At 37.8% G+C, this 72089-nt stretch overlaps 1 protein-coding gene across 1 annotated transcript; it reads right to left on the bottom strand.

Moving 5' to 3' along the window:
* Window positions 1-27982: 27982 nt before the first annotated feature.
* LOC139729640 (uncharacterized) lies at window positions 27983-64107 on the bottom strand. The gene is made up of 26 exons (XM_071640566.1): window positions 64020-64107; window positions 55792-56130; window positions 53535-53712; window positions 51740-51930; window positions 49306-49455; window positions 48396-48740; window positions 47964-48124; window positions 47247-47360; window positions 44868-45006; window positions 43966-44138; window positions 43420-43609; window positions 42047-42469; window positions 40817-40901; window positions 40092-40261; window positions 39270-39398; window positions 36874-37026; window positions 35951-36067; window positions 35301-35370; window positions 32974-33045; window positions 32414-32485; window positions 31976-32047; window positions 31387-31467; window positions 30160-31063; window positions 29188-29320; window positions 28720-28952; window positions 27983-28144 (listed from the first exon to the last, which is right to left on the bottom strand). Exons 1-26 carry the CDS (start codon window positions 64105-64107, stop codon window positions 27983-27985), a joined length of 4944 nt encoding a protein of 1647 aa, XP_071496667.1.
* Between the last annotated feature and the right edge of the window lie 7982 nt (window positions 64108-72089).

Raw genomic sequence — 72089 nt, 5'->3', positions numbered from 1 at the left:
CCACAGTACAAAAGATTGGAGAGTGGTGGTACATGTTCCTGACTTGGAGCACCGTTCCTGAGAAGACCAACTAGCAACTCATTGGATTTCGGGTATAATGGTAATGTGACTTGTCGCATAGTCCGTGCCCAATCCAAGTTCCAGTCGTCGCCGTTGGATTTCGGGTATAATGGTAATGTGACTTGTCGCATAGTCCGTGCCCAATCCAAGTTCCAGTCGTCGCCTGAGGAAGTTGGTAACGATGCTATAATATAGCACTTTACCCCCCCCCCCCCCCCCCCGTGCCATCAACGATACCTGTGCCACCATATGGTTGTGAAAGGTGTTCCACGTTAGCGTGACTGAGTTAGTAACAAAACTTGGTAGCAGAACTTGGTAGCAAGAGTTGGTAACAAAAGTTGGTAACAAAACTTGGTAGCAGAACTTGGTAGCAAGAGTTGGTAGTAAAAGTTGGTAACAAAATAAGTGTACCAATTTAACATTCTCTACAAGTGACGCTTGGGAGTGACATATTCTAAGTGATGCTGAACTTGGTATGTGTGCCGCTTGTGTTGGTGAGCTGCTTCTGACACAACATAATACATACAAGCGTACAGACTAGTAGTTTTAATGATTTAAAGGGATCGTTGTAAACTGCAACAAAACGAACCCCGCCTACTCGGCCATCCTGACACGGCTCGCGGAGACATTTGTACAGACAGTCAAATACACTCACGACGAGAAGGCGAGTTCGTCACAATATATATATATATATATAATAGAGAAAGAGAGAGAGAGCGAGAAACCTATATATAAAGAGCTTGCAACCAAAAGGCGCTATTCAACATCCATTGAAAAATGATGGATTAAGCGCCTTTTGGAAGCAAGCTCTTCTTATATGATTATATATATATATATATATATATATATATATACGCCCGTGTATATAATATATTTTAACACATTCAAGATAGGCCGCAGAGAATTTAATAATGGTTTGTGTTGTTCTGTTTGCACAGTTTTTTTTTTTAAGTATAGCTTTTCTTCTTCTTCTTTTTTTTTTTGCCAACGAGGTCAGTGTACATGTGTAAATGAAAACTCAACAGCGCTCTACAAACACATAGCGGTATCTTTGCCGCACTGACAAATATATCAGGGAATATCGTTGATAAATTGTCCAAAAATATTTAGGTATTCGTTAAAAGTGTCGGTTTCCATGGCGATTGCTCCCCACCATGAGGAATGACACAGTGCACCTGAATAGAGTCTTAACTTAAAAGCCCTTTCATTTGAAAGTTGCATGTTTTCAATCGTATATGGATTTGGAACATCAAATTTTGTTAGTTGTATGTGATCCTAAAACTGATAATCTTACTCTCTCATAATCAGTCTGTCAACAAATAATCTAATTTAGCGACTTTTTGTTGGTTTTGTGATTCAGTGTCACATTAAATATACACTAGTATCATATTAGACGAGAATATGATATATTATATACGTATCTATTAATAAATACATTTTATAACATATTGCTCTACCATTTATAATGATCACAGATGGCTCCTTGTGTCTTAACACAAAAATATGTCATTTTTCTATTCACAGAGACAAATTCTTTTTAGCAATATCTCATTATTCAACATTTCTCCAAAGTATGTCTTCTTTTGCTTTGCATTAGTTACGATTTCATTCATTACCTATTAACATTTGTTAAAGTTCAAACAGGAGGGTCAAACAGGAGGGATTATGTCAGATCTTAGAGATGTGAATGGTAATCTGAAATTGGGTTTATATTATCATCTCAGAGTCATAACGGTTACCTTGTCCGAAGATAGGTCGAACCTCTATGGAAAAACCATTTCCCTGGCCAGAGGAATCGCTGTGAAACTGAATGGTGGTGTTGGACCAGTGAACGAAGTCGTTAGGGATGTCGGTCCCGGTGAAGATTGCAGCGATGTCGTCCTGCTGAATGCCCTGGTACACGATAAGCTGATCCCCTTCGTCCACCAGATCGAAGGTAATAAAGGTGATGAGAATTCCGAAGTTAGGAGGCGCCGACACGTCCCACTGGATGAAGGCATCGTTCTCGTAGGGCAGAGGGAAGTAGGGAGACACTAATTCCTTGGACTCACCAGCAGACAAGATTTCGGGTTCTGATTATATAGTGTGGATGAGAGGGGGAGACAATTTCCGTACAATGCACTTTAAACTGCGACGATCAGATAAAGGCCTTAATCTCACGAACACTAAAGGGATGTAATATGAAATAATGTGGATTTCTCAGTTATTCCCAGTCTTAGATACGAACGGTGAATAGCTCACTTCCCGCATTATTTGTCTGTGACACATTACTAGTAATATTCGCCCCCTGTATCGGCAATTTATAAGACACATTGTAATCAAATTTGATTGCCAAGGTTTTCCTAGAATCTTATCAATGCCCGTATTAACCTACTGATTTTGATTCAAATGATATCATTATGAATCAGTTGTCATGCGGTTGTTGTGTAAAGTGTTAGCTTGTTTTATTTTTTCGATCTTTTCCCCTTCCTGTAAAGTTGAATTATTTATATTTGTCATCAAGTTTGATGTAAACCAAATACAATTAGTCTTCGGACTTTAATTTGATGTTTTTATAATAAAACCGAAATTGAATTGAATTGAATTGAACCATGTCAACGCAAAAAAGAGAGATACAAACTGAAGCTGGACATATCAAAACAAGGTGACCCTGCTGAACACGCTAGTCGAATGCGGCTTCTGGCTAGACGGTCGAGTTGTGGGACAATCACCTTCACTACCCTAGAGATCAAGATACATGCAGACTAATGATAATTAATATAAACTTGTTGGGCTTACCTGTAAACGCAGAGACTGTTACGTAAAATCCTGTCTCGTAGTTAGCTATGTCCGTTTCAAACACGATGAACATGAAATTGTCTTTCACAGTTATGTCATCGGGCACAAGCTTACCGTCCTTCATATAATTGTCTTCATTAGCTTGGTTATACGAAGCAATTACATTGTAGGTCTGGAACGGATGGGAACCTTTGCCCACAGAAAAGGAGTCTAAGCCTTGTGCTAGATTGAACGAAAGGAAATGAACTTTGCAGAAGTAGAGGGGAGGTGCTTTGAACCGCCACGAGAAGCGTGAGCTCGGTGGGTAGCCATGGGGGAAGCCCGGGGACTCAACTAGCTCGTAGCCGTCCAGTGGCAGATCGATGATGTCTCCATGCATGCTCGATGAGATGTTGTATTCTGTGTCGGTAGTGAAGAACATAATATACGGTGATGTGGAAACCATGTCCTGAACAATTGTGAGAAGAAAAAAAAAAGCTTAAAAAAATCTAGAACATTAATGTTCGAACATACACCATAACAAACATTTCCCTTTGAGGCCAATGCTGTTCTTTGAATACATAGATAACATTGTTGAACATGACTGTCACAACTCGTAATCGTATGATAACATGCATTTTTTCCCGATATAAACCATCATAAAACTGTGCTTATAACAATAACGTTGACATATATAACTAAATGTGCTTGAATGACGATAAGATTAAACATCATCGCTAAAACACGGAATAAGTTTTTGATTTACGAAATGCAATGTTATCAACGAAATACGATGATATCTACACAGACCTTGTCGTATTTGGGAGCTAAGTTCAGTCAGTATACTTAAAACTGAATGTTAATATCAGCCAATTATGTAAATCGCGTATGCGCTGTTTCTAGGAATACATACAAGCTGTACATGATTCATAAGGATTTTCATTTCATTCGGAGCTTTGATGGGAGGGATGTTTTTTTTTTTTTCTTAAAGGTATAGAAAATATTATATTCGTTGTCTTAATTCTGACATATAACCCTTCGTTTCAAACGTTTATTACTGTTAGAGGAATTACCACGCATTCTGTTCAGGACTTGATATTGGGAGAAAAGTCCTGTATAAGTACAACTGAACAGGGCTATTCAGGGGCCGCAGAACGTTTTCCAGTGGGGGGGGGGGGGGGGGGGAATGCGAGACCGGAGGGGGTGTCAAGGTCAAGCCCCCTCCCCCCCCCCCCCACCCCTCCGCTTCGACGTACCGGCGTAGCCAGGATATGATCTTGGAGGGGGGCAGTTCCAATGCGATGGAGTGAAGCGACCGAGCCCGAACGAGAGGGGCGAGTGAGAGGTGGGGGGGGGGGGGGGGGGGGGGGCGTGAGAGGGGGGTGTCCCCCTCCCACGGTGAGAACTTTTTCCATTTTGATGTTATAAATGGTGCAATTTGATGCATGTTTTTGCGTGTTTTAGCGACTTGAACGGCCCCACTTAGCAGGATATTTTATGTGGATTATTATTGAACAATGATTTGCCTATAGTGGTAGCATTTAAATGAATTTCTTGTATCAATTCCAACAATAAATTTCATGAACGCTGTCTGTTAAGCAGTCAAACAGAAAAGGCATGCGCACGAGGGTGAACATAAGGGATATTTCTCCTCCCACACGAAGGTGGTTTTTCATTTTCAGACCTGAAATTCAGCGATCTGGTGCAAACTTTTGGTGCAATACTTGGAATTTTATTCTAGGTCTTCCCCCCCCCCCCCCAAAAAAAAGAATGATTGAAACTAGGTCTGTCGTCTTTGGGACACGATACATAAAATATTGTATAATTTTGAAATTGATAGGCAGAGGACTTTCTGAGCTAACCTCTACACAACTTTTGAGGAGAAAGAAGAAAGAAGAAGAAGAAGAAGAAGAAGAAAAACAAAGAATTAGTACAGATACAGAAGGTGATCCGAGAGGATACTCGGATAACCTAATGATTAGGGCTTTTCTTCCAGGGAAGTGTTAATAGCAAAATCACGGCATTTAGCTCTTATTCCGCATCTGTGTGTATGCACAAAGTCTAATGAAGTAGATGGGGGAGGGTGTGGCTTTTGCGTTTTTAAAATTGAAATAAAGCGATCTGAAGCACATTTTTGTGGAAAATTCTGAAATTGTCATTCCCAAAAGTCAAAAGAGGAGACCAATCAATGGGAGAATGTTAAGATACTCCTCCCATAGTCGAGGGAGTTTTTTTTTTTTCATTATTAGAACTGAAATTCAACAATCTGGCGCACATTTCTGTTGGAATAGGCTCCCTATCTGGAAATTTGTCAATCAGAGAAGTGCAAGACATTACGAGACATACCAGGATGGTGTAGGAGGGGATAAGAGATTCTGTATTTTCTGATTGCAGTTAAACGTTTTGGTGCACACATTTTGTGGCATATTGGAAAACTCAAAGTATAGCCATAGTCTACTTGCATGCACAGTTGGGGGGGGGGGGGACATGGAGAAAGCATAGGAGAATGCTCTCCCCACCCTTCCTGTACGAGGGAACTCTTGCCTTTTTAAAGTTGAAATTTAAATATTTTGTATACGCATAATGATGGAATAGCCTGTGGGAATAGCCTGTGGGAAATTATTAAAAAGAAAAATGATCGGAGGGACTGAGAGAGGAGAGGGTTGATTAAAAGGCCCCCCCCCCCTTTTTTTTTTTTTTGCTACGCCGGTGCTTAGACGGGAACTTTATGTAAGGGCGGAATCTTTGGAAATTCAAATTCATGAGTGTTTTGATTTTTTTCCCGATTTTTCTTTTTTTCTTTTTTTTTTCACGAACAAAAAGTGTGTGTGTGTGTGTGGGGGGGAGCCCCCCCTCCCCCCCCCCCCCCGGTTCCGCGGCCCCTGCTATTCAGCTGTGTCCATTCTTGATGTATCTTCTCCTGTGTTGCTTTGGACGGAAAATAACTTCATAACACAAGAATTGTGTTACCATAAGGCACAACTTAGCTCCTGCCTTCAGCGGAGTAATGCCACTATTGTTTTACACCATCGTCATTTGTGTTTTTACTAGCACTAAAATGGATAAACTGACATTATTGCGGTTCGTATCTCAGCAGCGCTCCTTCAGACATAAAAACAAATGAAATATTGACATCATGTCTGAAACGTTACTACAAAACTTCCAAGAATTCAAACAAACACACACACACAACGACTTTCGGATTGGTGTATCTTATAGATGCTCAACAATTCAAGTAAATAGGAAATACATTTCTAAAATCTTCAAAAAATGAAACGATGAAACTTTGAAATGGCTGCTTTGGACACAGAGAAACAGTAAAAGAGAGAACAAAAAAGACAGACAGACAGACAGACAGAATGGGAGATAGAAAAGAGAGAGGGAGAGTGAGGAAGAGACCGCGAGCTGGAGAGAGAAAACTGGATTGGTAGCAAATGATCCCACCTGACTTATGAATGGCAGTCAGATTAACCACTAGATTGTCTGCGTCGGTGTTGTTATCATAGCCGTAGAATCCAATGAAGATGTTTCGCGTGTCAAAGATCACTTCTTCTATGGGTTCAGTGTCCGGTTGGCCGGTGGCGGTGAAGAGGTACATGTCATTTCTAAGGTACGTCCATGATGACCCCACGATAAAATAGTCCATTTGTGGTCTGTAATATTTTCAAAAATAATTTAAGAAAACATTATTCAAATTTGGCTGCTAGGAGATAAACATATTACTCTCAATAATGTCGCATGTTACGAATTGATGTACTGCGTTTTACAGCATATTGTATTAATCTCTTTTTTTTCAAAGGCATTGATCTTATTTAAAGAGTAAAACTTTTAAAGAGGCCCTAATCGGATATATAGCACATTAAGTGCATATCTTCAATGATGGAGTGAGTGGCAAACTATTGTACCTCTAGCAATCAGTAGAGGTGATTCAGTATGAGCGCAGGTGGATTTACGTACGGACAGTTCGAACGAAAGGGAGGAGACAGGCATGCAGAAACTTGAGGAGGGGTGAATTGGCTCAAGCAGATCCCAGACCAATCCAAAAACTATGTTGCCATATCTTAAAAAACAACATCATCATCAACAACAGCAGCAGCAGCAACAACAACAACAATAACAAAACTTACTTTAGGTCGAGTACGACAAAACGGACGCAGATGAAATAATCAGCCGGCGCCCCCACGGTCCATGTTGCCAAGTAAATATTGCTACTCAGTATCTTAGCCCTAGAACGGTCGTATTCAAACGTCACTGGTATCCCAGGGGTAAGCACGTATTCGGCTGCAAGGATATGGTGATGATTCTTGAAATCATTCAACGCACTGAACATTCATGACAAATTTATGACTTCTTCTTCAAGTGGAGTTAGTATAAGAGTTACGAGGGTTGAACCATCATTTCATTCAATTCCATTCAATCTAATTCAATTTACTTTACATCTCTTAAAACGCGCAAACATAGACATACAATTGTATACAGAACATACCATGAAAATTAGACAAAAACCATTTCGAAAGTGCAGGGACTGTTATCGTAATATGTAAAGTAGTAAAACGGCAAAAATGCAGCAGATGTGAGAAAATAACATACGCCCTCGGCCTATCAGAGGTCAAACCCCTAGTTTACTGCGTCACACAAGTTTACATTTCAAAAAATGTGTGACACCAGTTAAAAGACAAATACACGTAAATGAACATGAACAGAGATGAGGAGAAAGACAGGCAGGCAAAATAAAAAAAAATCCATAATGGAAGCACTGACGTGGCAAGAATTAAATCAACCGAATGAGAAATAAAACGTGCTACTGACTAAGATTTACTAGTAATAAACTCAGAAAATGAGCCTCTGTATAATAGCTTCAACAGAGTGCTTTACTGGGTGAAATGACAATTTCATCAAACGAGAGATTTTCAAGAGGGTTCAAAAGTGAAAATAGTTCTTTTTGCATTTGGAGCTTTGGGAAGAAATTAACGCCTTTGTTTTGTTGTGCTTTATTTTGCTCGCCAGCTGACAGGCCTTTCAGTTACAGCCTGTCAAGGGAACGCAGTTACAACTGAATTTTGAATTATGCATACTGTTAATAGCTGTATGTGCAAGAAAAGTATACAATTACTCATTATTTAAACATTGGCTGCTCCACTCTTAGATTATCAATGGACTTTTAAACAAAATGATACGAAATAAAGGTTAAGGAGTATCTTATCTTGACAGGCAGTCAGTCGAGTCATTGTCGAGATTTTCAGATTTTTACATTTGAACAACTATAAATCAGTTATACTGAGGACAGAGTTTCAAAATTTGTGATAATTGGGATGAAGAATAAGAATATTTTCTACATTTTGAACAAATTGCAATGAACAAGGATGATGACATGGCAGAGTCACCATAAGAATGCATGAGTTGGGGCTCAAGGAAGCAGAACAAAAGAAGAAGGCATGCATAGATAACACACAGATGAACTCGCAAGCAAGCGGTATTGTAATGGAATTACATCGCTACATTTCTGAAATATGTGAACCTCCTATGTCATCATCCTTGTTCAGTGTAATTTGTTTAAGGTTTTTCAAAGTATTGTTTCTCTGCACAAGAACCACAATGAATTCCACAAATCTATACATGGAGATGTTGACTAATGTACTACATGATGTGAAATTATGAAAATCGTCTGGAATGTCCCTTTAACATTATTCACTCACCGTAGATCTCAGTGAAGCGAATGTAGAATTCAGTGTCGTCTCCCCGGTAATCACTGGCGAAAAGAAACCACATCCACCTGTCTGTTGACTCCAACGGTAGGTCCTCGAGCTCATAGGTGGTATTTGTATACCTTTCTAGAACAGTATCGCGCCTTCCGACCTCCCGCCCGTTACCGATGTACATCACGGCATTTCTACCGGATAAACGAATATGAGGGAGACACTGCTTGCTATGGGACATTTTTTTAACCTTAAAGAACCCCCCCCCCCCCAAAAAAAAACAAAAAAAACAAAAAAAAAAACAAAAAAAAAAACCAAACAAACAAGCAAACAAAACCTCTCACTTTTGAAAAGGATTTATCCTGGCCATCACATTACAGTGGTATAGTAGTGAGCTTAAAAAGAGCAAGTAACAAAACATAAATGTAAGAAATATTGTGGTTGCATGAAGGTTAAGTGCGTCAAAATTAAGACTTTCTCTTGTGGTCATCACAAATTCATTTAGTCATGTGACTTACGACTATATTCATCTCAAACTTTGAGTTCTTTTGGTAATAATTTGTCATTAATATTGCATTTTGCCAAAATCAATCTTATGTTTCCGATAAATTTTCCCCGATTCATTGACTCACATGCCTTAAGTACACTTCACCTTATTCATACAAAAGAAAAGTTTCGACACGGTTTATATATAAATATATATATATATATATATATATATATATATATATATATATATTGTGTATGTGTATGTGTGTGTGTGTGTGGATGCGTGCGTGTGTGTTAAGTGTATGAAAAACAACTGAGTAGCAGATACTAGTGAATCTATTCTCATCTTGCATACATGCAACGGCTAGTTAAAGATGGTAATAAAAACTGCAATATTATATGTATAGAAATTTTGACCCAAATTCGAGGAACTTCCAATTGCTTACATGGAAAGAAAATGCGAATTTATTCTTACTTTTTATTACTGGTGAATCTTTTTAAAAACATCCCGATCTGTCGTCCTTCTTGCGCCTCCAAAACAAAGGATATGAGCGTATTTGCCGTTTGGGAAGGTATATACTCTCCTGTCTTAACTTTCTTTGGGACGAATGCTCTTCCTCTTTCCCATTCAGCGGGTCTCAAATCAATAACTTCAGCTGTGATGTAACAATGAGAAACGCAGAAGAGAGAAGTCAATTCAGTTCGATTCAATTCTATTTTCTGATAATGGGTTACATTGTAAATATTAATAACAGCACATATTGCACTACGTCAATTGTAAACATACAATAAATGAATATATATATATATATATATATATATATATATATATATATATACATGCATATATCAAAGTTACGGTTCAGGTGGTGAAAAAAATATACATTGGAAAGATATGACGGGACGTACATAAAAGCAAGCTTAACTGTAAGGCCGAATTATCTCTTGATAGGAAATACGGAGAGAAGGTACTGTATATTCAAAAATATTTAGACCAAATCAAAATATGTCACCAATACAGAAAATGAAATAGTACAATATATATGATGAAGGTGAGCCACAACTGTGACCTTGTTTTCATTCATTTTCATAATGAAAACAAAATTTAGTTTGACACGCACGAAAATTTTACAGGGATAGAACTATTGCAAGAATTCAATATAGACATAATGAGTGGAAGCAGATAGATTCGATATTGCCTTAATATGGCATTATTAATTGAAGGTATTGAAATAAAAAAAAAGCTGTTAAGTGAGACTAGTGGGGGGGGGGGGGTCTTAATTCTCACGTGTTTCCACAGCTTGGAGCAGAAAGCCTTTGTGTGTCACTGCAGAATCGGTAGTAAAGAGCAGCCATGACACGCGATGCCTGGTTCTCATGGGTGGAGGTAAACTTGACCCGCTGAGGGTTATCAGACGAGTATCTTCCGAACCAGCGTCCGATCCAAAACCCACTTTCAGAAAATCATATCCTGGCTCGAGATCGAATTCGAAGAAGTTGAGTAAAGCGCAGCTTCCTTCCGAGACAACAAGGATCCATGTGATTCGGAGGTTGTTCTCATAAGCGTTTGGAAAACCCAAAGATGAAATATTGGCCGTCTCGTTACCAGATAGGGTGTGGCTAAAATTGGTGCTGCCTGCATGAGTTGAAAACAGAACATTCCCAGTATGAACGTCGAATTACTCAATACAAACATGACATTATGACGCAAAATGTCATACATTGTATGTACACACACGCATACATGTAGGCCTACACACATCTTGACTCTTCATATTATAAATGTATGGAAAATGTTGTTTTCATCTGCTTAAGAAATCTTTTTTTTTTTTTTTTTTAAAAGACCTTCAATTTTCCATCCCAGAGAAAAGCCCTCTATAAACATTAACATATAATTATCCCTGTCGGAATGAAGCATCAATGTTTAATCACGTGCTGTACATTCAAACGACCACTTCTGAAATTGCAATATGAGATTACGTAATGCCCATCATATTTTGCTCATGAGCCACAAGTTTTCAAAAGGTAATGGGTTAAAAAGCGAAGTTATAAATTTGTCCTAGATTAGATTCTCAGCAAACTCATCCTTGCAGGACGATTGGGTAAGGATTGATTTGGTATAACTGAGTACATCAAAGTTCGAATAGTTCGAATCTCTTCTAACCATAGTCGCAAACGCATCTTCATGTAGGTATTAAACCTTGTCATCATAAATATTATCGTGAAAAGATACGTCATTTTATACCAGATATTAAAGGAAACCAAAACCCAGAGAGAAATGTGGATTGAGTGAAAGCAGCAACACTAATAAAACACAGCAGTGTAATTTTGACGAAAATCGGACAATCGATGCAAAAGTTATGAAGTTTGAAATTTTGGTGTTGGAACCGCTGGATGAGGAGTTTAGTAATGATTATGACGTCATGTGTGGACAACAATATGAAGAAAATATCAAGGGAATTCCTAAAAAAATAATTCTAATGAAAATTACGCATTCCATAAAATTGGTACTAATATATGTAAAAGGTAGCAATTATTCCCCTGCTTTCTGAAAGTGATTAGTCACGTGATCTTTTGTTATGGTAGAAAATGAATTTTGGGCATGTTGGGGGTTTGGGTTTTCTTCAATAGGAACCAGTTTCAGAAGGTTTACTTAAGCTCACTGCAATCAACAAAGTTTAACTGGGTATGAAATTAAGTTCAGGGCAAAGAAAGAGAATTTCTCAACCCAGTTTTAAATGGTCATTGGCTTGATTCCGATTTTAATCAACGACGGTCAAGTGGTAATCTTACAACAGGATCTACGCTTGCACACACACACACATACACACACACATGATGTTATGTGATATATATATATATATATATATATATATATATATGATACAATATGTAAAGAGAGAGAGACAGAGAGAGGGAGAGTGACGGAGAAAGAAGAGTACGTGGGTAGATAGATTACAAGTAAGAGCCGGCCTTTTTTTTTTGTTAGATTAATGAGAGAATTATTAAGTTATTGAAAGTTCAACACTGCGGTATTTCTGCCCAATGAACACCAACCTCCTTCCCATGAAAACTGCTAATAACTCCCTACACGTTTAGTGTGACTCGCAAATTGCTTTTAAATGACTTTGCTTACATTGAATGGCGCTTTGTGTGTTTGGTACACACAGTGCAAAATTACAAAATCACCAAGCATGTAGCTTTAATAAGCGCGCCGTCAGCTGTGTTCGAGGTAGGCGTTGGCGAATGCATGCCAGACGTGACAAAATTGTCATCTTCCCGCAGCCCGCAAACACGTATTCTCCAAATGAAATTCTTAATTTTTAGAAGCAGCTCCCCACCGCTCCCCGCTGCTTCATTATATATATTCTAAAAGCTTTCAGGAAGGGAATCTTTCAAAAATAGTGCTCTCAAGGTTTTCCTCGATGGTTGTTCTTGTTGTTGAACTAAGTTTCAGAAAGATATTCAAAAACTTTAATACTTATGATTTCAAGTTACTTTCTTTGGTGGAAAAGTAACCACTTAGTAACAAATCAAAATTGCAAAATGCTTAAAGGGATGGTACAGTATTGGTGGAGATGACAATTGGGCTTTTAACTTTTTGTGAGATACCAAGAAAACACTTATGAAATAGTACAGAGCATACCATTTTAAGAGGAATTCAAAGTTTATTTGATGAAAATCGGGTTTGGCATGACTGAAACATCCAAAAACAAAGAAAAACAAAGCGATCATAAAAAAGTGTGGGTCCCACACTTATTAGAATCGCTCTGTTTTGGGTATCTCAGCCATTTCAAAACCAATTTCCATCAAATAAACGTTTAATTCCTCATAGAATTACATGCTCTTTCATATTTCGTGATACGTTTCTCATTATCTCATCAAAAAATGTTAGAAACCTGAAATTAGGTCTCAACCAAAACTATACGATCCCTTTAACGGTTCAAGGATACTGAGGTGAATCAAACAAAGAGAATTCCAGCTTTCCTTGCAATTAATAAAAGCATGAATTAAATGAGAAAACGATGAGATTTTTAATGACGATGTCAACTGTGGGCGATGGAAGGAGAAGGCGTTGTGTCTGCTAATTTATTAAACTAAAACAAGATTCTTCTGATATTATGTATACAAATCCACTGGCTTGGTAATCTGTCTCTGCAAGTGTAGTTTCATTGCTTGATCTGATTTGCATCTGTAGTTTAAAGGGACTGTACACTTGTGGTCGAGGTGAGGATTTAGCTTTTAATATTTTTCGAGATATTCAGAAACCACTCCATCAGATGTCAAAGAGCATATTCTAAGGGGAATCAAAACTTTATTTGATGACAATCGGTTTTGAAATGACCGAGATATCCAAGAACAAGGAGAAACAAAGAGATCCCAATAAAAGTTGTGGCCTGTCGCCTTTTATTAATTATCATTTTTTTTATCTTGACCATTTAAAAATCAATTTTCATCAAATAAATAATGAATCCTTCTAAAAACTACATGCTCTTTCATATTTTATAGGAGGTTTCTCATTATCTCACTCAGGAATTTTATAAACCTGAATCCTCCCCTCAACCAGTATACTGTACAGTCCCTTTTAGGCATTTTATAGTTTCATGAAATTGATATCTTAAAGTTCAAATAAGGAAGCGTCTGCCATTTTGGTCTTGATTTTATTCAAGGTATTTGTTAAAATTAAATTGAGCATGGAGTGCATTATCTCAAAGCATTGGATAATACGACACCTTTCAAAAATGTAAATAAGTGAATAGCATACGATTTGAAAAACAAAACAAAACAATAACAGCACGGGATCGTAAATTTGTCAGTCAAGCACCAGTCTATTCTTTCATGTTGGAAGTATCCTACCACTACATACGTATCGGGTATTCTGATGATAGTTTGATTTAATATCGGTTCATATTTATTTAGCTTGCTAATCTAGGTATTGTAGATAACATTGATACACGGCAGGGTTTGAAATCACGCCATTTTAATCAAATCAATTTTTGGCAGATACTATGTTACAGAATATTATACTAAATCTCAACAAAAAAAAAAGGGGGGGGGGGGACAAACAAACAAACACAATACTTAACGCGTTAGAACCGTCAACGAATGTCTACCAGAAGAGCAGCAAAAGTATTTAAACTACTGACGCGTTTTATTTGTTGGCATGCATATCATAAAAAAAAAAAAACATTTAAAAACAGTTGTCTATCAGTACAATGCCAGTTTCTGACGGTAAAAATACGTGGGGAGAATGCTTGGAGAGTGTAGGCGCTTTTGTTCATGAACAAGAGAAACAGTTAGACGATGGACACAGTGTGTGTGTGTGTGTGTGTGTGTGTGTGTGAGTTGGGAGAGAGAAAGATGATCAGAATTACGTACATGATATTTTGCATTATATACCACATAAGCATGTTTGCAAATGAGATTACTTGAATTTGGATCAAGTGACCAAGACATGTTTTTCTTCCAACATCCATTCCGTGGTACCATACATTATCATAATTATGTGATATACTTTTTGTAAGCATATTCTAACATACACACGATTGCAGTTGCTAAAGGTATCGCTCCCATCTATCGACCACGGCCAAGTCCGGTAGATGCGCCAACGCACACATCCGTGCACATCGCACAATTATCGACAGATCAGTATCGCTTGTTATTATCTTAGATCTAAGGTTAGGCTCGTTCATTCGGCTGCCACGGACTGCGGTTGTATCGCCTGTGTTGTAATATTCAGCACGGTTATTAAATAAGAATCTGCTTGGTTGATCAAATATATTCTTAACCAATCTCAAATTTGTGAATCGATGTGAGGTATAAAGCAAATAATCATCTATTTCTCGGGCAATGGATACAATCTACATCGCCTCGGTGATCCGCGAGGTGTCTATGAGCCCCAGTCCTTGATCACCTCGGCAATGTTAGATTGTACTGTACGATGATTATTTGCTTAATAATGTCCAATAAGCTTTCGAACTGAAAAAAAAAAAACAACAACAACACGAGCACTGTTCTTTTCCCCCACTCTACTAGTTTGCTAAACCTTTTCGACTAGACACGTCTCCTAGGTTCAGATGATTATCTGTATATGCATACCACTTGTAATGGTCAGGAAGACGCATATTATGGACCCCCTTGGACACTTGGCCATGTAAATTCTTCGTTTGCATGCATGTTATGGAAAACCTTGATTAACTATGACTTAGATTTCAGTTGATGTCATTTCTTTCTCCTTGTCTGTTTCTCTATTTTTATATTTTTCAAAAAAAACCCACTTTAATAATTTTAGCAAATGCAACCGAATAAACATCTGAAAAAAGGTATATAGACGTTGAAGGATAACTGTTCATGTACAGAAGAAAAAGAATACATAATGGTGAGGCCTGCATAAAGACAAAGTGACGTAAGTGCAGTTCTGGAGACAGATTTGATGTAAAAAGATGAAAAGTGTTGAGACGGGAAGTTCAAGAGTAATGTTGAAGTACAATGGAACACACGCTGCATTAATCCTATTTTAAGATGGTCAACGCGTAAAATAGAATGAATGGAAACAAATTCACACAAACTCACAAAACTAAAGTAGGCCTATGTCTTTTTAGCTGCTTAATAGCGACTGTTTGTACATGAATATGTAGACTAAAGTTTTAGCTGTTTATTTTAGCGTTATTATACATACAGTTATTACTGGTCGAAGGCATTTCTGTTGACCTTTTACAATGTATTAACCTGTTACAATGTGTTAAAGAAGTAATATACTTTTTTGGTTTTGTTATCATTGTCAACGCTACCTTAAGATAGTTACAGTTCAAATTTCAAATATAAAGTCAAAAGCAATTGTCTTCATAATTTTGACTGAAGGGTCCACACATTTTCCTCTTCGAAATTTCATTGTCGTTGGTTTGAACGTGTCCTTTGTAGGGTAAAGAAAAATTTAGACATATACCTATATATACACTGAGAATCTTGAAAAGCAAAATTTGCAATACGCTACAGTAAAAGTAAATAAATGAATAAATGAATGAATGAAAAAAAAATCTGCACTGATTTTTTTACCATCCCGGAGATAAGAATGCATTCCCTTCACTAAACTTACTTCATTCATCGGATAAGAAAGGGAGAAAGCAGAGTTATGTAACTAAGCCCCCCCCCCCAAAAAAAAAAAAATGAAATGAAACACTGAGTTTTTCCATGCAATTGACGTGAAGAATCAGCTCAGAGACCATGAGGTAGAGATTATGTGGGACTGATGTGAAATATTCTTATCGTTCTATTATGTCTAATTTAAGTGACCGGGGATTTCACCTCTCTTTCCATCCACTCTGCGGTCCGCCGTGTGAGTATCCTTATGAGAAAGGGCGCGTATAACAAATAAAGGAAGGGACTTTTTTTCGTGATGAAATATTTATTTCAAACAATCAATTATGAAATGTGTATCTTTGATACAAAAGGGCACATTATTCCGAAAAGAGAAGTATATTGTGTCTAAAAAGAGATAAATATTGATGCATCATTTCTAGGTGGAACATTGGTAATGGAAGTGAACCATTTGTTTACTCAAGTTCAATTAGTTTTCATATTTCTCAGTCTTAATGCAATAATCTTAATGCATCTAATGACTCAGACTACGTTCATAATGCTTTCCCTTTACCGGAGCAACTGTGGAATTATGTTCTTGTAGCCCCTTGTAAGATGAAAAAACAACAACAAACCTCTAAGATAAGAATTTTTATCTATATGGGTCAGCAAACGTTTACTACAATGAACTCATCTTTTCACCATAACCTATGTGACATTAACAGGTGCGCGTTTTTCCAATCAACCCTAGAATTTAATTGACGGGCATTTTCTCTCGTTTTCTTTGACAGCTTTGTGTGTTTCCATCCTTCTTCTGCCATTCACGCCTCTCTAGTTTGCTCTATGGCCATTGATGTTGAGTGGAGCACAGAGTGGATAATAGACCGGAATACTCACTGCTTGGCAAATATTCCACTAGATATTACTTTGGTTTGGATTCTCGGTCGCAATGAAAGCACCACGTGCCTAATGATGTAGTAAGATACATTGATAAATGACAAGGGACCCAGATCTTCATTTTTCTCAATAACGGCTGCCCCAGTATGTGAAAGGTGTGTGTGTTCAAAAGGCACAATTACCCCTCGGTTGAAAGGCACAGATCGCACACTGACAATGGGTTGCACACGCACACAATAGTGTCACGTGACATGTCGCCTCCATCGACACCATGTCACCTGACTTAATGCAATTTCATCGCGAACTGAGTTTACGAAGTACTGGCTCTGTATAGGAAAATTGATATATTGATGCATTGGCTTGCCAATCTTATATTGTTGGACGTCTTGACGTGTGCTTTTAGGTTTATCAATGAAAAACCCTGGCAGCAGAGGATACTACAGACAGTCAATTGAAACTGAAACTGATAGTAGCAATAATAGTAGAGTTATGTAAAGTTTAGTAAAGTTGAACTCCGTTTCTACGAAAAAAAAATCTTATCAAGTATTAAACCAATCACGGACTGACAAAAACTGAAGTTGCTTGATGTGAGTATAACTTTATTACTTCAGGTTATATCTTTATTACGCAAGTATTATCATAAATCAGTGGTATACATGAGACTATTATCTAAACTCATTGGTTAGAAGATGAGCTGTGTTATGTTTGATATCTAAAAAAGAACACCCAATCGGATATCATACAGCACAAGATATGAGTTATGTCTACTAAATCCTTATTTCAAGAGACAGCGACGAAATTGGTCTATGTTTAATATTTATGGAACCAGGAAAATCACCAGAAAAAAACAAAATTTATGCATATGTATTATATCTACATATATTTCTCCTTTTTTATCGAAGAAAAAAAATCAGTCAAGGACAACAAACATTATCTAAATATATATTTAAACGGCGTAGGCATTAATTACCATAATATTCTCCATCAATCAAAGACAACGCTGTCATAATTAAAATCTACACAAAAAATTTTACCTTCAAGCAGTGATTACAAGAGTCACAAAATTACAGAATGGTATCGCGAATATGTAATTTCATCGTTAATGGTTTGCATCTACTCTGTTTACGCATATTCAAAGGACCAGCCACTCTGTAGATATCAGGCAAAATAAATGTATTGCCATTCTGGATGCAATATGACTTTCTGGCATACACTAAATAATAATGTTTTATTTCCAGGAATGACGCAATTCATATATATTATGAAACATTCTGCCCTGCTTGATTTTCAAATCTGTGTAACAATATGCAGGAACAATGACATGAATGAGGAAGGTGATATTCATCAACGATCAAACGGACTTAATCTTCGCCACCGTCGACAAATCAGAGGTTGAATAATATTTATGTGATAATATCGTTTGAATGTCCCTGTGCTATTCGTGAGCTGTTGAAAGGCATTCAAACTCTTGAAAAAAAAACACGACCAAAGCTATTTCAGTTGTTGTTCGGTCAAAATTTGTCCATACGCGATCTCTCATCCAGAGATCCCAATTCAGCGGAAAGTGTATGGCGCTTTGAGGAATAAAGCTCTATATAAATATGAACTTTGGCATGCCTTGATCTACATTTAATGTAAACTGTGAACCCGCTTTTCACACGTCTCATTTATCCTGTCACATCAGTGTTGACAATCCATCAAAAAACACACTAAACGTTGATTGTTTAAGATTGAATGATTGCCATACGAGGCATTAGGTAAGATGGTAATGTTGTCTAGTGAGATCTGCAAGACTGCTTTCATTTCTTCTACTGCCACGTCTTTTGTATTTCGAAGCACAGAATTTCAGGAAAATGTCATTGCAGATTTTACATTGTTAGCTGCACTCCTTTTTTTTTTTTGCTGGACTTTATCTACGCGGTTGCTCTCTCTCTCTCTCTCTCTCTCCCCCAAAAAGAAAGAAAGAAAGAAAGAAAGAAAGGACAAAGAAGACCACCTAAATATCAGGTAATTAAGATATCAAATTGCCTATTTCACAATAATAATCAAAGGTAACTATATAATCAAAGAAACTTTTCAACAGCTCACGTCATGCCAAAGGAAACATACAAAGAACAATAAATCACTATCGGTTTGAGCTGCTTTGTTTTGACTGTTAAAGGTGTCTCGGAGTTGCAATGCAATTCATCTTCAAGAAATATAGGGCCTATAGACGGAATTAGGTGTTAAATGAAATCAGAGGCAACGGATAAAATATCATGTTAGTCAAGTATGAGAGCAATGGCACTTGATGCAATCATGTAAGTTTTTTATTATTTTGATTCGGATCCAAACACTCGAAAGTTACTGCACGCTCTATATTTCACAGACGAATGACTTCTCGGGTTCAATTATTGGTCCTTTGCTGTTTATAATTCAGCAGCTCAAGTCAGAAACTGCTCTGTTGCTATACAGTTTAAGCTGATGACACAGTACTTGTTGTATATTTTCCGTCTGTAGTGCAGCTGATGTGGAAACAATATTGACTTTCGATTTCAGACTTTTTTTCTTTTTGTCGATTGATGGATGTGCGGAAATAAGGTGAGTCGCATCATTAACAAAACTTATTTTTAGTAAGTACAATCAGGTGTACCATGTGACACATTCCAACAAAAAACCCCATGGTGACATAATAGACATGAGGGGAATTAGATAATCTTTATATTAATTGACAATCAGTTTCCAGACATCTGTACCAATCGGCGAATAAAGTTCAGCCAAAGTATGGTTCTTGGCTCAGTTGGAAAATCATTGTACACTCAAAGCATTCGGAAGTGTATTTTTTCATCCCACTACATGATATATGCATGGCAGAGAATGATTAAGTGTTTGTCCAGATTAACTTTTATTTTCATTTCATTTTATTTCATTTCCGACAAAAGTACACAATACAATATGACACTTGCATGTAAAGAGAGTAAACTGTGACTTTCGCATATTCAAGCGAAATTAATGCAGATCATTTTTTCTAACAATAAAACAAAACATAGTTTAAGGAAATGCATAGTCAAACTGTACTACTGAATCGTATCAAGGTAAAGGTAAATGGAGGGAACTGCTAAAAAGCCTAGCTTGTAGAATGCAGTTCCCTCGTGAGTAGTAACTAGTAGTAACAGTCAAACGAAACGATAAGACAAGTTGTGTGAAAAAACAGAGGGAACATAAAGCAATTCATACACAATCGCACACACAGACATAAACAAAGCATTAACAACAACAAAGATTAAGTGGTTACGTGAATGAAGTTGATTAACAATGCGTTTATTTTGCCACCTCCCTATTATGTCAAATAAGATTCAAGTGAGAGAGAATTCTCACAGACTACAAAGTTTTTTAACAGTGCCAGTAGAGTCATACTGAACTTAAACTGACATCACCACAACCATTCAAGCTTTCAAATCACTTCAACACTCATTGTTACTAGTAGACGCGATGCGCGTTGCAAATTATACACGTTCTTGTACACAAATCAGTTAATAGTTTGTCTACGCCGTGTCTGTCTATTTGCTTTACTTTTCCCTCTCAAAAATAAACACTTTGTTCAAGTCATATTTCTTTGTTCACCTTTCCGCACGGAATCTTGTTAAATAGGTTCTCTCTTTTTCTCTCTCTTACAGGGATCGGCGCAATACAATTCCCTGGTAACAACATTTTCAGTGAAGACGCTGAATAATGAATCGCTAGAGTATTTTTCACTAATCCATTATCTTACGCTCTTACATTGCTGGTCTTATATTGAAGAATTCCCCAGTTTCCCGCACTCTTTGTAGTTGTAAGTTTTCACCCCATTCTCCCCCTTTCCCTCAGAGGTATCCACATGTTACAAGCTTAGTCTTTTGAGTGGGTACCTCCACTTTTTTTCTCCTCAGTGTGTATATAGAGTGTATGTATCTTTATTTTACTGATCATGTAAACAAGAATATGTTGTTAATCCTGTCTGGTTATATATATTTACAACGATTCGCATGTCAAGTTCATGATATTGTTTCATATACATTCTGCTGAAGAAAGAAAGTGAAAATAAAGTTTGAATTGAATTGAATTGAATTGCATTTTGTTGAATATTGGAGAGATGTGTTTCACTTATTTTTACATTATCAATTGAACTGTTTTGAGATGACGAAATTACGTGAAATAGCAGAAGTCACACCGTTAATGGGTCATCAAAAATATATCCATAGTCAGTGATAGTTGTTCTGTTTTTGTTTCGTGACCTACCAACAAACGTTTTACACGGTACAGATTGTTAATCCGGAAGTGCGTTATTCTGAAGGTTCGTAAATCTTAAATTGAGATTAGGTTTGCTATTCCGAAGGTTCCTTTATCCGAAAGTGAAGATGTATCAGGTTCGTTATTCCGAAGATTCGTTAAATGATCCATATAAAAGCGCGAGCCTTTTCTCGGAAAAACGAAACTTTGGAACAACTAACACCACCCGTTTTGCAGCTAGACTTCTCTATAAAACAGCGACGATACAATGCTAACACTGCCCAGCAGAGATATCTACGGCCTATTCAACCATCATTACATCTATCATTGATTTGTAAGACTTCTATGTCATTCGATCTTTTGTACAGAAATGAAACACCAAACCATACCGACTCAAATTCTTTCTTTTTTTTTTGCCTCAAAGCGTTTCAACACCTCCAATCGACGAATTCTGTCTCTTATAAGATAATAAATGGACATATCACACTAAAGTGACTTTAATCAATCGAAATATATCTGCAAAGAGGTCAAAATAAGTGACTTTAAAGGAATGGATTTGTTTTGGTAGAGATGGGGATTCGGGTTTTAATTTTTTGTGAGATAATTAGGTACCCGGTACCACCTATTGAAATATTAAGATCATATAATTCTCAGAGGGATTAAAAGCTTATTTGATTAAAATCGGTTTTGAAATGGCCGAGATAATCAAAAACAAAGAGGTCCATATAAAAGATGGGTCCCACCTTTTATAAGAAGTGCTTTGTTTTACTTTGTTTTCTTTATCTCAGCCACTTTAGAACCGACTTTTTTATCACATGCCCTTTAATGCTTCATATAAGCGTTTTCTAGTTATCTCGGAAAAAAAGTTAAAATCTGAATCCCCATCTCAACCAAAGCTAAACCATCTCCTTAATTTCGGCTGTGGTTTTGATTGGTGGAATGACTTCAGCCATTGTACTCCTTCCTTTTTATCCATCATTTGACTACCTTCTATGCCAAAGGAGTTATGTTACCACGGGGAGGACAGATAGCATAGGCAAGTTGATTCATCAAATTTATAAACTCTGCGAACAGTCAGACAAATCGTTACAATCTTACAAATCAGGAAGGAATTTTTATGGTATTGAAATACATATCTGGCTTGCCAACCTACCTTCAACGGAAGTCGTTGCCGTCCATGCGATCATTAGAATTACCGCGAACATTGTGAATTTGTGTCGAAATACAAGAACAGAACCAGCCGATGAACGTATGTCATTGGTCCATTATGAAAAAGGCATGTGATGTAAAGGAGGAGCTGAAAATGTATTCGGTGCACCACCGATCACACGTAGGTCTGGAAATGTTGAATCTAGCAGACCGTTTCACTCGATGTTGTTCTACTACGTCTACCGACGAAGAGTACCTACATTGGTGTTTGTATATACAGTCAGGCGTTCATAATTATTTAGATATCGCGTGAGCTGTTGCGTTCTCAGTTGCTATTGGTTGATAGTGTCGCAGTTCGACGAAAATGTATGTAAAGTGGAGGTGACGAACTACGTAGCGACGCGCACACGTGCTTTCTGATTAAAGGCCAGGGGAAGCCGATTTTGTGACACGCAGGGAAAGATGATCACGACATTTTGGAATATCTTTGCGCATTATTTTCGTTGATAAAATACTCAATGATTACACATAAAGAAGACTATTTTGCCTAAAAGCAAAGAAGATCGTTTGTTTGCTTTCTTGTTTTGTTTTTTTTAATTTCATCTGTGGCATGGAACATGCTTATTTGCTCATAAAGATTTCAGCGAACGGATTTTTGTTTTTGTTTTTGCTTTAAAAGAACTTTACTGTTAGTTACATATTGGCAGAATTTGCATATAACTTGCTCAATTTCGTCAAGTTTTTCAATTTCAGGATTTTAATACATATAGTTTTATTCATTTCTACGAAAGAGACAGTCGTCTTAGAAAAAGAAACAAAAGATCTTCGGGCAAATTACGATTGCTGCAACAATCCTATGAATGGTTATTTCGTTTCGATACCTCTCTTGAAACCCTGACACCCCTTATAATATGTGTACTTGCGACGTCGTATAAGCTTACTAGATTCATTATCTGATAACATAACAACTACAAGAACTCCCCTCTGCAAATCTCTACTCACACCGTACTGTAAATACTTCGATAATCGCACGTAACGAGATTCGGTTATTTTCGCAATATGAACATTTCGCCTTGGAATGCAATACTCGTTGTAATTGTGATGGGACATATTTAGAATTTTGATTATGTCCCACCAAACAGGACACTGTATGCAGACGAAACGGAATTAACTTTGACTGAAGTGCTACCAAGACATTATTATACAAACCTTACTTTGCAAAGAGAGTTCATGATAATTTAACTTTAGGTCTATTTTTGATCAGCTCACAGCTCAATTATTGCGTCAACTTCTCATCGATACTTTTTCATTTCGGAACTCAGCAAAGAGTCAAGAGGGGGAAATTGGGTGCCCAGAGATCGACATTATTTACTTGGGTGAACCTGATTTATTCTGTGGGAAATTCAAATAGCTTCCCACAAACCCACAGTTCTGCGCAAACGAATAAAACGGCAAACAATGATCTAAGATTGAGACACATCGATCATGATGTGGGTAGATACAGGCCTGTAGCTGAGTAATTATTCCTTTCTCGTGATCAAACATCACGACTGTAGCTAATTTTTGCACTTGAAGTCATCAAGAAATGTAAATTTACACGTTTGATAGTACACGTTTGTTACCCACGTCTCAAACAGTGAACATAGAAAGTTGCAGTAGTCAAACCTGCTCTGAAAAGAGAGGCCCATTCTTGGAGTGATAAAGCATATAGATACATGTAGATTGATGATAGGTGGAAATAAAGATTCTTCAACAACCTCACAGGCAAACAAAATATGTACAAAGAGGTAGTCTTGTCAGTCATACTCTACTTTGAATGCTCTTAAACACAGACCGTTTGTCAGAAGAACAGAAAGCAAAAGAAAATGAAGAAGATACATAGAGCTGGCAAATATCGCGAGAAAATAAAACATATCCAAATTACACTACGAGATAGGGTGGTAAACATCGGAAATTTACTGTATGATATATTACATAGGGACACGAATTGCGTTCTGTAATTTGACAAACTTCGTTTCGTGGTTGTCTCATTTTCCTTGCGTAAGAAAAGAAATGACTCGGAATCATTCGTCAAAGTAGCACTACTTTTTTTTTATCTGACATAAAAGAGCTATATCACAGGAAGGTTCTTAAGAATCATGGTACTTTTTATTTCTCTTGCTTCTCATTTGATTGCAGTCAAGTTTGTTAATGGCCTAAAATCAATCCAAAAAAGAATTACATAACTTTTGACCATCACAGAAATAATTTATTGATTCATTCATTATTATTGTTTGTTTGTTTTGGATTTTTTTTTACAAAATCTTCGTACGTATCATTTTTGTTATGCAGTTTCCATGGTTACTGAGAGGTGGGCTTTTGAAACTATGAAATATTTTTCTCTGAAGGTTTTGACGAATTTTAAATCGCATTGCAGAAATAATCGCTATAATGACAAAGCTTAAAGGGATCGTACAGTTGTGGTTGAGACCTAATTTCCGGTTTCTAACATTTTTAGGTGAGATAGAGAGAAATCCCATATGAAATATGAAAGAGCATGCAATTTTATGAGGAATTCAACGTTTCTCTGATAAAAATTGGTTTTGAAATGGCTGAGATATCCAAAAAAGAATGATTCTAGTAAAGTGTGGGACCCACACTTTGTAATGATCGCTTTGCTTTACTTTGTTTTTGGATGTTTCAGTTATTCCAAACCCGATTTTCATCAAATAAACTTTGAATTCCTCTTAAAATGGTAGGCTCTGTACTATATCATAAGTGTTTTCTTGGTATCTTGCGAAAATTGAAAAGCCTAATTCTCATCTCAACCAAAACTGTACTATCCCTTTAAGATAAATTCAAACCGGATCACTTTGAAGCACAATGAAGGGCATAGTTCTTCGTCAACCAGAGAAATGTGTCATTCATGTCCAGTGATCAGCCAGAATCGATAGGCAAACGTCTTCTAACTTTTCTTCAGTAGTGACGTCCAAGGATCGCCTCACTATACTATTGACATTGAATTCCCACCGGCAATGGGGCATGTTGACATGCACTTTGTACTGTTGTGTCCATGTGTATTTTCATTTCGGAGTAGATGTTGTCGCCCCTCGTGTTGATTGTCTCTAACTTGGTCTTAAATTTCCTGATCCATTGCACCTGCAAGTAGTGTTTACATTTATAACTTGCCGAATTATACATCTCAATTATTATTTAGGACATCACACCCTACCATCATACACTACGAGCTGCGAGGAGTTATTTATTGATTTTTGTTCGAAATTGCATTCCATCATCCTTTGCCAGTTGTTCTAATTTGTCATAGAGAAAGACGTGCCTCTGCAGTGTGCGTAACATCACAGACTGCAGTTAAAAGATAGACTCGTAAATCCTTCCACTTCTGTCCCTCCTGTCAACTATGACACCCTGGTTATGGTTTACTAGCTCTCAGACTTGAAGATAAGTTCTTGACAAGAAATAGCTTGATAAAAAAGACAAACAATCTAAAAGAGCAACATTGCAAATTCACCAAAATTGGAATAAGAATAAGGATTCCCATAATCTTTTTTTTTAAATAAGAAAGTTATACAATTTTGGAAATCAAAGAATTTTCTAACTTGGCAGCAGATATCACTTCCCTGTCCGTAACCGATCGGATATAAGTTGCCAATCAAAATTTTGGATAAGTTTGGTGTTTCGGCCGCCGATTGGTTGTCAACGATCGTCAATGATTTTGGTTGCTAATGGTCGCAAACAGTCTTTGCATAATCTGTGTGAACCCAAGAGCTGCAACGTTCAAATTCAATGACCCTTCACCTCCCTCCCCCAATAAAAAGATCAACCAAACAGTTTTCCTTGGGAACCAGAAAGCCTGTACGACTTTGCCATACCTTGTCTAGAATGAATAACAAAACTCCCTTGTTCAGGAGTTTTTATTGTGTGTGAATCGTACCCACAAAAAGTTCAGCCATTTGACATCTATTTGCATATGCCTGAGGTGTCTGGGTCTTGCTCTCTGATATCGAGATATCAGTATGACACATATTTAATGAAGTATTATCGTAATCTGTATTCATTGGTACAGGAGGAATTTTAGGTTCTGGACCATAGATTTAATGGCATGCAAAGCTCGATCTGTAGGCGAATGGCCAGATTACATCAGAGGAATGTTTGTGGCGTGTGACTCGTAGTCACGCTCACAGTTTATCTCCCTAGCGCTCTCATTAATCCCCAAGCTAGGCCACTCGCATGGCAATGACAAGCTTGCAGAGGGTGTCAGACTATATGAACCAATAAAGAAACATGTAGGATGCTGTTGAACTTTATTCACCCGAACGTTGCGGTTTTGGACAGAATTTTGGACAGAACGAGGTCTTATAATTAACTCTAGATTATGTTAGGTACCGTCTCTGTGAAAACTACAATTGCTCGTTAATAAATGATGTGAGACACTCATAGCATAAAATAAAACGTTGTATCTATCTAATATCAACCGATTGACAGCTATCACTCTTGACACAATAGGTGTGAAAAAGCACAAGAGTTAAAATATTGTCTGCACCCTTCTGTTTATGAAGGAGCGAGAGATCCACAAACTTAGCAAAAGATTGATATACCACAAGAACATCTTCAATGTTGCATATAGGCGAGTACTACAGCAGGAATTTACTAACACAAATACCGGTAATCCCATGACGTATCAAGTGATACTTAATACGGATGAATAGAAACTGACTGTAATCAAAATATCACGATTTCGGTTTGCTGTCTATTGCTGTACTTGATCGTCTGTATGAAGTTCTTCATGTTCTTTACAGGATACAAATGTAATAGGATATGCATGATAAGCAACCACCACACGAAAAGCACTATCTCCACATTGTAATCAGTCATTTCGATTCTATGGTATGAGATTAAATACTTTAAAGTCGAAGTTTCACCAAATGGACTTGCTTGTCATATCAAACTGGTGGTATATGACCAGGGAGATCACCTCCCTGTATCATTATGACCAACTAAAACTACATTCTTATTGGAGATACACGGCTTAGTTCTGATTTCAACAATCTTTACAAGCAGTGTGACCTCAGACCAGTTTAAAAAAAACTAAGAGAATTAGACAGATAGTTTTTCTTAACTTTTTCTTTCTTACAAAGTCCTCTATGACTATCTACAAGGTATACTAGTTATTTACGATAATCTGTATTTGTGTTTTTACATTACTTACAAATCCAGAACGCAACCTTATACACTGCAATTTCCATCTCCGCAGTAACAAAGATAATTATGATCGCGTCTCTTATTTTTTTTTATCATCGTCTTGCTATCATTTTGCCTTGTTACTGATAATAGATTTGATAAAGTATATAATATAATGACCTTCAATATAACATTGTCATCACGTTCATTTCGATACTCGATATCTCAAAATGTCAAAATGTATGATTCTGCTATCATATTTTGTTGTACAGCTGGGAATGATACCAAAGCATGCAGGAAAATCAATTTTGCTTCAGATATTACCTTGCTCAGATTCACCACTAGCCACACGTCTAATTCATTCTATCAGTCACTAAACGTTTTGTAACGTTGACATCTTATCAGGGTCGTTCTAGAATAGAGGAGGCTATCTAACTGTCCTGTGCATACATAGTCTGAGCACGAGAAAGGATGCGTTTTATATCGAGCTGTCTTTTCTCCTCAGTGTCTTCTCCATTCTCTCCATTACAGTGGAGTGCCATAAGAGGTGCGTCAAGGACGACAAAGGCTCGCTCGATGTGCTCTTTCTCATTCTGCACAAATAAGAAAAATATAACGTTCTCAATTATCCCTTATGATCGCTTGATGACTTTGCGATGGATTCAGTGGTAATGACAGTAAAGGTTTTTGATCTGTCAACACACAAGGATGAGAAATTTAGTCTAAAAATCACTTGTCACATAACAAACTTGTAAGTGATCAGTATCACAAAAGTGTTATGACATTACGTTCTCATGAAAAAACTATTGTCTTTTGATGGTACAATAAGTTTCTAATTATCTCTTACTAAATCAGTACTTATTGTAAATCGGGACTATTTGAGTCAAACATTGTCAAATGAATTTTGTTTTCACATACAATTGGCACACAACGTACCGGATGTTAGCTGGCATATCCGAGTGATTCAGTCCACGTTTTGAGTGTCTTTTGCGACATGTGCCACTTGATAGTATCAAGTATTAAGCCTATGTGAACATTCGGAACGATTGCTATAATTAAGCGGTAACAGAAGTGTAAATTTCCACTGTTTGTTTACACAATAGTTCGCATCTTATTTGTCTAAGAGGAAAAAGAGAAATCTTCAATGATATTATTTCCTTCTGCTCACCGTTTGCACAGCGATGGAGTCCAAATTGAGAAAGCGCGCAGTTTGGAATCCACTTTCTGACATCAAAGCAACAGCTTGCAAAATGTCACGACTTAAGATCTGTAGCTCTTCCGGGGTCAGGTCACGAGAATTTCTTTGCATCCAGCCCTGGATCCGTGTCGGCTTCGGGTACGTCAGAGATGTGAAGGGAGTGATCAAGGAGGAGGTGCCATCATCGAAGATCGATGTGTTGACTACGACAGGAAAGTAGAGGAGAGTAAGGAAATAATTTATCTTGTGATCATCCAAACCAATAGCATCCTACCAAACAAAGTGATGAAAGCTTTATCACAAGTGGCGTGCTTCGAAACTTGCACCTTCGAGAAGACCTATCTTGAAAAGAAATATTGAAATACTGCGCATCACAGAGCTCAGTCAACTGCAAATAAGATGTAAACAGGGGGTATAATATCAACATCTTACCTGCACTCTTGGATTCGTCGGACTGGTTGTTTGACGATCTGAACTGTCTCTTCTTGTTTTGCAAAGAAGACAACGTGTAGAGATATGGGTTCAGAGAAGAGTTGACGGGTAGGATGAATACAGCCGTCCAAGCGTACACCTTGGTAGAGATTGAAATGTTGGAAAATTCACGATGTTTCCACCTTTCAATATATGTTGCGATTCTTCCCATCTAAATAAAACACGACCCCCTACCCCCTCCCCCCGCCGAAGCCGCCCCAAACTAAAACAAAAACAGAACAACAACAGCAACAACAACGCAAAAAAAAAAAGAAAATAAAAAAAATCACTATGTTCGCGGTACCTGAAAAATGTGTTCTATAAACGTAATTAATGATAAAGACGTCGAAGGTTTGGCATGATGGTCCGCTACAGAAAAACGTGCAATATCTTCAAATTACAACATTAGTTTGTTATCGTCTTAATTTCAGTTGTCATCATCCTTTGCTGTACCAATATGTAATCAATCTAATCAGCTTACATACTTCATTCGTACGACAGTTTCACGAATTACGATAAATGCAGTACAGGTGTACCAATCTGTCAAGTTAAAGGGATGATAATTTACTATTGATTGAGATACGGATTCAGCATTTAACTTTTTGCGAGATGCTTAGAAGCCACTTTTAAAATGTTGAAAAGAATACAATTCTAAGAGGAATTCAAGTTTATTTGATGAATCTTGGTTTTCAAATGGCCGAGTACAACAAAGCGATCCTTACAAAAGGTGGGTCCCACCTTTTTTCAAGATCGTGCTGTTTTGGCCATCCCAGCCATTTCATAACCGATTTTCATCAAATAAACTTTTAATTCCTCTTAGAATTATATGCTCTTCCATATTTCATAAGAGGTTTCTCATTATCTCACACACACACACACACAAAGTTGACAACCTTAAGCCCCGTCTCACCGAAAACTATACCACCCCTTTAACCTCACCTGCGATGATATGACGAGTTTACCGACAGCAGACATGAGGCCCATGATAATAATTGGCATCCAGCAAATCAGGTCCGTACCGACAATCAGCGCCATCTTGGATGCAAGCTTGATCTCCTCAGCGAGGCGTTTCTCTTCCTTCGATCCTTTACCGCGCTTCGATATTCGCCGCTTGGAGAGCTGGAAGAAAACAAAGATGGCGACGTAGCACAGAAGAGTCACGAGAAAGGCCACAAAGTTAGCTCCGATGAAGAGTGATAAGGAGTACGCCCAACCAGAGGGCCGGTCTGCCGTTAGAGGGAGAGCCAAACACACTCCGGATTGCCCGTAAAAGTTGCCTTTGATGAACCAGGGAATGCAGAGAGGCAAGAGACCCAGAGTACCAGCTACAAACCAGATTATAAACTCCACGATATGAGCTCCCCGTGGTGAGAAATGCAGACTTCTCTTGAAAGGCGCCACCACGTGTAGACATCGGTCCAAGCTGATGACCATGATGAGAAAGACGGAAGCCTCGCTAGAAATCAGTGAGATCATTCCCGCCATCTTGCAAATAACGCTGGACTGCCACGCGTCCGCATAGACAGCGTAGTTTCCGCGGTAGTGGAAGTCGGCTGAGGCAATAGTGATCATGTATGTACCCATGAGGAGGTCTGAAATAGCGAGATGTGTGATGAGACTTGCCTGAACTGTCTTTCCCTGTCCATACATCGCCTGGTACAAGCGATAGCCCACGACAAATGCATTCCCGACAAACGCACTGCTGCCTAGAATCCAAATGAAGGCTCGTAAGATGGCGTTGGACATAAGGTCTTCGCATGACGAGAATTGGTCTCGCGGTGCTTTACAGCCATCTTGATCCGTTATTCCCAACAGACAACAGAATAGGTATTTGTCAGCATGTCTGGAGTGCGAAATAAAATGAAATATTCATCATAGATAGTTCAAGCAAGTGTAAAAGCGACTCTGCAATTCTATAGAATACTCGTTGTGATGGTGCATTGGCATTTAGCCGTTATCTTAGAAATCCATTACGGCCAATGTACTGGTATACAGCTTTCTCTAACTACTTATAGAAACACAATACTGTACTATAGAATCAACGAAATTATTGTATCATAATAGTCCATGAAACTTATGTCTTGACTAGTCTCAACGCCTTGTCCACATATTTAGGGACTAGATGAAAAAAATGGTACGACTGTGCATGAATGATATTGAACGTACATGACTTGGAGATTCTCAATCCCTTGGAACATTGATTGGCGTGACGTAGCTGACACTTTGATATCTGTGCCCCGCAAGTCTCTGTAAGTGGAGAGAAGAAAATATATTGGGTACATTACTGTCGTCTGGTATATCTAGGAATTGAGACCATTTCTAACAATTTGAACACTGGCCATCACAAACATTATACATTGTGCAAACGCTTACACATGTAGTATCAAACGGCGTAAGATTCAGTTTGTTGAACAGTGTTGAATAGATATTGTCCCAAATAATTTTGTCTATAATCAGTAATTGTTATCTCACTGGGCTACGAATTCATTCTTTGGTCACTGACACGAAGTGGTTTTCATGCTGCCCCTATTTCAAAATCTGTTTCTACTGACTTGTATTGTTTTTTTTTTCTCGCCGTACCTATATGACACACTAGCCTACGGTCCAGACGAGGATAGATGTATTCACTCTAACTTACACATTCTCACCGCTGTGTTGCCCTCACCTAAGCCCATGACTTCAACCGATGTGTAGAGAAGTACCATTCAACGTTTTGTAAAACAAAAGAACTTTTCAGTATGCTCTTATCACTCACAATTCCTGCAAACTTGATAGATTATTGAATGCTCCTGTCTCAATGACATCGATTGGGTTTCCAGATAGGTTGCTAGAAAAAAAAGAAGAAGAGGGAAAATGACATTTCTTTCATGTTAACGTTGGAACATACCAACACGCATTCGCATTCTCATAAGTTGTTTCTGCTTACAAGGGATATCATTTCTTGTCTATTTTACAAACTGCCATTAATAGGGGTAATTTGTTTCTCGGTGCCACAGTTCTTGAAAGTTTACTTAATCCTCTCGTTTGTTTTTCATTTCTCCATCCCTTTCCTCGTTTTCGAGGAATACTTGACACATTGAAATAGACGTGACATAAAGATTGTAAATTTTAATCCTTCGCTATGTCTCTTTCAAAATATAAAAATGTGCATTCATATTGATACTACGACACCTACACGTACAGGGTTACTCACAGAATCTTGAGTTGTCCCAAGCCTGCAAAACTTCCAGAAGACAAGAAAGAAATCGCGTTTTCCGCGAGATTCCTGGTATGGAGAACCGGCAACATTCGAGAAAAACAGCAACGACAACAGGGAATCGAAATGAACAATGGTACTCAATATTTTACAGTAAAGCAAAAGCAAATATTCAATACAATAACATTCCCTTGTTCCTTGCAAAGATAGGATCAAACTTATATACACGGTTAGTTGGATACTTGCTGTTATTTAAGATGTGTTGCCGTACTTGCAATTACATTAATCAGATAATTAAAAAAAATACATATCATGGCATTCTCCAAAAACTGCAACTCATGCAGAATCTCTCTTCGTTCACTTTGAGTCCATGTACTTTGAATATGCCCACAAGTCCGGAATAGCTTTTTACTGACAAAGAGTTATTTAGAAAAAAAAAAAACACTATAGAACACCTTTATGAATGTATATTCCCAAGATTCCACTGAGACTATCACAATTTGACTAGTTTGATAAAAAACTAGCTTACTTATCAATTTAACAATTTACTGACTTACAAGATTAAGAGGTTTGCATTTTCCTGAAATGAGTCTGGCAGGATTTCATTAACTCCAGATGCCTCCATGTTTCTGCAAACAGGGAATATAGATTTGAGGAAAATTGCATAGTAATATGAATATCACAGAGTAGAATTATTAAAAAAAAACACAGATTGATAGAAATAACAGTACAAAACACAGATTATTTCGGAGGCACAAAATGTCATGAAATGTATGCATGTGTAACAAAAATCTTACGGTTTCTTTTTTTCTACGAATCAAGACTCATGAACAATAAGTGGTATGCTTCGCTATTTAAAGCCATCCCCAAAACCTGATTAACTTCCGACGAGAGAGAGAGAGAGAGAGAGAGAGGGTATAGAGAAAGGGAGACAGGGAGAGCTTTGTGAAAGAAAAGAAGGCGATTCCTCTGCTAGTGTTTTAACATGTTAAAGTTTCATGGAGACTCAGTTCTTAGAAGCGATACTCACAGATCTGCCATGTAGGGCATCAATGAGGGCGCTAATCCTTTGGCAGATGTTTCGTTCGCGACTCTTGGATGTATGACGAAAGATTTCGTACATTCGTCGAAGAGAGTGTCACACGAGACAGTCCTACAACACACCAATAAGAAATAACAGTGGTTGGCCGTGTTTTCTCCTTTCCAGGCTCATATCAAGTATGAAATCTTTTTTATCCCTGAAGATATTGCAGTTGAATGATATGTACAAATATCAAGCTGGCATTTTGATGTATTTGTGTAAAAATCGTTTATTACCAAAGACTCTCTTAGATTTGTTCGCTTTTAATAATCAAATTCATAATTACAGCACGCGATCCGCGAATGATTTTCACCTACTTCTATCCCGTACTTCTTTTTATCAACGATCTATCATTTACATTGGTCCTACCCTGTGCAATTCTCTCCCCTATGCAATTCGTAATGCTAACTCTTTGAATACATTTAAATCTGGTTACAAAAAAACTCTCTTTTATAATTATAGCCAAACTCATTGAGGTCAAGAGTATAATCTTTTATTCTTTATGATTCAAGACATCCCGTATTTTGTTGTCATTGTGTGTTTTGTTTTGTCTTGTCTTGTCCTGTTCTTACGTTTTACTTCAATTTGAACACATAGATAATTGAAATTGAACGAATGATTTTAGGTCAGCTAAAAATAAGGGACATTTCCTTTCTGGCTGCTACCTACCATAGCATATCTGTTAAACCTATGTATGTGTAATTGTCAATCTATTTCTGTTGTATTCTTTTCCTTTTCACTCTATTATTGATATGTTTGTAATCGTATCCGAATATTGATGTATGTATTGTTTTTTAATATGTTCCTTGCTTTGGTGAAATAAAGAAACTTGAAACTAAAGAAACTTGAAAGTAATAACATTGCCCTTAAGAATTTGAAATATAAAATTTTGCATTTTTTTTTTCGTCAATCGGGTCATTATTTGTTCTCTGACGTCTCCACAATCTCCATGACAGTAAAATCACCTGACCTGTTTAACCAACGTCTGATAGTCTTGCACATTACGTTTCAAAAAATGAAAGTAATTTCTATCTTCTTCATTGTATATCATTGAATTTTATTGGAACACTCATTTCTTATTGGCTTTCTTCATAATGATACTCGATAACAATCCAGAATGATGGGTAAATGCTGCAAAATTAAGCATTCTTATGAACAATAGTTAGACTTAACCAAATACGACAGTGATAACGATTTTAGTGTTTTTCTATATACATACGATACTACCGAGATATTGAAACCATGAAATGTAAATATTTGCCTACAGTTTACGAAGTTGCCGAGGAAGCGAGGACGGAGCGAAATCAGTTCTTGAACAATTGTAGGAGAGACCAACACACTGACAGCCATCCGGACAACTTGCTGGAATGCAAAAGAAGAAACTTCAGATTTGTTTTACACGATACGCACCCATTTATACATACCACACAGTGGTATCTTCGACTTTCACATAACAGATCCAGATATGACAACACCAATCTCATGTTCTCATGCAGGAACAGTTTAAATGGAAGATAGCCTTATGAGTCCATGTGGAAAATATCAAAGAACACTTGAAACCGTCTCATGTGCCATTTCCTGTTATGATTTTGTGCCAATACAATAGAATCAATACAATAAGCAAAAAGCTTCAACACATATTACGTACTATTATGTTAACTAAGATGGGTGTGAATTTATCGAGGGAAGTTGTCGTTTCCTGTTGTCAATTACTAACCACGTTTCTAAAGAAAGTGTTGTTCAAATCACTTACAGCATAGCAACTCATCATCATGATTCTGGCAATGTCTGATTCCGTCACACAAGTGCTCCGGGCTGATGCAGTTTATGTCAGCATGACAACGGTATGTTCCCGGAGGACATGTGAAGCTATCTGATAGATTGAGCAGATATAAGATTACGAGATAGTTACACAATTACAAGAATATAAAGACACTTATCATTGTGAAACAGAAACGTGATAACGGATTGTATAGAACATTGCTGGGAGAGAGCAGAGCTTCTGTTAGTGATATTGCTAGGCACTATCTCGCATATGGAAGTTTTGTTTTGATGAAGGGAGGAATACAAGAGTATGCTTTTATAATATACGTCTGAGGGAAGAATATCATTTGCGTATTTGTTTTTTTTTTAATTGCTCTGTACATCACAGCAGATTTTAGAGTGCATGCGTATGTGAATATGCGAGTACATGCCCATGTATGACTATGCCGCCATGAAGATCATGATCATGATGTTTATATACATGTATAGACAAATATGAACATTTCAAATGCTTATGACTTAGCCGAAGGGGGGGGGGGGATACATTGAAAAGCAAAAATGTTTTTTCACTGTATCTGTTTAAATTAGGCATATGAATTGCTCCACAAAATTTTGTATTTTTCCCCCTGAATACCTTTCAAACTGTAAGCTAACCTATAAAGCTTATTGATATCAATTTCCTGACTTACCGCAGCCTGTTTCGTCCTCTCCGTACGGGCAGTCCATTTTGCCATCACATCGGAATCTGAGAGGGATGCAGTAAGCCTCGGCACACTTCATGGTGGGAGGAGGACACGGGAAGTCATCTGAAACACAGACCATACCAGTTCGTTTTATCAGATATCTCACAGGGAATAAAGGACGGGTAATTATCACCACATATGATCGGGCGTTTTGTTTGCGAGGTGCCAATCATTTTGAATAGTTTCTAAAGCCTCCTTTTGATTTATGACGAGACAAATCTAGGTATCGTTTCGGAACTGAGATGACAAATAGACATTGAAGTATTGATGACGTTCTTTAAGCGTGTAACCATTGACTCTGTAGTCTACCCGCTGGTAAAACTTATGAGTGTGTAATCAGAATAGTCGCCGTACAGGATTTGAGGTGAGATATCAATGTGTGATAGATTACGAGCAGCAGTAACTTCTCCAGTATTCTGATTAGACAATTATACTACTACACACCATCAAAGACCATGATTTCCCTTCGTCTTGTAAATATGCCAGCAACAAATATATTCGATCTTTAAATTTGCAAGATCACAGCTTCTGATCTAGATTTTTGACACATTAGAAAAAAGGAACCAACATGTTTGTTAAAATGTAAATCAGCAGTTGCGATCTTGCAAATCATTGGTACAGAGGACAGACAAATTGAAGAACACCAAATCTCATATCTTCACTCCTCTGTTTAATAACATTTTGCTTTCATTTAACAATACTCCTGGACATCCGTCACGACGATTGTAATGCAAGCGCGCTATCTACTAGTATTGAAGTGGCCACCCAGCAAAGTGGTCATTGGTTAATACGCCACTTCAATGACAGTCTATGATGAATGTGACTGAACAGTAAATCAAGAACAACCACTGAGATTCAGAAGAACTCACGACAATCTCGTAAATGCGTGGCGTCTCTACACCCTTCCATCAGTCCAAACTGATCGATGTCATATATACACACTGACTGGACGGAGGTGCACGCCCCGTCACCACACTTTACTTCATGCGTAGGATCACACGAGAAATCGTCCTGGCTGTAAACTGGACAGAGATGAGAATAAAGACTGGGTCTTGCTTAATTAGTTTAAGTAACTGACATACAGTCCTGTACCAATCATCGTATATTGTAAAAAAACATGTATGATAACGGGGACATGTATTGTTTATATTGGTGTCGCATAATGTAGTTGATCATGACGTTAAAGCAAAGATCCTACACAGTAGTGTGTAGGATCTTTGGTTAAAGTATCAACGTATATGGTAGGAGTGGTTCGTTTCTTGAGGTTCGGTTGTACGTCAGCTGTGGTGATTACATAATATGCAATTAAGTGATGCTAGGATGAATAATTGAAATTTAGCTCTACGTTATAATTCTTGACTAAATTTTAAGCATATGAAAACAATATAAAAAAGACATATTCACACAGACAGGATGACTCACGACAATTTTCCTCGTCTTCCTTGGTATTCCCGATGCAATCAATTATTCCGTCACAATGAATTTTCCCAGGATGCAGAGAACCGTCATAACACTGAAACGATGCTGCAGACGGTCCTACATTTCATGACATTCGGGCAATATGAGATTTGTATCCATAGTTAGTCATACAATTATTTGTCTGTCTGAAATGTTTGTAACATAATAGCAATCGCCTCACATTTATCTTGCATTGTAGAAAAAATGTGTCCTTAAACTGGCAAATTATTTATCATCGCACGCCATTCACACGAGAGGTAGAAAATGCTTATCCAGAGATGTGTTTTGTCAGAGCAATTATAGAAAAAAAAACAACCACATTATCGAATGAATGAGGAAGATTATAGAGCAGAAAGAAAAATAAAAATGTCTTTTCTCCCAACACATGTCGGACGGCAAGATTCATTACATTCTGTTTCTCTTGTACAACTAATCCAATAACAATTCATAGACCTTTCAACGGTGTGCAATCAACATTTTTCATTTCATTTCGTTTCAATTTATTTCATCAAATTTCACTTATTCATTTCCAACAGAAATATAAATGGATAAAACACACTATGCTAATAAAAACAATATTACTCTAAATATGTCAACACACAGTATAATCACATTACAAATTAGGTTACTATATATGAAGCAAATATCGATGATGTTTACTTAATGATACTGAAAAGGCCTACCGCCTACCACAATCGAGTTCGTCTGAAGAGTCCTGGCAATCTCCAATAAAATCACAACGTTTTGAGATTGGGATGCAATCTTGGCTTCCACAGTCGAATTCTATGTCTGTACATGTTCGGTAATCTGCAAAAATAAAACATGTTAATTCAATTCGCTCTTTTATTGCCATAGCATGTCTTCCACGTGGTGATGTCGAGAAGTATGCACTAATCATGTCTAATCACTTCACATCAAAGTCAGTTGATAATTGATAGCTGATAGTCAGATCATCATTGCTAACGATAAAGACAATAACAAACAGAAATGATAATCATGATATTGATAAGACAAACATTCACTTGATATTCAATTTCTTGCCGATATCACAAATGTGTCATAGCTCTCGTTCATTATAATTTTAGGGTTGATATTCATTTCTTCTTGTGTGTGTGTGTGTGTGTGTGTGTGTATGTTTGTGTCAGCAGCTTAAAAGTGACTGATTGACAGCATTTTGAGAACATTTTCAATACCTGAACTCCGAAAAGAAAATGCATTGTCAAGGCGAAGCAAGGCAAGACTCAATTGGTTTTTAAAGTTGTCACATTTTTGTCGATCCTGAAAACACAAAACAGAATTCGAATGTTGTACTACCCCAGGAAAAATGTCATCCACGCTAAATAGGTGACAATACGAATCCGCCCACAATTAGGGAAATGGACATTTGAAATAATACGCGTTATTCGAATGAGAGTCCTTGTGATGTACGTTTACTGCTCCTCTGGCATGTCTGGTGCTGAAAAATGTAGTCATCTGAGCAGGCATTTAATATATCGACAAAGTTCATGAAGTAAGTGGTATCTTACGACAATGGGTTTCGTCAGAGTTGTCCTGGCAGTGTGGGATGACGTCACAGTAGAATGAAACCGAAATGCAGGACCCGTCGGCACATTGAAACTGATCGCTGTTACAACCTGCAGATAGCAAAGACAAAAGTGACAGGTATTATAAGGGATCGAACAGAGCGCACGTGGTATGCGTTCAGCGGTTTTAGATAACATTGCTGTAACAATTCCGAGAAATATCTGTGAATGAATTTTGCGCAGCAAACACCACCGGTTTTGAAAACATTTTTGTCATGACATACCTGTAGGACATTGCAACTCGTCGCTACCATCAGAACAATCACTGTTCCCGTTGCAGAGAAACACTTCCTGGATGCATTCTCCAGACGTGCACTGGAAAAGCCCGGATGCACAGAAACGCTCCGCTACATCTGAAGACATCGGCATAAAATGATTGTCTTTTCAGTTGTTAAACGTTTCACTTCTTGGATAATGTTGAGCTCATCATAGCAGAAGACTGGCGTATATTAGTAGAAACTTAGAAAGAGGTTGTCGGGATATTGCATCTCCAAATCTTTTACCTCCCTCAAACAAAAACAAGGGCATATCAATACAAAGTCTGCCACCGAACATAATTTAACTTTTTCGAAGTATAACGTCTCTTTCACCGAATTGTGTGAAGTTCCAAAAGAATCCAACACAACACAAAGCTAAACCAACCATATGTATCATAAACGGTCGATTACTGTGGATCTACGATACGCTGATTTCAATGTATCATTTATCTTTAATATTCAACTCATTAAGAAGATAAGGCATCTTTTATATTCATGGGTGATTTTATCTATGTAATGTAAGGTAAATTTTGTACTCACCATTGAGGTATGGAGGAATTACGTCATCTTCCCGCAACATTTCTAGACAGAATAAGAGCAAAATTGCAAAATGAGAATTCACGTAGAAAGGGAAAGTGACTATTATCTATTCACTGGCATGTGTGTGTCAAGTCAATTTATTTCAGAATAACTCATACTGTTTGGCACAACAATTCTGCACATATGTTATTTATTCATTTATCTTTTTTTTTTTTGGGGGGGGGGGGAGGGGTGGTTCATAAAACTTACGAGAGTCAATCTCAGCTGGTCTCTCACATATGAATTGATCAGACTCCGGGGATGCACAGGCCACGTCGTGCCAGAGGGCAGTTGAAAGGTCAGTAGCAGTGGCTGGATCAAAGACTAGCATTGTACATGCTTCCAGTATCCCTCCATTGGGCTGCGTACCTTGTACACCACTGACACGGATTACACAGGATTAAACGAGAAGAAATGTTCCAAAGACATACCGTTAAAAACTCTTCTTCTGTCACAATGTGCCTTGTCAATACCGTTTGCTGACTATTCCTATAGAGTCGCCTGGGCAAACCAAGATGGGTCGGCATCATTCGCCCGTTTTCTAGTGTGGGTGGGTAGGGAGACCACTTCACCGGGTTAGCAATCTGCTCTTTGCGATTACTGAATGAAGTGTATCTTTTACGTGCAGTTGACGTGCATGAGTCGTCACACAGGGACCAACATTTTACGTCCTATACGACGGACAGAGTGCTTTGCCTCGATTAAACAAGAGGGGACGGTATGAATACATACAACACTGGCCATCTATACTCACTTGGAGTCGAACCCGAGCAATTTGATTGCAATACACACGCACTACCGACTAGCTGAGCCACATCACCGTCCCATTGCTTTGTAAAATAAATGAAAAGTATCATCCATTTCAAGATTATCATCAAAAGTGCATGTATATTTCTATAAAGGTAGGCTATCAATGTAAAAATCACAATCCAAACCTTTCGTCGACGAACCAATCTGTATAAGTCATGGGACTATCGTCGTTCCAGACGAAAACACCACGATCGTTCCTTCGACCGAGTCCTGAAAGAAAACAAACAATGATTGAAGATGGAACTACAAGCTCTTGTCTTCTCGTCTCATTGGCCAAATGCATCAGTGTAATGTAGGGTCACAAGACAAGGATATAGTGTTCTCTATAGTACTCTCCTTGCAGTGAGATACTCTATACGGTATGTATGAGATGATGTACATTAAGCTCCACTGCCATACGATGCTGAAAATCAAACTTAAGTTAAATGGGTGATCCAGCTAGCAGGTGACAAGAAATGAACCTGTCATGTGATTTGGTTTCACTTAAAGACTCACTGTGCGTAAGCTTACGCAAAAGGGAAAATTGAGAAGAGAGAGACTGTCACAGAACATAGAATATATAATACATCGAACATATAGAAAACACAGAACATATAATATAGATTTCCCTTATATGACTATTTAGAGTGAAAACCTGGCTTACATCATGAGCAATCCTGCTACCTTGAAAAAACATCAAATTTACGTGCTTTGAAAAGTAGATCCTCGGCATGACACAGCCCGAAATCAAACATTCAGGAGGACAAACAGAAGAAACACTATCGGATAGACAAAATGGGAGTATTAAATGCTGTTACATTTAGCCGTCCTGCAGAAGATCTTAAATAAGCACATTCTTTGTCACTTGACTGTAACTATTGAATCATCTTCTTCTTATTTTATTTTTTGGTAAATCTTCAACGAGGAAAAATAATAGATACTCACCAATGTACGTTTTGATAGCCGGTGCATCCCACTGGGATGATATCATATAATGAAGGAATGTCATTTCATCTCCATCCCGAATACTAACAAGATGCCCATTGTGTAGATCTACGCATTGTTTCTCAGCGTCAAACCAAGTGACAATAGTAGGAAGGCGGACCAGGCGATAGCATGACCTCCGGAAGTAGTTCCACCCGGGAGGGCAAAAATGACCTGATCATCAGAATAAACATAAAACGACACTTATCGCAATCATCATGACTCAAACAATCCTAATTCTGCATTATATACTCAGTATTAGGTTTATATCACTATCATAATACGCTGAAACCTAAAGCTACTAACTTGTAGAGGTAGGATAGGAAATAATTTTGTTCCCCTGTTGCTTATCTGTTTAGTCTGATTTCATTATCATTGTGGGAAATCATTACCGTTTTCCACCTCGGCTTCAGTAATGACGTCAGGTCTAAGCTCAGATGAAGAAAACTCCCCAAGAAGTCCTGATCCACTCTCCATGCTATCCGAATAGAACTCGACTGTCATCCTGTTATATGAGGAAGTGATGACGCCATTTGGGCGATTGTGATCGCAATAGCGACCAATGGTTTGGAAAGAAGAAGCGTCAGACACAATCACGTGATCTTCATTGCACCTCGAGTCTAACGACACTACGTTGAAGTGTATGAATAGCAGGTGGGTGTGTGTCCAGAGTTTGGTTGTGATGAGCCACGTGTGGTGTATGTCTGGTGGGTAGTTCTCGAAGTAGTTTGGCGTCATGATGAGGCCCGAGGCATCGGTACATGTGAATCTGCTGTCCACGGTGGCCACTTCCCGCGTCGTACATCTGCCCTTATCTGAAAGATAGAACATGTGACATTTCATATATTTTTATTACAACGATTTAATGTAGATATAATTGAACTACCCTATTGGATTAAAAAAAACAACAACAATTTATCTCTTGTGCTAACACAGGACAAACACACACACACACACACACACACATACGCACACATACATTATGTGTATTTGCCAAAGCAATTATTCTTACAGAAATCAAACCGTTTTGATTCATCGATAAGTATCGATCAATGAACAAGAAGAGGTACACACGAATACACTTATCAATATACATACACAAGTCAAGTATTTCTTGATTTAATCATATATTTATATGAAGTATATGAAGTGTGCACGCGTGTGTAACCCTGAATCGCAAAACCCGCAAAATAAGAATGTTTAGCTAAATTCTGAAAGGGGAGATTCTCAATTTTGAAATATAATACTGCTCTTTAAATTTGGACATTCCTAACCAATATAGATACACATGATAGAAAAACAAACATAGAGAAGCACAAACTTTTCAGAACGAGGGACTATGATATCAAGAATCTCTCCAACCCTGCATGTCGTTCTGTACCATCCGTGGAACAGAAAAGGGATAATTGTGTGATAACCAAATACGTGTACTTGAAACGCTAGTCATTGTATGCTTGATTATGTCAAAGTTCCAAAGTTACTGATAACGGCTTTTCAATTACATCTTTACCGATCTCATACACGCACCCCCTACACACACACACACACACACACACACACACACACATACACACATAATCATATAATATACATGATGTGTATAAATGCGGGGTATTAATGTATCGCGTGTCTTCGTATATTGATTCGTTTATTATGCAGTTGAACACGTAGTTGCATATCACGTCCCCATTACTCAAATACCCTGATACTTCCTTTTGTATACATTGTACTTGGTTTCATTGCATGACATGACGTATTGAATTACCTATGTCACCGTATGCAGCCGTAATGTGAAGAGATGACGTCATCAGTCCGGTAAAGATGCTAATCGAGAGCTTATGCGAGGATGAAATGTACACGTGAGGTATGTCGGTGGGATCGAACTTCACCTCCTCCGAGACCGGGTCGCTCAACACAATGTGACCATCATTGTCTCCAATGATACTTTCCACATCCTGAAAGAAAGAATCGAATCTTTTTACTTTATATCTGTTTAGATATTCTTTCGAAATTTTGCTTGTCGTGACAGTTTAACTTCAAGTTTTGAGGAAGGATAGGGATTAATCGATACAGAGTGCCCAATAAAAAAAATGTTCATGGGTATTCATCAGCAAGTAGTAACAGTCATTCGTACGTTGTCGTTGTAACCCTGGCCCACTTATTAGTTTTTGGTTGACATTATCAATAACAATGTTAACAAATTGAATAAAGATTAGATAAACTCTGTATGTTATAAAAAAAAAAACCCTCGAGATGGTTACTCATGAGTACTTCAGAGCCTAGTTTAAGTCCAAGAAATTGAAATATTTACAAGAAATCCATAGAAAATGAGTGCCACGTATCGTCCTTGTGGAACTACAATGTCTGCTTGACAGAGGGCTCGTGGTGGTACAGTCAGGGAGTTAGTCTGTGAAATCTGGATGGCAGTCTGAGGCATGAGGAAATCCGTTGAACAATCCTCGCCACAGTAGGTCGTCACACAATCTGAAAGCCATGGTAGACACACACAGAGACAGTGAGCAATGCATTCTAATCATGCACTTGTTATAATCAGCATGACAGCTGAATTAAATGACAATCTCATCTATTGGCTTCGAGGAACGATAACGGCCTACCATTCGAACAAGCCGTAAAGAAAATCAAATTAAAACCATTGCGTTTCCCATGTATTGATCTGTGTGTGTGTGTGTGTGTGTGAGTGTGTGTGTGTGTGTATGTGTGTGATTAATCCATCATATCATAAAAAGATACTAAACGGGGGGGGGGGGGGGGAGGGGAGGGGATGATATCGTTATCAGCTTCATCGTCCATGCGAAACAGGCGGTGACACCCCGGGGTGACACATTTGCTCAGGACTGCGAAAAGTGCTCCGGTCTTTTTTTTCCCAAGGACTTAGGGTTAGGGTTGTGATAGTGTTTTAAGTTTAGTTTTTTATAAGGATGAGGATAAGGGCTAGGGTTATGTTTGTGGATAAGATTATATATTTGGCTTAGAGTGCAGATATTGTATGGGCATGGGAGCAATTGTGGCAGAAGCAAATGTCATGGAACCCAAAGAGTCCTGTAACAATCTTATAGCAGGAATAATACCACGTTCTGATCATAAACGGAAAAAAGCGCATGATTGTTATCCCATCTTACATTTCCCTTACTTTGACATTTAAAGAACAATCATTTTTTTTTTTGGTTATTATAATTGTACCGTGCATCTTACCTGTGTGGTAACAGCCGAGTAGCTCGGTTCGAAAGCATAAATAACTCTCCCAACTTGTCGGCATAATCCTGTACGTCGATGCCTTGGCTCTCTCCGCCAGACTCACTTTGCACATAGACGTGTGGCATCCCGATAGGTTCTGAATAAAAAAATAAGCAAGCAAAATCACTCAGACAGGCGATGTTCTAAATGAAAATAACAACTTTAATTCAGATGTACACTGAAGGAATATTATTAACATTTTGGGCTTGCATTCAAAAATACCAATTCTAAAAACTCTTTTCTTTTCAAGGCAATTTTTTTTTTCAGTTGTGGCGAAATGCAGGACACTACCTCCCCCCCCCAAAAAAAAAATAGAATAAAATCCAACAATAACAATAAACAAACAAACAAGCAGACAAATACAACAAAACATTTTCCAAACAAAAAGCATTAAATGGCGTCCTTTCATCCAGCAACACATTTTATTTTGGTCTCTTTGTTCGAAGAGACTCTTGCTGCCTCTGCTCAATTAACAGGATTAAACTGTTTTGCATACAGTGTACTACTCCATGTGCTACGATTGCTCTTCAACCTAGAACTCCTATAGCATTAAACGATGATGAAATGCTATAAATTGATAATTAGAATTTGTAAAATGGTAATGCATTTCCCTCCGCTTTCCCTTCCTCCACATTCAGCTTAAAAATAAGTGAAAGCAAAGCAATTACTAAGTATTACGTACAAATGACAAATTGTCTGAGGATGTATCTATGTTAAACCCGATTAGACGAGAGCCATCGCATTGCTGGATGATGACGTCAGTAAGTAGAAAGACGTCATCAAACGTCATCTGTATCCATGATTGATGGCTGCTGCCACCTGTCGGCCAGCCGTAGGAAGCGTAATGGTCGAAGGCTAAAATCCTCACGGTGTCTTCACTCACAGATTGCTCAGATCTGGTTGATGTGGAGCTAGTGTTAATTGATACTTCACCTTGGGCGGGATTCAGGCGACAGTCTGAGTTCGGAGAAATGATACACCGTATTATTATCTTTGCCGTAATGATAATGATGATGATTTGTGCAACTAATGGCAACTGCATCACTAGCACCATTATTTTAATTACCACTTATACCTTGTCCATTTACGCGTTCACATGTACGAAAACAAAGGGTAATGAGATTAACAACACACCGTGTGAAAACATAATCTTGTCTATAATTAAATGAATACTCGTACATTAATTGATCAAAGAATAAAGAGGTCTAAATTTATTTATAGGAAGGCTAGTATAGAGAAGCGAAAAAAAAATCTGAGAGCTGAGCGCAGATAGCAATGCTGATATGAAATACCCCACCAGGTGTACACGCTTTCAAGGGGACAAAATGATTTAATGCTTGAAACCCTAGACCATCAATGCTTCGAGACAGGTAATCTAAAATGTATCTATCTGTTTAGTTAGTTTAGTACAGGTATAAAGACGTTTCTTGCCTATATTGCACCCAAGCAGATCAAATCGAAGAGCAAAGGAATGACCAGCAGCGCTCATGGGCAGTATCCTGACCAGAGTTGTTAACCGTGGACGTGCAAATAAAACCGCATACACTTGCTCCACATTCCAGTCTGCCTGACGAATCTAGAAACAAGGATAATTCAATATTTAGAACATGTCAATACGCCACGTTAATCATCAAACGCACAAGTACAAATGAGAGTGAATCATGAAGTCCTTCTCCGATGCAAGTCATTATTGATTTGTTGCAAAGTTATGTACTGTCGTACAGTGGAAATTTGTAGTAGAGTAGAAAAGGCCATTCCTACAAGAGAGTCAGAATTTATATCATGGGTGCATTAACCTCAGACAAGTTATCCAACCCAAAATTTCCTTCTTGAATCTCGTGTGCATTATGAGTTTTTTCATCATTTCATGGGAATGCATAGATAATATGACAATGCAGTTGTTTGTTATGAATTTCGCCAACATTAAACCTTATCCCTCATTGTTGACATTAAATACCAGCATTATAACCGAAATACGTAAAGAACAATATCAAAGTTTGATGAAACCACATTCAGCCTTATTCCGTCTGGAGAGGATGCTTAAAGCTGAATACTCTAAAGTTGGGGATTGTCTTCTATCAGTCACAATCAACTGTTTTACGATGATTAATGTTATTGTGTGGCTGGCGGAACTCAAGATTCGTCGTATATTGAAATAAAGATTCCGGTATGAATTCCATGCTTAGAGATTACAGTGCGGGATTAAGTTTGAAAGCAGAGATATATTATAATTAAGTCTAGGCTATAGAAACAGTTACGGTTAGGCTTCTCTGAAGACTTAATAAGATGATGTGTGTATATGTATTTGTACAATCTACACATGTGAAAGTCTCTTGCCTCCTCACTGCCATCTTGAAAAGACACTGTTAGGGTTAGCAGCCAGGGAGTCTGAATCTCTTCTCCGCCTTGGATGATCAACCCTGTGATGTAGTGTGGATCTTCAAATGTCACCTGTAAATCAACCAACATACATTTTAGTGAATATGAAGAATTTAGGGTGAATGAAAACGCTTGGCCATGGAGTCTAGCGAGAATTCATTGTAGCCCGTCCCCTTTTCTCCCCCCCCCCATCTCTCTCTATACATATGTATATAAAATGTAATATTTTCATGTTCTTTATGTATAGATGGTCTTATGTATTTTTTGTGTTTTTTATGATATTTATAAAGATATCATAGAATGTTTTTTCATTTATTTATTTATATGTTTTATTTTCACAGGGTGGCTCCGCCAGTGGTTAAACACTGTTGTATTTGGAGGCCCTGCATGTATATCATATATGTATGAAATATGTTTATAATACATATGTTATATATGAATACACATGTATATATTTATTTGTTTATTTATTTTAATCTAATCACAATAAATAATCAACATACACTATGCGTATGATACTAACCACGATATTTTCGAATAAAATACCCACTCATTTCTTCATTCGTTTGCATTTCAATTAATTTTCTCTTATTTGTAACGAACATGACAGAACAAAAGTTCTCATAGAGCTCGCATATTTTCTCATATATCCCTTTCCCATGTCTCTAAGCTCACTACAATGACGGAGTTCTCTCGCTGTGGATGTGGAATCCAGGAGGCGGGGCCATGAAGTCTAGCCTGGTATGGGGCGTGGTCCTCATCCTTCTGACTCGTTGCTGTGATACTGGAATCGGGAATCCATCCTGCCTCCATCCCCAGTGGAATCAAGCAACGTCCTGTCCAAACAATTGTCATTAGAGCACAATTCACTTAGAAGATAGCTACTCATTGTCAAAGAGACACATGTTTCTTACCACTGAGTAGTAAATATCAGTTCAAGTTTGTTAGTCTGTATGCTTGTCTGTTTGTCTGTGAGTTGTTGTTTAGTGTGTATGTGTCTTGGGACGGTTAGTACACAGTTTTAGAGCAGTCTACATTCAACAAAGATTCAACATCAAGAGGTTAATGTGCACGAAATGACGAAATAGTAATGATAAGAGCATTTACCTTCACCATTTATTGATCTTAACTCGAGTTTAAATCCACCGCTGATCCCAGATGTCCCAGTTGAAAACCGAATCCAGGCTTTATGGGTCCACAAAACGAAGTCGGATGGCAGGATGCGACCGGTAAGTTCAGAAATGATGGATTCTGACACGTTTGGAAATGAACCCTTGCCAATGACAAGTAGGTCATCTTCATCGATAAGGTCAAAGGTGACAAAATGACCCATGATGCCCAGTTCCTGTGATGTCGTCATCTTCCACTCAATGTATTCATTGTTCTGATAAGGCATCGGATAGTAAGGTGACACCAGCTCTTCTACTCCGTCTTCAATCAAGACAACAGGCTCTGACGGAAAAATTGTGTGAAAAACTTTTATCGGAAATTATATTATGGTATAAAGATCATCTGGTGACCTACACCTAATATTGACGCTTCATTTATATCAAAACTCATTTCTTTCTTTTTTTTAAAGATGAATTAATCAATACATGCTCATGATGAAATATTCAAACGACTGATGTCTGTCTGTATTTAATAATATTATGGATTCATTAATGTGAAATGTATACGTATAGTAACAACTGCTATAGGGGATACAAATCAGATCTGGCCGCTGGGTGGAATCCTGGTGGTCTATTACTTATAACACCTGTCTAGAGTAATTAGCATATCCTTGGTTTGAGTCCAACCCCCATTACGTATGATTTTTTATCATGGCTACTACCAAACACTAAATATTCGATGCTTATTTACGTCGAATTTTCAATCACATACAAGTATGTCTTTACTTGTTGCTAATTGTACACAAAATTACAGTCGAAGTCCACGTAAAAATAGTACGTAAGTGAACCAGTGCATAAGAAACTGAAATATCGAAAGACAAAATTGATAATGAAGAAGGTTTCTATACCTGTGAGAGCGGTAAGCTCAAGTTTGAAGCCTTGTCCGATTTCTGTGGTATCTGTATCCAATTCAATCCATATTCGATTGCAGTGACTGATGGCCAAGGGGTCAGTAACAGGAAAGTTTTGACTGTCCCATATGGTTTGACTCTCAGATACTTGAAAAAAAAATGAGGAAAGAAACAGCATATTCAAGTCTCAATCTCTGTATTCAAAATGAATCATATGAAACGCGTGAACATCGCTGGTCGCATAATACACATTCTTGAATTTTTGTATTTTTGAGGAAACAAGAAACTTCTGCTTCTATACTCGTGCGTGTTGAAGACGAAACATCGCACATAACTTTGATAAAAAGACAGTTCGGGATTATGTAATATCCATGTTAAAAAACTCATTTTTCTATCAGAAAACTATACCTTTGTATACAAGATGCAAAAGTGTTACTTTCAGGGTTCATGTAACCCTCAGCGAAGAAAATAACAACAAAAAGAATAGTTGACATGGTGGCTATGTAAATAATGTACATACCATAATACCTCGATGCACCACATCCTATGGTGAGGTCATTATCCAGAGTTGTCACATTGATGTGGAGCATTGTGACTTTGATGACATAACCGACTGGAGCAAAGACTACCCACTCACGAAAGAAGCTCGCGGGGTACAAGTCGGGGTAAAAAGTTGATGGTATGATAATAGATCCAGTACGGGGTAGTCTTATGCCCCTATCATCCGCTGTAAGCTCACAGAGGTCTACTTCGTCACAGTCTTAATTTAAACAAAAATCGAAAGAAAAAAATCAGTAATTACTTCTCAATGCGGAATTATGTTGTATGCAAAGAGTGAGTGGAATAATACAAGATGGTTGCCTCAAACTTTGGCAAATGAATACAGCGCTGGGCTCATTTCTCGTTACATTAAATCATTTATTTATTCATTTATTTATTTATTTTTTTATCTGTCATCTCTTTAAAATCCTCCCAAAATATCATCGTGACAGCGTCTGAGAAAACTGCAGATTTACCTTCGTGACATTTGTCGTTATTCATCTTTTATTCAAATTATTCTACTAATAGAAATATAGTTTGTGAGCATACCTGGTAGAAGTTCATACAATTTCAGAAATTGAACATTCTTTTGCATATCATAATGCTAAGAATAATGCCAAATAAAATTCTTATCGTTTTCAAAGAATTATAGGAATTTTTCTATTATATGAAAAGTATAAATTAAATTGAACAAGAAATGAATGAACACGGTTAACAGCATGTGATTTTATGCAGTGTGACACATCGTACCTGTGGGAGGGATTGCAGTAAGCTCCAAAATAAACGATCCGTTGTTTTGATGTTCATACAACCATATGACTTTGTAGACCAGCGCTATACGATGAGAATAGATAACTATGTCTTGACTTTCATAGCCGGTGACTATACAGCGAAAACCAGTTATTTTGTTGGGTAACAACCCCGCAGCCAGTACTATTCTCTCATCGGCTATATCCAAAGCTATCGATTTGAAGTGTACGCGAATAGAAGCATCTTCCGGTGCCTCTACAGTCCATCGGGCTTCATGTTGGTTACTCCAAATCTCGAGCAAATCCACATTAGACGTTATCGTCGCCACTTCACCGTAAGAGAGGTGAATCTTGACTAAGTAATGACAAAGATCGAATAAACAAAAATAACTTTAGAGGTGAAAAACATGTATATCAGGGTCAGAGGATCCTTCTTGGATAAATCAAAAGTTATAAGTGGTGACGATGTCGTTCCTTACTTAAAGCATGAATGAGTTATCATCATCCTTATTCTTTGCGGTACAATTTACCCAACAATAATAATCAACTGTGATTATCACAGTATAAGCCTATTGAATTCCTATATCGAAATTGTCTTCACTATCATTCCTGTTTTAATATATCACTTAAAAACAAGAAAAACAACAATATAATGAAATTACAAGTGTCATTTGTGTCCTATGTGAGTATGTACTGGAAATAAAGAAAGACCGCCACATAAGGTAATGGAAATTGATTTAATTGCTCTTTCCGTAAAGAACCTAAATACAGAGACAAAGATCCATCATCTTCAATACATAAACAGTGAATAACTATGCAGTAAAGGGAATGTCCCAACGTTGCACCTTCAATGAGTATAGAAGAAGAAAGGTAATTTTGTGCGATTCTTGTTGAAAGATTGCATAAGCTGATATGATTGGAAACATACAATTCTCTATACTCCTCATGAAAGATGCTGTTTATGATATACAAATCAAATCATCTTTTTCTTTCTTTTAGTTCCACCAAGTATGCAATTAATTCTTACTCGATGATTGAATACAGATGTAATAAACCTGATATCATGACCTTTTAACGTCTTTTATTTACAATCCAATTGTTTAAAAAAATGTCAAAGACAGTCAAAGCATCCGGGAACTTACCAGTGGCAAAAATGAACTCCACATCGAACCGAGTGGCCGGCTCAGCGTAGTCACTGACCAGCATAAACCACATCCAACGGGAGATAGATTCGATCTCGTAAAGGCGAAGGCTGATGTCACCCGTGAACGTGTCGAGGATGGAATCTCGTCTACCGACTTCCTTTCCGTCGCCGACCACCAAAAGATCACGACTATTGTGAGGGATAGGTACACACTTGAAAATATATATCTATAATGCTTATTTGGCATTTTTGCAAATTGCAAAAACATGCGCACGAGTTTATACAAGGCTACACATACACAATGAAGTTGGATATGATATTCAGTTTTCTTATTTTCTTACCTGTGTTGATACAACAAAAATGTTTATGAACCAAAGAATTGTGAGTTGGAAATGGTTCTATCCCATCACATCTTTCTTAAAGGACAAGTTCACCTTCTTATACATGTGGGTTGAGTGCGTGCAGCAATATTAGTAAGAATACATCAGTGAAAGTTTGAGGAAATCAGACAATCCTTTGAAAGTTAAGATTTTTAAAGTTTCTGTGTATTCACTGCTCTACAAGAAGACTACTGCAGTTTATGATGTCACATACATTGAACGATAACAGGAAAATATAAAGAGAATTTTACAAAGTGTCATTTTTTTTTGGACAAAAGTACACATTCCCTCGACTTGCCACTGTGTTAAGGGTAATATTTTCCCCCTGCATTCCTGAAAGAGGCAAATTAAGTACTCTTTTATTTCTTTTCCGAGAATATTGAAAATAATTGTTGAATTTCTTCAGAATTCTCTTTATATCGTTCTACACGTGTGATATCACAAGCTGTAGTAGTCTTCTTATCCAGCGATGGCGCCAATGAAACTTCAAAAATTCATAAAAGTTGAATAGTTTGTCTGCTTTTTCTCAACCTTTCACTAATGTTATCTATTTATATTGCCGCATTTTCTCAAGTCATAAAATATACGTGTATAAGGTGTACTTGTCCTTCAATATTCGATATCACCGAGTAGCGAGAATGCATTGGATCGCAGGACTTTGTTTACTATTCAGCATTGAGATAAAAAATCATTGTGACTGTGCATCACAAAAAACCAACTAAAAGTCGCACTCCTTGATTTTATATGAGGACTCAAAAAAGGTGAAACGGGTTAACCTAGTCAGTTTTGAGTTTTTCATGCTTTGTGACGGAGCTATTCTTCTTAAGTTTGGGATCATAAAATGAATCGGAAAGTGACATGCGTTTTCAGTAGTTTTTCTCCAACCCCCTTTTTTGTAGAGTAGTGTGGTCAGGTATATCATAGAGGCCCCTTTTGATATCCTTTGCACACTCTTCACTTTCAACTATAACTTTTGAAAGCAAAACGCTACTGTTTTGAAAGTTAGCATTAATCATGGACAGAATGTGTTAATAGAGCATGCTCAATTTCAGCTTAATCTGATAATTCCTACATTGTTGTTGCTCCGGTGGTTTACATCCTCTTTCTTTGTCCAATTCATCGCACAGCTTGCACGGCTTGGTAAAGATTAAGCGCTTGAATAGACCCTTTACTCTTTTATCAGTTCACACTTTACCAGAGTGTGTGCTTTCTTACTAATATTTAGATAGGTTATAGGAGAGTCCATTTGAATTGAATTAGTATATCATTTTAAAGCTTAGAGTCTGCTCTTTCAGAATCTGCCCTTAACTAAAATTCCATGTCTGGCGACTTTTTGCTGGTTTTGTGATGCAAGGTCACGCTTATCATAATTTAAGAAAAATTATTTTTTTACTCTCATGACGGAAGACTCACCCATATTCACCTGCGCGATATACTACATAGATGCGGACAACGCACTCAGGTGGAGCTTCGATGACGTAAGAGATCATAGTATTCAGACTCCCGCTAGACGGATAGCCAGGAAATTCCACATAATGCCAAGGCCATGTCACATTACAGCTTCCATGACCTTCATAGTCCATGGTTTCAACTACGAGTCAAGAGAACATTAGAAGCACCAGATGAGCAAATGCTAGCATCTTTAGGGGAAAAATACAATACTCGTAGATCACAACGTCTATATCTATTGTTGGATTGGTATCAATCAGCGCGCTGGCAGTGGGCGTAAAAAATGGTTTGTACCCTCCGATTTTAAACACAAACAGGCGTATCACGCAATGGAGTACACGGTGGTCAGTATAGTAATCAAACCGTTGCTACATTAAAAGCTCGCGTACTTGTGACTCAATGGAGTGGTGAATTTGCCTCCCTTTCATTTTCTCCATTTTATGCTTGCATACATACGTGACATACATAACCACAAGTAATTAGAACCTCATTATGCCACACAGGGGCATAATTTCTGCCTATATGCATGAAATAGAATATTGAAGAAATGCCCTTTCTTTTCCTATCTGTAGTCTCTGAAAGTTCGAGCTAACTATTGAGAGTAAAGCAGGTTGGGATGCAGGCGTATTTATAATGCCAATAGACGGGGAGAGATACATAAAAGATCCTTTTCTCTCTTTCTCTCTCTCTCTTTCTTGCCTGGCTCTTCTGGCCATGTACACACTCTATTCGGTTTTCAATGTCATCATTATGTATAATATTTGGGTTGTCCTTTTTCATAATGTAGGCTAATGATTACTTTGATATCTGTGTCCGCAATGACCAATAGAAATCATTTCTTTTTTTGAGGGGGGGGGGGGGATAATTTCGTAGTTTAATTTTCCTAATCGTCATTCGTCAGTACTCATAAGGAGCAGCCATTTTCATAAAACTTTTCCCAGTCAATTTGCAAACTCCATCAGGTCTTAATTGGATGACCTTCTCCTATAAAAAGAAGTGGTCAGCAGCTTGTGTGAGTATAGAAAAATATAATCTAATCACGAAAAAATGTATCTTTAGAATGATTTCTATAGGTCTTTCTTGAGAAAATAATATCATTAGCCTACATCAGTTATCACAAAAAAAAAACCCGGACACCCCAAAATTATGAATGATGGAATTCGAAGTTCAGTTTGGTATCTACGATGGTAAAAGCGAGGGGGAGATCAGAGGAATGGGAGAGTGAGAGAGAGTGAGAGAGAGAGGGAGAGAGAGGGAGAAAAGGGGCACCCCCGGAATTTTCTGAACACACACACACACACACACACACACACACACGCACCAACACCATGGAGGCCTACACACGGTCATTAGTTACCTCGAACTTTGAGGGAGTACAGATTGGAAATTAAATGGCATATCTTCGATCTTATTCGTTGCTCAGGCACAATTTCTTTATATGACATGATAAGGTCCTACACCATGTGACCCTGTATGCACCCCTCAAAAGCTGAATATGAAGGAGAGGCAGAATTTACTAGTACTCCAAAGGGTCACGTGACCGATACGTTCGCGATACCTAATGGTCACCTGCCCATGCGCACACTACCATAACGTTAAGGCAAATTAGGGGAGTTATATCCATCTGTGCTTCTATCTTCTTTGCTATCAATGAATAGCCCTACGTGAAATTTGAGCGATTCCCTGGGTCATTAGCCCTCTGCGGTTTTGAGGAATTCGAGAAACACATCTACGTGACTTTCATGCTCAGATGCGATGAGAGGCCTATGATAATATTAACATGTTACACTGTATAACTATAGTAATAATATTGCTATGTAATACAGCTAACAAGTAATGTTTGTCAACACGTGATACCTAATACCTAGATAAACTACTAGTATCACACTGCTTTTCTGCATCCTTATTTGCGAGACAGTTCCCAAACAATCTTGAAATAGGGTTCCGACTAGGATTAGTTTAAACCACCCGAAAAATTCCGAAATATGGTAATGGTGCTTTTTGGTGTTCTTGGAAGCATGATGCCGGAACGGCCTTTTCTTTGCAGGACTACATGCACTGCACATACGTCATGCTGATTTGCTGCATAAATGGTTGACCGCCTGAGTGTGCGTGTGTGGTTGTGTGTGTGGTGGTGGTGGTGGTGGGGGGGGGGGGGGGAATAATAGGCATATTGTGGAATATCACGGGACGAATAAAGCCAAGAGATGCTAAGCCTTACCTTTAGCACTGATGTTGACGAGAAACCCTCTCCGAACAACCTCAGAATCTGTGATGAACTCCAGCCACGCTTCACTATGTCTACAATTAACGTCTGAAGGAAGGGCGCCCCCACTAAGTGTTATCAGCCTAGTCTCTTCGAGTCCCGAAACGTTACCGAAGCCGACTTTGAGCACATCGTAGCCAGGTTCGAGGTCGAAATCATCAAAGCTCAAGACAATACTCTCGTTTTGTGGAGACTGGATGAGCCACGTCAGATGGACATTGTTCACGTAGTTGTTTGGGTAGTTTGGTGACGTCACAACCTTTGTCTTACCAACTGATATTGTGATGGCTTGTGCTAATTGGTAAGAACATGAAATTATTTAATGAATGCATCCAAGGAAAACAAACACGAAAATAATGACAAGGATTTCATAATGCACCTTCATACATTGCTGCTGCTTTTTTCTTACCCCCTACATGTAAACAAGAATATATCAAAAATACGACCATAATGAGATCGATTTAGTGGAATGAAAAAAAAAACGGGAAATAAACTCACTTTTTGCGACGTTTCGCCGATTATCAATTGACTTCTTCGGGCAAATTTAGTCATTTGCCCGAAAATGCCAATTGATAATGGGCGAAACGTCGGAAAAATTGAGTTTAATTCAAGTTTTATACTCGGCTGTATGTTTAAATTATCATCTACTACACTTTTCAGTCATGAATTTTATGGCAAGATAACAACGCTCAACGAAACAAAACTAGACTAGCTTCAAATTCAATTTATATTCCAATGACAAGTTCACTATAATGATATATAAAGTGAAATTAAAACAGATTAATACAAGTTTCATTTGAATTGGACAAAAATGAGAAAAGGGTGGGTTTTTGACTTTCATAAGCTTTTAAGAACTATTGATCTTTGTATAGCCGATTATGCATAGAAAGTAAATTAGCTGAGTCGTCATCCCACACTCTTCTATCGGTTTTGGGCGTAAAAATATTATCAAACTTATGACTTTGGTGGAAATATAATAGGAAATATAAACCCTCTCCTCGAAGTCAACGTAACTAAATTATCACAAAACTAAAAAATAAATGTGTGGATTTATGAGTAGGTCACTGGGGGCTTTATGCGGTTATCATATCGTCCCCTCCCCCAAGTTGTTTATGTGGTTGCTCTCCCTATATTCACTGTTTTGTGAAAACAGGTGCAAATTCGCTATGCATTATCACACTGCCTGGTTTTCTGTCCTTTTGTAAATGATTTTACTCTGGTTTTTCAAGTCAATTTAAACATTATGTGGAAGTGCCCTTTCATGACTGTTCAGACCTTTCACTCGAATGTTCGATTTATTGGGCTGTTTTCACGGTAAATTCTTCAGAAAACAATGCTTAGTTACATACTAATTATTATTATTTCAGAAATCATTTCAACAAAGGAAATGATGTTTTGCTTTTGATAACAATCCTGACAATATTGGCATAACACGGCTCAATAAAGAATGATAATATATAGATTTTTTTTCTTCATAAAGTTAAAACTAGGAACTTTGTTCTTTCACTTTTATACAAACCAAATCTTCTTTACAAAACGAACAGTCATCACTGCTGACTTTTTTATCTTATGCAGTTGCTTATCTAAACACAAAATCCCCTACCTTATACGTAAAGTATCTCAAACCAATATCCAGAGTAAAACGAAATATCATAATGTGATACTTTTCCATTTTTATAGTTTCAGGGGGACTTTCCAAATGCCGTTTCCATTTTGAACATATTGAGGGTAATCAAATCATATCCAGAACATGTCTAAAATCTTTGTGTGGATAAAACTATTACAATATTTCGTAACAAGATGCATGGATAGGCTCTTCAATACAACGTGGTAATGAATTCCCCTTTTGGTTTTCCTTTCGTCTTTTGCCACTATTTGCTGTCGCCATCTGTATATTGCTGTAATCTTCACTGCATTTCTTGATAATTTTATTATATCTCAATCCGTATTTTTTTTAAATTGATTAAATCCTATTGAGACAATTCATAGATAAAATGATACATTGGTTATATACATGCAAGTGCAATTATATGTTGGAGACTAAGAGACTCTAAGAGACTAGAGTCTAAGACTGACAAACTTTTGTTCATTTTTCCTGTCACCATTTTGGTCTCTTTTGATATCCTTTTACAGTAGTACAGTTATTGGATTTCCCACGTCAAATTTGCCCAATACTTCCTTTATTCTTGTGCACGTCGAGGCATACAACGGATGTGTTATTTTTTTAAAAGATTTAATTGAATTAAGTTTTCCCCACTTCTTGCTGATGAAAATACATATCAGGATAGCATACAGAAGTGAGAATGTTTAAAGTAAGTTCTCTATTGGTACAGCAACGTGATAAGCTCAAACAGCTTTCCGCACACGTTCTCGAAATTTGAGCCTTCTGTCAATGTTTTATTCTGAGTATGTGAACGGACATTTCAGTGGGAGTGCATCTAAGCTGAACTTTAGATGAATCTGGAAAGAAAATCAAATTATTGATTGAAAGGGAGCATCCCTGTTTTTTAAGCACTTAACGTTCAAAAACTACTGTTCTCATATGGTTATTAAAGCAATAAAATATGTGCGTTTATAAATAAAGGCAATCATTATTTTGTTCTCTACATGATTTGATTATACTTTCAGTCTCGAAGAATGTTCTAGAGGACTTTCAAATTTCAGAACAGGACAAATACGTATATAAAAACCACGAAGTCACAGTGGACTGCAGTGGCGGATCCAAGGAGGGATGGGGAGCGCACCGGGCGCCCCCATTTATCTATTTTTTTTTAAACAAAAGAAATAGAAAGACAAAATGGGGGAGGGGTGCGTGCGCCCCCCCCCTTTAATCATGTAAAGGCGCCCCTCTTTATGGAATTCCTTGATCCGCCCCTGGAGTGTTGTATAATGCTACTTTGTTAATGGAGCCGAGCGAGTTGCCGGCAGAAACTTTTATTTGCAAATGCCGACCCAGCCAGCCTCTGCGCTTTTGAGATGAAAATTGGTTGGATAAATCTGTAAACGTGACTGGTAATCCCGCAGCCGTGATAAGCTGATTAAATTCTAATTCTCTCTATAGTCACGACCTTTTGAGAAAGTAAAATATGCATGTAAAGGCCGTGTCACACCTTTCCGGGCAAGCCTTGCGTGCAACTTGCGAAGAACAATTTTTGCTACCCAGATGCCCCTCACATGACAGTACCTAGCACGCATCTCGACCGTAGTCGCCCGGAGTTGCGCACGCAAGTCCAATTTACCCGCATCCAAGTTTTAGGCCCTGTCACACCTTTCCGGGCAATCTACGCGAGCTTGTTGCGTGTGCACAATTTTTGCGGGCGGACGATGATTTTGGCTCAAATGTATTCCGTGTGACCTGCGTGTCAGGCGCATGGATGGCGCATGAGGGCTGACAACTCTGTGCAGGAATCCCTCTGAAGGACTTCAATATGGCACAGAATGTCATTAATCTTGGTCGATGAGGCGCTTGTATAGCGCATAGGCACACATCCACGAGCAACCTACGTACTTCAAGAGGGTTAATTGCCTGTGACTTGCTGCAGATACGGGTCTCCTACTGGTGTTCTGCATGGACATCTGCGGGCAATCCCCGCTACTCACCCGGAACAAGTTTTGGTCATGCTCAAAACTTGGCTGCGGGTAAATCGGATTGCGTGCCCACCTAATGGCAACTACGGGCGAGAAACGTGCTAGGTACTGTCGGGTGCGTGCCATCTGCGGGGACCTCCGGGTAGCAGAAATTGTCTCCCGCAAGTAACAAGCAAGGCTCGCCCGGAAAGGGTGAGCATGGTCAAAACCTGTTCCGGGTGAGTCGCGGGTATTGCCCGCAAGGGTCCACGCAGAACGCAGGGGGCTCATAGCGGCCGCATCTCGCAGGCAATTCCCAAGCAGGTAACATGCAATTGTAACGCAGGTACTTCTCAGTGCCCGTATGTCTTCAGTAACTAGAACTTCAGTAAGACGTAAGTAGTACGTACGCTTTCAGCAGGAAAGGCGCAAGCAAAACTGGCGAAATCCTAGTCTTCCCCCCGAAGATGTTCCTGCTTGCTGGAAAATCCCTGCACGCAACAAGCCCGCAAGGCTTACCCGGAAAGGTGTGACAGGGCCATAAAGATGTCAAATAATTTACGTACAGACCCATTAGTTAGACATTAATAGACGTAATAGCGTGCAGGATGCATGAGTTCAATTGAGATCCGTTCACGTATCTCTCACCATGAAAACACAACATAATGATGAACTACTACAGTCAATTGCATCGATTCATACAAAAGAAAAAAACACAATAAAGTAAAGATAAATTAAAAACAATAAAAACAGATTTGCTCAACGGACGAAAATGCACTAGGATCATGATAGATTTGAGTGGAATACAATTTCATGTATTTTGCCTGGTTGGCAAATATTATGCAGTCATATTTTACTAAACTACATTGCCTCGCTTCGTTAATTGCTACAGTGATAATATCAGATTGTGTGCACAATCAGACACTGATTTTTATCATCTATGACGGTTTTCTTTAAACAGCAAGCTTTCTATGACATGTTCTAAATATATAAACGCTTCCATTTTTCGTTCACTCCGTCAGTTTGACAATTGAAATTAAGCACTAAAAACATGCTAGAATTCTGTATCAATTTTTGTATTTCTTTTTACATGCCATGTACTTACAAGAAAAAAAAACACAATTTATTCTGTCATCAAGCTGTGTATTTTATTTGAAACGAATAGGCAACCATCATAGTTCTTTTTAAGCTTTGTGAGCGACATTTTTGCCTTGATGCCATTTAATTTCTATTTTGTACATGTTTTATTGTATTCATCTACTCATTACCAATGAAAATATCTTTACCGGTACCAAGACCGTTGGAAAACACCATCTTCACTATTTAGCACTCAGCATTGTACTATAAACCTACTATGCTGTAAAATGTATGAACCGAAAACACCAACGACTGTATTCATATTCACGTGTATGACGTATGACTGCGCGTTTTAACGTGTAGTCGTAGCGTTTATACAGGGTTTGTGGAAATTGATATTGATGGGGTAAAGTCATGGGGTAAAGTCATGGGGAAAAAGTGTTCTTAAAGGGGAAATTAGACTTCAGCTGAAAGTTTGTTTGAATAGAGGGAGTAATTTTTTTTTTTAACACAACAATTTTGATGGCTAAATTTGACAAAAATCATATGAATAATGAGGTTGAAATAGGAAGCGTCCATGATTTTTCTCGAAATATTCTTTGACCGGTTACAGCTCGTTATTCCGAAGGGTCGTTATTCCGAAGGCTCTTTATTCCTAAAATTCGTTATTCCGAAGGTTCATTGTTCCGAAATTCATTATCGGATTAACCAATCCTCGGAATAACGAACCTTCGAAATAACGGCACAAATTTTCGGATTAACGAACCTGTAGGTATAGGGAACTTGCGTGTTTCGGATTAACGACCCTTCGGAATAGCGAACCTTCGGAATAACGAACAGCACCCCTTTGACCAGTCAAAAAGAAATAATGAATATGCAAATAGTGGAGTGATGATGTCATTCCCTCACAACTTTTTCCATATTGATAGTGCGTATTAAAAAAAATTGGATATCTCATTTTTTATTCAAACGAAATTATGCCCAATCTCAAATCCTTATTACCCTTGACTATTAATTATTTTGAACAGGAATGCCTGCTTTGAAATTCTTCAACCAAGAATAAAAGTAACTGTATGTTTTACACTTTTGTAACGGAATGTTTTAATTTTCGCCATTTTTTTTTTTTTTTTGGTACACGACCAATGAAAAAAAAATTGTGCGGTAACCACATCATCAGCTCACATTTTTACGTATTCACATCAACTCTAAGAAAACTGTTTTGCAGAAATAAAAAAAAAACAACTTCATAATATCATAACCTCCCTATTTCATTTTTATATATAGCTCATTTCCGTCATTTTTTTCCTTACTGTTGAACTTATTAGATTTCACTCTTTCTTGTCCAACTAACTTAAAACTAGCCCTGGAATTCCCATTGAACATTACGTCATACTATCTGCAGCAATATGTTTGAACTACACCCCCTCCCCCCAAAAAAACAAAGATAAACAGAAATAAAGATTGTGTTCCTACTTACGTTTTATGGTCGCAACGCTTAAACAGAGTGTCAGAAAATTGTTTTCAGAAAATCATTAATTGCACTGGACACTGTATAATTTTCTGTTGATTGCCTTGTATCGAGCGCTGTAACCAGTTTTTATTCCGCTTATTCGCTAGAAAATGCATCTACGTCTCAACGCATTTGTCATGCTTGCTCCTTGAAAAATATCGGAATTGTCATAAATATGAGATAAAAAAATGTAGATAGCTGTTATAATGTATATACATCATCAACATTCTTAATCAATATATATCATCACCATGCACCACCATTCCGTTTGGCATTGTCAGAAAGGAATACTGCTAAATAAAAGACGTGAAAGATATGAGACAGAAAATGAGAAAATCCAAAATTGAGAGGCCCAAACCGTATGTATTTATTACCTTTGCGCACTCAAGAGGGTAGATAACTTAGCACCTGTTAATCCAAAAACCTCCCAAGTACACCAAATAATGCCATACCAACAAATCACATAACACGTCTAAGTCTAAACGATTGTAACATTTAAAGGAATAACAGCCTCTGATTACAGTAATGGTCACAAAAGGTTAAAAGAATGCTAGTGATGACAGGCAGAATATTATCTATAATTTCAAGTTTGTATAACATTTATTTTCCATCTTTTTTTCATGTAGGAAATCACATGCATGAAATTATTGTACAGGAAGGCAGAACCTCAAAAAAGCAAAGCTTGTGGTGAGCTGCCTTACAAAAATACATGACATCACAAACACAAAAACAAAAAACAAACAACGAAAACATGATAATAGTTCCCATGACAACATTGAAATGAAATATTCCTCAAAGGGAGTAGTACAGAGAGGCAACAATGAGTATGAAAATACATTGTAGTGACAAGCTACAGGCTATGGCAAATGTTGCATATACCTGGGTACAGCAAACCTCGCACGAGCCGAAGCTCTAGGGACTGAAAAAGAAAAAAGAAAACGCGACTTTCGCGAGAGTCGATTTTTTTTTTGATTCACAGTTATGTACATGTATAGTATATTTGCATGCATGCATGTGTGTGTGTGTGTGTGTGTGTGTGCATACATGTGCTGTGTCTATAGTGCAACATAGATAGCCACTGCTGGCAGACATTCTCTCAGCTGTGTGCTTTCATCCCTGCCTATATTGAATACGTATATATAACTATATTGAATACGTATATATATACAAACAAAAACATATATGTGACCCCGCATTAAAAAAAAAAAGCAGCAAAAAGTGGCTGGGCACGGATTTTTAGTTAAGCGCAGAATTTGAAAGAACAGACTCTTAGCTTTAAAATGATGTATAACTCAATTCAAATGGATTCTCCTAACAATTCTAAATATTGGATAGAAAGCACACATTCTGGATAAGTGTGAGCTGAGAAAAAAAAGGCTCTGAAGTACAGGGTCTATTCAAGCGCTTAATCTTTCCTAAGCTGTGCTAGCTTTTCGATGAATGGGACAAAATAAAAACAGGATATAAACCACTGGAGCATGAACAATAAAGGGCTAATTAGATTAAGCTGAAATTGAACACGCTCTATCAACACATTCCGTCCACAAATGCCAACTCTCAAAACAATAGCATTATCCTTTCAAAAGTTATTGGGATTGAAAGTGATGAGTGTGCAAAGGATTTTCAAAAAATAAAAAGGGTCTCTGAAAGGCATGCCTGCTCCCACTACTCGTAAAACTGCTGAAAACACACTTTCCCGTAAGCCAATCATGTTATGATCCCAAACTTAGGAATAATGTAGAAGAAAAATAGCTCTTTCAGAAAACATGAAAACAGACCATTGACTTGGTAGACCCGTTTTTGAGTCCTCACATAAATTTCAAGGGGTGCGACTTTTTGTTGGTTTTGTGATGCACGGTCACATATACATAATACATGTAGATATAGATATATATGTTTTATATATATATATATATATATATATATATATACTCAATAAATCACATAATTGAGGTCGAAAGACTAAGACTGAGGATAGTAAATTGTTCTTGAATGGTTAAAAGAGAAGCGATCGTTAATTGCCACTCACCTTCTCCAGTTTCACTCTCCACATAACCCAGGATTAGTACCATCACAAATACTGCAGAACAGCAGAATATCTCCAGTTCCTTCGCCATTAGATTATCAATACATTAGTGTGCATCCGGCGTAGCATGAGCTTGATCGTTTATCTCAGTTTCAAGGGCACTAGGCAGAGATAACTGAATCAGAAGTGCTTTAGGTATCTCAGAACTTCCTGGCTTCAACACTCGCTAGATTTGTTTCTTGCATCCAGTTGGTCCGACATCCCCATTAATTGTGGCACCCTCGACAGAAACAGATCGCATTTATACGGTTGCTATGGGCTGAAGCTCAAGAGCACGTGACCGCTATAGGTGGTAGCAATTAATTGCACGTGTTATCCTTCAGTGGAAGATTGTCCTTCGTCATAGCCTACTGTATCTTTGTTCATGTATTTATTCTATCATCTATTTACAAATTTTCCGACCCAATTTCATTAGCAATGCATTCATATTCATGAATAGGCATTAGAATTGGAGGGATTTTCGTCAACTCTCTGCTCTCATGGTCCATTTTGTTTTTATGTTCCTTTCTTATTTCATTCAACAAAGAAAGAAATTCATTTGATTTTACGCTGTAAATATGGTTATCGCACAATTTTGAGCAACTGTCATCATGTCATATTCACCTTATGTTTTTGTTTTGAAGTTTTGGTAACAAGATTTCCTTTTTTGTTTTCAAAGTTTCAATGTAAAACTCTGTTCAAGTACATCGTAGAAGTAAATTGCTTTTCATTTTCAAAGTTCTAATCTGATTGATAAAACTATGAACGTTATGTATAAGATTAATCTATATTTATTTTTCTATTTACATAGAAATGTATTGTGTATATACAGATTGTGCTTTATGTCACGTTTTGACATTTCGGGATTCTTTCATAGGTAGCTTTGCATGAACCTTTCCCGTGTCAACGCACTTCAACAACCTGTAGCTGTAGATCTGTCGGTAGATTGTTGGCCTGTTACAGGTAGTTTTGCTGGTTGTCAAATACTTTAGCCAAACTGTCTCTGTCCGTATTCGAGAGCCATAGTCGTAAAATAACGGTCTGTGTATGAAAGTGGATGTTTGTTACTTTAATTGCCTGATGAAAAGAAAATTAAATGTGAAAGCAAGGGTCCGAATTCAAAGTACATACAATTTGCACAAATTATTCAGTCAGAGGAAGAGAACAAAAACATTGGCATAAAAACAGTGTCAAATAGAATTTACTACAATATTGCTTGCTTTGTGTGAATTTGAATCATTAATGTTCATCACGGCGGTGCTGGTGCGAAAGACATTCTACCTGCTCTTTTGATTTCTTGATTCTTTTAACATCTCTTACAGGTTTACTTGAGAAATCACGAATTCGATTTTTAATGAAATTGAATCGAACGAACTAGTTAGATCTTGTAATGTTGATCTTGGTGATCGGACGCAATTTAAGAAGAACAAGCATGTATTTGTGCTTTTCAGAGTCGCTCTCATAAAGCACAGTTGATAGTGAATACAAAACTTTTTTTCATTAATGAAAAGCAGGAAACTCAGTTCACCAGCGAGTTTTGGAAGGTTGTTCAATTTCTTTATATCATTTATCATAGTCACTTTATTCGAGGACATTCGAATGCATCTTTCATCGCTTTTAAATGACAAATGGTCCGCCTAAATACTTGACCCGACTACAGTTCGTAGCAGCTTATGGCCTCACCAGCGTCTTCTGAATAGGATCTACATTTATTTGTTCTCTATATCCTGTGTTGAAGTCCCTAATGGACTGCCTATAGTTCGGAGAAAGGCATATCGAGTTTTCAGTCTTTATATACAACTGCCTATAGGCTTGAGTAAATGCACTTAGTGACCACGATGGCAGACAAAAAAAGGCATTAAAATGTTATACACATGTGTATGTGTATGATCTATTTTGTGTATTGCATTTACTGAAAGAAAAGCATTGGTCACAGAGAGATATATGGACGAAAAATGAACAGTCAAGGAAAGAGAAATGGTGCGCTGACTTATTATTTTTTTTTGTGCGTGTAATTAATTGTGGAAAGAGAAAGCACAGAAAACTCTAGTAGGGGAGACTGTCTCTCTATTACCTTTTTGTGAAAAGACTTTTTTTTTGTGAGTGTGCGTGCTTTTCTGGCATCTTAAATTCGTTAGATCTTGAATTTTGATGACTTTGTTTCTATTTAAGCGAGCAAATGTACTTCCCTCTTTAAATGAAGATCAGTACTAAAAATCAGCAAACAAGACTAACAAGAACAACTAATGTATGTATAATGCATACGGGTAGTTTTGAATGCTATAGCACCATGATGCATACGCCTCCTCTCTCTCTCTCTCTCTCTCTCTCTCTCTCTCTTTCAGTGTATGCATTTTTATGTGGACAAACATTTCAGACTGTCAATGGAATGAACGTTATTAACAATACTGTTAAATGATATGCAATAAAGCGTTATGGTTAGAATATATAGATACAGAGAGAGTGTGGGGGGGGGGTGAGAAAGAAAGAGGTTAATGCGAATTACATTATCTGCATATCGCGATCCACTGAATAACATGATAATTATTCAAACATTACTTAAAAGCTCAAATATTTGCATTTTATGTACCAGCACTTCACCGCTTTACTACACACATTCCTAATAAAATGGCACGTTTAACAGAAACCTCACCAGCATTTTGTCATTTACCTGCAATATCTAATTTGTAGACTTCTTGTGGAACTGGGCTTTGAACCTTTTTCCATTTCTCTCCCCCTCTTTCATACATGAATTACCATGGTTCTCATATTATCGAATCAATTGCGAAGGTATCGGAAAATAAAAAGAGAACAAAAAAAAAAAAACAATGTCAGTACCATTAACTAGATTACCATGCCCTAGCTGCTCTAATTTTCGCGATATGAAGATAATAACTTTTCTCTTTGCAAGGCTAGATGAGGTTGCTTTCTATTGATCACATGATTTGATGCATGATTGACAGGTCTTGTGTGCTATCAACATAAAATATAAGAAAGATTCTGCAACCCCCGATCTGAAGAAGAAAGTACGACTTTGGCAACTCTCAAAACCAATTTGTTAATGCTTAATTCACTTGCTAAATCATTTGCCGGAAAGATGATTTTTATTATATTCCTCTTTCAGTTATAGGGTCATTACATTTGTATTTGTGTACATTTCGCTAACGTGACGCTAGGTTCTCTAAGTAAATTAAGCGAGTGCATGGTTGTTCATGACTTTTCGAATTCATTGAATTCCCATGGCCATGTTGCACTTTTCAACGTTGAACTACAAATCGTATTACACTTCATGGAGACTGTGCAATATCCACAGCCTACATAGTCAGGCTTAGATGTATGGAAACATTTTAGTACAGTCTACTATGTCGAAATATTGGGTCCCGTGAGATTTTCGTGCCAAAATTGATTTTTTTAGCTAACTTGGTCAATTTGGGGGTGCTGAATCCAAAAAATTTTAGTTCCATTTTTTCCGACCACGTCTTCAGTCGCCATTTTGAATTTCAAAATGGCCGCCATAGCAAACTGTATTTTGACCCAATTCTCATAATGTGAGCATCATAGAAGGTTCAGATTTGATGCAAAAAGCATGTTTGTGATGTCAGACATTCTGATACACCATTTTCTAATATTGTTGATAGCTTTGATACCATTTTTAGGCAGCCATCTTGAAATTCAAAATGGCCACCATAGCTAAATATATTTTTACCCATATCTCAAGTTGTAAGCATTATGAAGACTATAAATTTGGGGCAAAAAGCATGCATATGATGTCAGTCATGCTAATATATACATTCTTTTATTTAATGGTGGATCATTTTCCTCAGCAGCCATCTTGAATTTCAAAATGGCTACCATAACAAATGTAATTGGACCGGTATCTCACATCATATGCATTGTGTAAGGTTCTAATTTGGGGCAGAGAGCATGCATATGTTGTCAGACATTCCGAAACATCTTTTTCTGAAACGATGATTTATTTTGATACCAAAGGTGGCCATCTTGAAATTCAAAATGGCCGCCATAACTGAATGTATATTTTGACCCATATCTCATGTTGTACGCAATACAGACAGTTCACATTTCGGGCATAAACCGGGCTCATGATGTTGAACATTCAGATGCACTTTTCCCACCCCTAAAATTGCAGATCACTTTCAAGGCTGCCTTCTTAAAATCAAAAATGGCTGCTTTTCAGCTAAATTAATATCTCTGGTTATACAAGCAACTTTTAGACATATCATTGTTTATGGTGGCGTACAGTGTACATTCTTTAAAACACACCCACACACATAGGGCCTATACATTCTGTAATATTGGATTATTTGTATTGGTCGCCACTCTTGAAATTCAAGAAGTATTTTGACCATATTTGGTGCTGTAAGATCTGTAATGACCCAAGCATGGTGAAACGATCATGTATAAGTCAATCACTTCATTTAATATTGCGTGAGCGGAAGTGTTTCCTGTCCTGTAGGTACACTGTTGTGTTGAAATGCAAAAAGGCTGCCATGTGAAACATTCCTTTAAAAGCATAGCGTTTGGGTAAAATTTGTGAATGGGAAATCATGTGATTTTGACGTTAAAAACAAATGACTTTCAAAAAAACTGTGTCTGAGTGACTAAATAATGCCCCATTTAGACGATTTGGTTGTAAGAACTTACAATATTAGCCCTATATAATTCGTGGGATAGTCACTTAGATAATTAAATGTTTTCTAGGCTCATTCCCTGCACGTGTCTTTAAAGAAACAGCACTCTTAAGCAGTACACAGGGGAGAATTAGTTCTAAATTCTTCCAGAAATAATGACTTTTGCATTTCTTGCTTTTCAGCATGATAATGAATTTTGAGGCTACCGTTGGTGTAGGAAGCTCGAAGCATTTTATAATAATTGAACGATTTATGCATACCATTTGGAAATATCTACAATCTAATATATCGTATTCATAGGCATTAGAGGCACAAATTAGGTTGTGAGAGTTTACGAGGTTCGTTCTCTGGATATATTGTATCAAGTCTCTACGAGGGTAAAGCAGGAAATTGTCCTGATTGAAGTCATCCACGTCAAACTTTTGGAGGCACAGACTGCATGTGTCATAGCACATTCTGCATGATTCAAGGTTTAGATACTTCTTGGTCCATCTGCTCTTGGAGACATCCTCAAATTTTCAACTTCAGCCAGCATCATGAAAGGCATGAAAAAGCAGACCTTTAGTTGTTCCTGTTTTTTTCGCAACAAACTGCAGAGCATAATCTCTCAAAATTGTCAATTGTACCTTTATAATTTATTTTTCCAGTGATGGAGCAGACAACGTGCAATGCAGTAAGTGAAGCAAACCACCAAGATCCATCAGGATAATTGAAATGTTAGAGTCTACGCAATAATAATCAATATCTCTGATTTTCCCGTTGCTCTAATACATACAATGGTATGAGGCTGTGGCTATCTGTTGTGAGTGACGGGTGACAGTAATTCCCATGGCATCTTTGATGAACTCTTTTATTTTCTTTCCTTGATGTGGTCTCTGTGTCAGATGGAATTGACTGCTCAGTATTTCAACTTTCAGGCTGATTATTTGGCTCAGTTTTGTGAATTTCAAAGGCATGGGTAGGAATGACGAGAAGGCCATGAAACAATGAGATGAAGAGTGATTGTGAAATTGCTTAGAACTTATATCTTTCAATAATTGTATCGTTCAGAAATGACTGGATAATGACAAGTCTATCAGGCTGTAGAACCAGTAGAAATGTTATGAAGAAGTGGTGATCCCTTAAAGTACCTGTGAGAAGATTGTACGATGGGCCACAAGTGTGCTAAATTTGGTCTCTATGTAAAAGAGGGAACTCTCATGAATGCTATGATGCTAGAATATAAACCAGAGCTGATCACCCGACTGGGAAATGTTGGTTTTAAAAGAGGTATTCGAAGCAAGAAATTTGCCTCCTTCCCGAAATAACTTTTTACATCCGGGACATGCGTGACGTAGGCCGTCAGTCCAATTTGCTTGGAGTGAGCGCGCGCTCTTGCTAGCTATGCTAGCTGGCTTGCATAGCATGTACTGAATACGTAAACAACGCATATTGGTCTACAAAAAGTAGGTATTACTACTTTCCTCACGGCGCTAGTTATTAGTATTGGTATTACACTTTGATTGGAAAAATGTCTCGTGGATTGCTCGACGAAGATGTTGGACTGGATATGGACATTGAAATCGAGGACAAGTGTTCTTGGAGTTGGAACTCAAACACCAGCGATGAAGGAGACGGGGAAATTGGAGAACTTCACGGAGAATAGTATGGTTGGACCTACTACTCATCGACCGCCTAATGTTTATTTGCTTGATAAGAATAATTAACACTGAAATTCACGTAAAAAAATTGACCTACGTGATTGAGAAAATCCAGCTCTATCAAATGCCGTTGTTCCCTTTTTGATTCGAAGTTTCAGGGCAAAAAATATCGCCGACGAACTTGCGTGGCCTCGTTTCAGCTCCCCGCGGTAACGCTCGTTATTAGGATCGACCGCTGTTTTTGCATTGACAATGCACGCAAACCGAGTTGTATTGAACACCGTGTTGTACGAAGCTTTTTAGAAACTTCCATAGACATTTACATTGTGCTGTCATTACGATTCGGTGAAAACATTCATTCGAAATTTTGTTCTTGATTAAAACCATTAATGAACAGTGAATTTTCGCTTTTTCCCACACCATCCTCATCAATATTCAAAGCCACTCCATTTTTATGTGCTTTGCGCGCAGTGAAGTGCGTACTAAGCGTTCAGTGCGCCAATGAATACGCGGTCGGTTTAAAAGACGGTGGTCGATATCTGAGTAGGGCTATCATGCTAGTACAGACTACAGTAAGGTATTGGTAAGGGTACCACCTATCGGCAGGGTACCTTGACATCGGCACCCTGCGTATCATGGCTGTTTGCGTACAGAACGAAAAGGTACGCGCGGGATTAAGTGTCATTTGCTATAAAAACAATAAAAACGAAGAACGGAAAATCAAACTAAAAAACAAACTAACAAACCGAACTAAACACGTTTCAATTACACATCCGCTCTCAGTAACGACGCATGGCTGTGAGACACAGCCTCACACTCACAACACATACGCACCAGTCCCAGACCCATCCATCAGTTGACAGGGCTGCCAACTCTCACTCATTGAGAGTGAGACTCAGTCATTTTGGTCCTTTCTCACTCTAAAACTTTATTTCGTTTGCATGCATTTCTATTGATCTCAGTCATTTTGACTCCTGAATTATAGCATTGGCCTATGGGAGTCTCACTCTCATCTAGTTTCCAATGTTGGCAGCCCTGAAATGAGCCGTAGTCTTTCGACGCGATATGAAGATAGGGCTACACGCGGCCTATACTACTAGTAGCCTAGGCTAGCCCCGGGTGCGTTTTTTTTTAAAGACGGCACAGATTGGGGCATGGCGCGTGTTAAACCTATGGGAAAAACGTTGGGTTAGGGTTTTTGGTTAGGGCTAGGGTTAGGGTTAGGGTTAGGGTTAGGGTTGGGGTTAGGGTTAGGGTTAGGGTTAGGGTTAGGGTTTGATGGTTAGGGTTAGGATTAGGATTAGGGTTAGGTTTAGGGATAGGGTCCCCAATAGATTTTTAGGGTCCCCAATCTGCGCCGTCTAAAAAAAAACACGCGCCCCGGGTCAAGGGACGCTCCCGCTTGCGTGGGCGGGCTGGTCGCGCAGTAAGCGCTAGGCTAGCTTACCGCAGTTGATATCGACAGAGTGAGTGTGAGGAAGTTTTGGCGCAGTTACATCAAGAATCACAATGTCCCGATCAATGTCAATATCACCCTTTTCAATGGCTTGATTCGGCCGACATTTTCTTGAGTCATTATATGTCTTAAATCATTCATGTTCTACAAATTTGAGCGATTTTCATTCGACCGAATTTATGCCGGGCCTGGGCTTGGATCGGAATAGGTAAGTTTTATACCGGTACTTTTTTGGCGATCGTAAGAAAAATTAGTTACACGTATAACTCGAGAAAATGTCATTTTTACC

Source organism: Diadema antillarum, unplaced genomic scaffold, assembly GCF_040938485.1.
Source record: "Diadema antillarum isolate AM-2024a unplaced genomic scaffold, OU_Dant_1.0 seq00000248_RagTag, whole genome shotgun sequence".
NCBI lineage: Eukaryota > Metazoa > Echinodermata > Echinoidea > Diadematoida > Diadematidae > Diadema > Diadema antillarum.
The sequence above is the reverse complement of the archived record's forward strand: the minus strand, read 5'-3'. Positions and strand labels throughout refer to the sequence as shown.

Excerpts from the sequence above, each read along its gene's own strand:
- LOC139729640 (XM_071640566.1), bottom strand. The coding sequence starts at position 64,107 with ATGGCGAAGGAACTGGAGATATTCTGCTGTTCTGCAGTATTTGTGATG. Across the intron at positions 47,361-47,963 it reads GAGAGAACTCCGTCATTGTA|GTGACATTTGAAGATCCACA; the intron begins GTGAGCTTAGAG and ends GTTGATTTACAG. Across the intron at positions 40,262-40,816 it reads GATTGGTTCGTCGACGAAAG|TGGTGTACAAGGTACGCAGC; the intron begins GTTTGGATTGTG and ends AATCCGTGTCAG.